At 38.8% G+C, this 72089-nt stretch overlaps 2 protein-coding genes across 2 annotated transcripts in view; one reads left to right on the plus strand and one right to left on the minus strand.

Annotated features, from left to right (window-relative positions):
• The window catches only part of LOC113081145 (uncharacterized), a 6592-nt gene extending 508 nt beyond the window's left edge, over positions 1-6084 (plus strand). Inside the window, exons 3-7 of the mRNA XM_026253190.1 lie at positions 89-214; positions 413-523; positions 631-1061; positions 4553-4718; positions 5882-6084. Coding sequence (XP_026108975.1) covers positions 89-214; positions 413-523; positions 631-1061; positions 4553-4718; positions 5882-6084 — 1037 coding nt within the window. The remainder of the gene's footprint in view (positions 1-88; positions 215-412; positions 524-630; positions 1062-4552; positions 4719-5881) is intronic.
• A 32331-nt stretch (positions 6085-38415) lies between these two features.
• On the minus strand, positions 38416-44027 carry LOC113081147 (tumor necrosis factor receptor superfamily member 14-like). Its single transcript, XM_026253193.1, has 5 exons — positions 43535-44027; positions 41556-41681; positions 41280-41432; positions 40952-41033; positions 38416-40825 (listed from the first exon to the last, which is right to left on the minus strand). The coding sequence occupies exons 1-5, from the start codon at positions 43632-43634 to the stop codon at positions 40534-40536; spliced, it is 753 nt and encodes a 250-aa protein (XP_026108978.1). The 5' UTR covers positions 43635-44027; the 3' UTR covers positions 38416-40533.
• Between the last annotated feature and the right edge of the window lie 28062 nt (positions 44028-72089).

Consider the following 72089-nt stretch of genomic DNA (forward strand, 5'->3'; position numbering starts at 1 on the left):
CTACTTGTACATATTTAAAAAATTATATATTTCCATCAAAATAATGAGCAGTTGAACTGGACTTTTCTGTATTATTCATGTGTTTTAGGTTCAACTAAAGTGAATGGTAGATATTGTGCTGGTAACTGTACAAGTGGGTCGATGAACAACGGGTTTGCACAGGTTTCTTATTCCTGCTGTGACACTGACCTTTGTAACGTCACATATGCTCCAGGTATTATACTTTATACTGACCACAGAATCAATATGTTAGATTAAAACTAATTTTACTTCCATATGACATTTAGTAAGGAATAAAATGCAGAGTGCAACTTGATTTTCTACCAGTTGATGGAGCAGCTAAAGGTGTTGTTTCATTAGATATCATATTTAGAACGAAAAATAAAAGAACAGTCTTGTTTCCCTCCTGTAGATCTCAACACTAACACTACCAATGGAAAGAAATGTTACTATTGTGATGCTCAGAACTGCTCAAACACAGTTAACTGTTCAGGGAGTGAAGACTATTGCATTTCAATGACAGGTGAGAATCAAGATTCAAGTTGTTATTTAGTTTCTCCATTATTTATTTTAAATGTCCGATACCGATTGCTATCTTAGACTAACATCTGTTTTCTTTCTTTTCATCAGTGAATTACAACAAACCATGGCTTCTAAAAGGCTGTGTCTCTAAATCTATTTGTGATTATGCCAACATATCTTTTAGTAGTGTTTATGGCATCTCATGTTGTGAGGGGGACTTGTGTAATTACGTTTATAATGTCACCCAGAACATCACCCAGAACGTCACACAGAATGTCATCCAGAATGATATACAGAACATCATTCAAAACATCATCCAGAACTCAATCCAGAACGTCCCCCAGAGCGTCACTCAGAGCGTCCCCCAGAATGTCACTCAAAACGCCACTCAGACTGTCCCCCAGAGCGTCACTCAGAGCGTCCCCCAGAATGTCACTCAAAACGTCACTCAGAGCATCACTCAGGGCGACACTCAGAGCGTCCCCCAGAATGTCACTCAAAACGTCACTCAGGGCGTCACTCAGAGCGTCACTCAGAAAGTCCCCCAGAGTAGTAACAGTGCTACGAGTATCACCCAGGGCTTCATGTTATTATTGATTGTTAACTTAATTAAGTAAAAAATCAATAATAAAACAAGAAGCAAATTTTGAGCAGTAGGATAAATAGAGACTTTTACTATTACTAACAGATAACTATTGTCTGTTGTTGATTGGTAGACGCATCTTTTCTTATGACGTGTGTGCATGAAAAAAAAAACATTTTGGAAAGTGAAAAAACAGTTTTGAATGCATTGTTTGCTGTTGCTAGATTTGTATGTTAGTGTGTGTGTGTGTTTGGTTTTGTGTCTAGCATTATGGGACAATTGTATGGAGCTAATTTTGTGCCAACATTCATCAAACAAATCCAGCATTTTGCAAATAAACACAATTTGTTTTTTAAAGGCACAATATGTAATTTTTCTGCTTTAAAAATAGCAGAAATCAGTATATCTCTGTTATATATATTTTTTAGTTGTGTACTTACATCATCCCGACAGTTTCCACGAACTTTCAAATCCGGAGAAAATTATAGTTTAATTAGAAAACACGGCACGTTTCTTTATTTCCGTTTTGTCGCCCGTCTATGGCGTCATATAAACTTTGACCCCTCTAGTTTATCTAACTTCCTGCGGAACCGCCAAATACAAAGGTGAACAGAAACAAAGACGAAACGAAGAAGAAAAAGTAGTAGCCTTGATTGAGACTATTATATTTTATATTTATATTCGTATTTAAACCTCAATCAATAACTTAGTTATGGATCATGATTATGCTTTGCCTGCACGTTCTGTGAAGCGTAAACGCACGGGTGAAATAAATGACCCGAGATGGTTTTGGGACAAGAGAAGCTACAAGACACGGGTAAATATTGGAGTTGCATTTCCGAGAGCTTTGTGACAAGCTGAAACTACAGAGAGATGCCGAACTCGCTTGCATTCTGATAAACAGGTATGCATCCATTCAGCTAACTTTATCTATCCGTATATTTTGTGAAACGATATGATGTCTTGTGGAAAACGCAGATGGACTAGCTCTCATGTAAATCTACATTTGTTCTATATCTAGCTGAATAAAGTAGCTTCAAATGCAGTTCTCTAACTTGTTCGATATCATATTTTAACGTAATTATAATTATTAACGAAAGGCGGTCGTGTTTTTTAACATATATTACTACTAGCTAGATGGAATATTTATTTGATAGGGGTCTCATAATTCATATAGACGGTTTCATAGGGCGAATGCGCCTGGACCAAAGTTAACTTCCGGTCTGTGTTGTGTATATCGTTCTGGCTGCAGAGCCTTCTACAAATGCAGTTAAAGGCAAGGTGGTGAGTAGACTGAAGTTGGGCTTAGGTGGTTGTGGTGTGGGATGTGTTTCCCATACATTTATTTGTTTTTGGAGACTCACCACAATTTTAAAACTGATTTTTTTTTTTAAAGGCTTAATTGAGTAACGTTAAGTACTGCACGTTTAATAATAATAATTCCTTACATTTATATGTTTAAATATCAAAGCGAGGCACAGGTGTTTTTATATCGGTGTATTTCTGAAGGAAGACTTGCATGTTATATGCCTGATAGCAGCGTGTGAGCGCAGCTCTGCTTTGTTTACAGCTGTTACTGGGGAAACCTCTATTTCTGGCGCTTTATGTCTATGCTTTAAAACATCTACTGTTGGCAAATAATGAATTGCATTTTCATTAAGTCCGCCTGATCCACGCAGCAAACATTTTGTTTGTTATCAAAAAATATCTACTCTAGAGGGACTTGGCTGTTGTTATTGATTCTATTTGGAAGTCTACCTGAAGTTAAGTTAGGTCCACAAAAGCGCTCACGCGCAGTAACGTTTGTTTATGTTGTTGCCGTTGAAACCGTCTATATCTCTCCGTTCGAAAAGACTTGATTGTCAAAATACTAAGTTAGAATGAGTGAGGAATGACAGGGAGCGACAGAGCACGTGTTCCAATGAACAACAACTCCCATGAGCCTTACGCTCTTTCCCGATGTCATCAAAGTATGTCTTATATTATTATTTTGATTGAGTGACCCCTGGTGGCCAAAAATTCTATACTACACATTTAAAGAAAAACTCGCCCTTTCAAATAAATGCAAAGTGATTTGCAAATACAAAACTATATTTGAGAGAAAATGCTGGATTTGTTTGATGAATATTGGCAAAAAAAAAATCACTCCATACAATTGGCCAAAGATTAAGCAAACATGTCTAACCATATATATGAGTGATTTATGTATAATTGTATTTATTTTCCCCCCACAAACGGTTAGACATGTTTGCTTAATCTTTGGCCAATCGTCCCATAACTCTAGAAACAAAATCACACAATCTGTAACTCACAACTGCTAATATTTACATTGAAGACATTAACAATCATTTAGTGTGACAATTGTCATGAGTTGACTTAAATTATTTTTTTTTCTTAGGCAGTGATACCCACACAACCGACAGACTTCTCATATATACACCAAACATGTAGTATGTAATATTGACAGCTAGTGGTGACTGCAATCCAAGTTCAAAATAGATCTTCCAAGTTTAGAAATTGGGAAAAATATATTGTAATTTCCCTGCTGTATTGTAAAGCAAAATATTATACCGATGAAATATTCATTTTCAGGAATGATAGTAATAAAATAAATTATTATATTCAAATTTGTTTGGATTCCTAAAACACCAATGTGAATATAATATAGTCTGAGACAGTATATAATTTTGAAGTGATAGGGTGTCCACTACCCCTTGGGGTAGCTCACTAAGAATCTCCGCGTCCCGTCCAGGGACCAGACATGAAGTTTCCAGATGTCTGGACGGCGCTTCCATATGGTGCTCCATCTCTGAGTCAGTAGATCTTTCCTCAGAGGAATCTGCTAGGGAGGGGCTGTCGCGAGGAGCATTAGTTCCAGGAACCAGGTCCGAGTGGACCAATACGGTGCCACATGCAGAACCTGCTCCTCATCCTCTCTTACCTTGCACTGCGTTTGTGCGAGAAGGCTCACTGGGGGAAACGCATACTTGCGCAGACCCCATGGCCAGCTTTGTGTAAGTGTGTCCATGCCGAGTGTTTCCTTGGTCAGAGAGTAGAACAGCTGGCAGTAAGAGGTTTCTGGAATGGAAAACGTTTCTGAAACGTCTCCAAATCAGCTGTAACATCTGGGGATGGAGTAATCATTCTCTGCAGTCTGTTTGACCGAATACAACTCCATACCAAGAAAAGAGATCCTCTGCATATGGGAGAGTTTGCTCTTTTCCCATCTGACCCAAAGACCCAACTGGCTGAGGTGCCGGAGCACCAGGTCCCTGTGCTCACACAACTGATCCCTAGACTGTGATAGTATAAGCCAGCTGTCAAGAAACACCCCCCCCCCTTGTGTTATTTAATTACTCTTATTATTATTACCATAATTGTTCTGCTTACTTTTTTTCTATCCTGTGTATAAATATCAAAACTAAAGCCAAGGCTGATGGTCTGCAGAGGCCAGCGAGTTGGGCCCCAGGTACAGTGCAAGCGGGACCAGAGGAACCACCACCGTACCTGGAGTGGGGCAGCAAGGTGGAACGCAGGGACACAACTAGGATGGCTTGTGAGCAGACTGAAGAAGGGTCTGAGTGTGCGGTGCACTGCTTACCTGGTTCCACAGGTTGGCAGAGGGTACATGATTATTGCCTTTGTTAACGCTCTTGAACCGTCCGCTGCTGTCTACCGGCAATGGAAAAGGATAAGATGGAAAAGTGTAGTCCGTTTGAAACTCTTCATCCCCTCCCAGGACACAGGGACAGAGAAAACCACTCTTTCATTGAGATTTTCCAGATTCTCCACCCGGCCCTCCTCCTACAGGGGAGGGAGAGGTGCCTTCACCATCCTCCAAAGAGCAGCTTCCTCCCTCTCTCAAGTGTAGACATTGCATGAACCAGAGAACTCGTGGTGACCTTTATTGCTCGAAGCGTGAGGTCAGTAGAGGTTTAGAGCTCTTTCTGAACTTCCAGATCATGACCAACCTCGTGCAGGTCCTTCAGTGCCTTGGCCTAACGAACCTGCAGTAACACCGTTGTGTATATGGCAGAGGCAGCTTCTCTACAGCCATCCCTGGACAGGCCAGACGAGTACCTACAGACCCAGGAAGGGAGGCATGTTTTGCCCGGTCGGGTGGAGGCAGTGTTAGGATACCCCCATGTACCCCCTAGCTGCACCACTGTTGAGGGTAGTGAGAGAGGAGGAACCAACAGATTGGTGTCTGTCAGTAAAAGGTGCCGTCCATGACCTGGTGAGCTTCTCATGCACCTCCAGGAAGAAAGGCACTAAGACAAGGTGCTAAGAACCAGCATGAGCCCCAAGAAACTAGTAGTCCAACCTCGAGGGCTCAGGACAACTGGTGGAGATTTCCACTCGATCCCTACCCTCTCAGCAGCCCGAAAAAGCATAGCCAACATCTCCGGATTTGATTCAGGCCTTGCCACCACCCCGGAGGGCAGCTGTGCTGGTATGCTCTTTGGAGAGGGCCCAAAACATTGCTTTGGCGACTCAACTGGTTGCAAAGTGCTAGAGGAGTGATGGTCCCCCGAGGGTTGGTTCTTTGAAGGGTTTGACACCACTGTAACCCTCAAACCACCCGTGCTACTGCTGGCAGAGATGGTCATCTTCATGTAATGGGAACATGACTCATCTGCAAACACCACTTCAGCGTGTTTAATGCCAAGACATGCAAGGCAGAGATCGTGACCATCACCCAGTGCTAGGTAACGACCATCTTTAAAAAGACCATCTGTTGTCTCTACAAAGAAGCACCTGTGTATGCTCTTTTAGAGAAAAATAGGCTCTTTCAGGGAAAAGCTCTTATAGGTCCTAAGACGCACAGTGGAAATTACCATTTGCAGGACAATGGGGTAGTGAAGCGTAAAGTGCGCGACCCACTTGACACAGGAATGACCACCACTGAAGCGCTATCCACCAGCATAAGAAGCTCCCTAGAGTGCACTGAAATGATCACAGATGAAGCAGTTTGGTAGGAGAAAAATGATGTTGTCACTCTGAGGCGAAAACATGGTATGCGTTGCACCTGCTGCTTTTTCATGCTCACACTGTAATCAGCAGCAGCTGGATGCAATAATCTCATGCCAATGTGCATTGGCTCGTTTAGTTTACACTCAAAGTAGACTGGTCTCTAAAAAAATTCCATGTTTGAGCAGTAGTTCCTAGATTATACATCACTTTTAATCATGTTCCCCACAATTCTAATCACATTGCAAAAACGTTTAAAAAAAATTAAAAAATTCACTACAAAAAAATTACTAAGCAAAATGACTTAAGATATAATTTGTTGTTTTCTGGAAAAGAATATCATCAAAACTTTGTTAGTTTTTGCTTAAAAGAGGAAGAAATATCTGCCAATGGGGAAAGAAAAAATAATTTTATTTTGCCTTTGAGTTAAGAATAAAGTTAGTACACTTTCAAAAATACATGGAACTTTTACTTCAAGTATATTTTTCTAATATATATATAGAGAGAGAGAGAGAGAGTTGCCAGATCCAGATATTATAAGCATTTTTAACTTGTATCCCTGGTACTTAAACTGGCTGTAAAAAAAAGTCCATGGACAAGTTATTGCTGACAAGATATGACATTCAGTCAGAAATGCTATCAACGCTGTCAGAACGTGTAGCATGGAACACTAGTGCAGAGATCTGTAGAACGAGTAGGGTACAGAATGAAATTAAATACACAAACACTAGCCAATCTATGCTAAGTCATTCAGTATAGTATAAAGTCATTTAGTATCATGCTATAAACATTCATAAGAGCACTAGACAAAGTTATCAACTATATAATTATTAAAGATGTGGTTGATAACACAGGCAGGGTCTAAACAGTAGAAAGCGGTATAGAGGGCAAGGCAAGAGAATAATCTGAATCGGGCATGGTCAATCGATGGTTAACAATATCCAGAGGTCTTGACAAATAGCGTAATCCAAAAACATGAGCAATAGTCCAGGCTGGGGCAAACAGTATCCAAAACAGGGCAAAGCATATGGGATATTCAAAACACACAGGCGAGAATCAAAAACGGGCAAAACTATGACTTTAGTCTAGTCTAGTCCAGTCCAGTCTAGTCTAGTCTAGTCTAGTCTAGTCTAGTCTAGTCTAGGAAAAATAAAGCATGCGACGTAAAGTAGCTATCAGCAATCACAGCAATAAAAGCTAAACAATACTCGGGAACTGAATGGATCTTAAATAGACAGGATAATGAGGTAAAGAGGAGGGAGGAGCTAATCAATTACTATGGAAACTAACAAGATGGGCAAAGGAACAAGGGAACAAAGAAACAATGGGGAACAAGAAAACTTCAAAGTAAGAGTCCACAAAAAAAACCAAGATGGGAACATAGACTGAAATCATGACCCCTCCGTGGTCAGTTTATGGGTCCATGACGGAGCAGCCTCAGCATTCAGCCCGGCTTCTACAGCCAGAGTCCTATAAAAACCTTTGGGAGATTATTGTCCTTTTAGCCCCTCCTGGGCCAGGTGGGGGAAGAGCTGCTCTGTCTGTTTTCACACAAGGTTTGTTCTCCATTTCTGTCACCGATGGAAGTTTGGTTCCTTTGGCTTCCCTTACGAAAAATAAGTTTACCAAGTGTGCTATTAATATGCTTTTATTTGCTTTTAGTTTACTTTTTATATACTTCTCAGAAATGGGCCTTAAAGCTGCGGTAGGGAACTTTTGACGCTCTAGCGGTTAATAAACAGAACTGCTTGCGTCTTGCGGAAGAACATCGTAGCCGGAACTACTTCTCTCTGTTTATGTCTATGAAGAATCACAAAGGTACTGGGTAACTCCGCCGCGGTACCCCCGAAGCAATCTAAAATAGTCCGAATATAAACACTTATTATAGGTGCACCCTAGTGATTCAGGACAAGCCAAAAACACGGTTTGGAAAATGGATTCATGGTGTACTCGCTTATTATATAAATTTTTCTACATTTTGAACACAAACAAAGTTACGGACCGCAGCTCTGATTGGTTGTTTCTTACCGGGAGCGATGGAGTTTCTGCAAATGGCAATAGGACACTGGGAGGAGCCAGAGGAGCTTGATTTTTACACAGATTATCTGTCTCATATTCTACTGTCAGGACATAATGACAGGTTTAACAAATATGTAAAAAATATATATATATACAAAAGTTACCTACTGCAGCTTTAATGTACTTCTCAGAAATATACTTAAAATGACATTTAAGTATAATTGACTTATACTTACAAAAAGTATAAATACATTTGAGCTATACTCCTAGAATCCATTCTTATTATATGGTAGAGGGCGCTAGTAAACATCTTCTGTACAGAATTTCCAAAAAAACACAAGTGAAGAAGAAAAAGAAACAAAAGATACTAACACATGTAACACGATCATCTGAAGAAACTGTAACATTATGGAATAAAATGTTGACTGATGAAGAGGTAATAATTACAGTCAAGCTTTGGGCTGTTGATTGACTCCATCTATGTTTTGATTATTATTCTGAATCCAATTCATAGTCTTTTTACAGTTTTTCGTTCAAAATGTTATTTCTTTATTTTTTTAAGAAACTTACCCATGTTAAAGTCTTTTAGAAAAGAATGCATGAAGCTATAATAAAATGTTTTGTTTACAAGCATATACCCTGTTCTTTCTTTGGATGTTGTGTATATTCATATAACAAAATATATTAAAAAAATAAAACCTAAATAGGCACATATTAGTATACTTAAAGTATGATGTAAAGTTCACTTAAAGAAAACTTATGAGTATACTGGCAGTATAAAACTACTGAACTAGTAGTTTCCTGAGACCATACTTTAAAGTGTACAAAGTATTTAATTAGTAAACCATCAGTATACATATACATAAGTTCATTTTAATATAATTGCAGTACAAACTACCAGCACAGAGATAAACTGGTTGTGTACTCGAAGTGTGCTGCTGTTATACTTAAAGTATACATAATAGCACAACTATTTTCCCTATAACAATTCATTTGTATCAGTTCTTTTGCCTTTGGGTTGTTTTAATTCTCACAGATTTCTGCTCGTTCTAAATCAGATAAAGATAAAGTAGCACAGTAAAGATTACATTTTTTATATGAATGCATTAGTGAGAGAGACTGATTGTGTGTGTGAATAAATTCTACATGACAGTGTCTCTCTAGTAATAGTGACGCTGTGGGATTTAGGTATTAAGAAATATATACTTGAACTTTTGAGTTTCTAAGCTATTTTATTGAGAAATCACAGAACAGCGTTGACAGAACATTTCTACGCTGAGTGATTCTGTGCACGCACGATCTGCACGTGACGTACAAGCTACTGTCTGTAGCCTATGGCTGCATCCAAAAACTTAAGACAGCTGAAATACTGCCTCGCTGCCGTATGAGGCAATGACTTTACAGGCTGTATTTTTGCATGAAGTGCAAAAGTGAAAGTGAAATTCTTGACATTTGCCTAGTATGGTAGCCCATACTCGGAATTGGTGCTCTGCATTTAACCCATCCAAGTACACACTCACAGCAGTGAGAAGTGAACACATACCTGGAGCAGTGAATACACACACACACACACACTGTAAACACACACCTGGAGCGGGCAGCTATAGATCCAGCGCCCAGGGAGAAACTGGGGGTTCAGTGCCTTGCTCAAGGGCACTTCAGTCATGTCTATTGAGGGGGAAAGAGAGCTCTGTTCATTCACTCCCTCCACCTACAACTCCTGCCAGCACCAAGACTCAAACCTGCAACCTTCTAGTAACTAGTCCAAGTTTCTAACCATTAAGCCACAGCTAGGGACATAATTCTAAGAAAGTGTTTAATTATCTACAACAAAATAGAACAAGTTTTTGTGATAACTAAATGAATATTTAATTACTTTAATACTGGTTTTTCGCTAGAAATAACATCAAATGTCCAAAAAAGTTAGTCAGAAATATACATTTACACACAAACTGACCACCAAATGCAACTTTCTGATACCATCTTCTTTTTAGCTCAACCATCATGCAATGGAATGCACAGGTTTGTGGGATATTAAAGGCAGCAAGGGATACATTTATGCTGCCCTCACAATTCGATCAGAAGAAGGTACCTCCGGAGACAGGAAGTAAAACAGAACTTGTATTTGAACATGGCTTGATGCCTTCCTGCCTTGGAATGCGTCCTCCGAAAGCATCGTTTTAGAGTTTTTGGATGTAGCCCATGTGTGTGCGTTACAGTGAAGCAGTGCATTAGATTAAAACAGTGTTTAATTTACCTGTACAATAAGTTGTTTAGAATGTAACCGGGAAATCTCACACTAATACAAATTCTGAAACATGGACAACCCTAATTTTGTATGGACCTGGCATAAAAAGGTTTTTAGGTTGGGGACATGCAAAATAAATAAAAGTTCTCTCCTTAACTGCACCTTCCTTTTTATTTTTCTCTTCAGTCTCTTTATTTTGCCCTGATACCTATCTCTCTCATGACTTTAATACTCAAGATTTAACAAAACTATACTTTCTAAATTGCGTATATATCAAAATTAGTACATCACTACAATATATTTATATAAATATACTAATACTGAACACGAGACATGTTTTTTCCCTTTAAAGTTGAATCTAATCTAGTAACATGCAGTGACTAAGTCTGGCTAAGGTCACTGGATTCAACATTTGCCAACTGATGATAATCTCTTAAAATTATTACGCATAGGTTAAGACAAATAACTTTTTTAAGGTTTCATTTCAACTCACTGTTCCATAAAACCACTCCCCAGTTTCAGGTAAAGGACTCTGGCTGTCATAACAGTTTTTCTCGATTGCTTAAACACATTTCCTGAAACTATGCCTCATTCTCAGAACACTAAACACAAATCCATAACGTCTCAACCAATTACACACACAAGCCCTCAAAAAAACAAACACACACTACAACATAGTCTTACACACTGGTGAAACAAATTCAAAACTACATTTCCAAAACTGGTAAGTTATGCTGCCTTTTCATGTGGCATATTTGCATTTATTCATGTACTACACAATAAAAAACACACACACACACACACACACACACAAATTATTCCGTCTCAGCATCGCGTCTTTGGTCTGGGTCAGGCCAGAGAATCTAGCCCACATTACAACTATACTGGCCTTAGGCAAGCAGTGGGGGTATAATCCTTATGCATCCCTGGCATGCATCTACTGTTATGTCTAGGCTTCCATGGCTCGGAGTTCATCTTCAGTTCTCTCTTCACAGCAGTTCAGTCAGTACTGTTTGAGTAAATGAATTACTCCGGGATATTGGTATGGATATTGGATATTAAACTGGTTCAAGAAGAACCGGTTAAATAAAATTATTTGTTTGCGAACCCGATATCACTACACTTGAACGCGCTCACAACAGAGCCGGAAGAGAAGACAATGCTTAATAAAGTCGTAGTTTTTGTTATTTTTGGAACAAAATGTATTTTCAATGCTTTAACAAATTCTAACTGCCCCTCTGATGTCCCATGGACTACTTTGATTATGTTTTTCTTACCTTTCTGGACATGGACAGTAGACCGTACACACAGCTTCAATTTAGGGACTGAGAGCTCTCGAACTAAATCTAAAATATCTTAAACTGTGTTCTGAAGATAAACAGAGATCTCACGGGTTTGGAACGACATGAGGGTGAGTTATTGACGATTTTTGGGTGAACTAACCCTTTAATGCAAGACTACAAGCATTATTATAAAGTTGATCTTTCAGTAGCTGTTAACAGCTTCCAGTCATCTAAGGTTTTCTAATAGATGAGGTCTGGGCTTCACTCCGGCCTCAGCATAATGAACTTCTGAAATAAAATAAGAGTATTGTGCATTCAGTGGACGCTGCTGTCTAGTCGTAACAATACAATTTATTTAAGTGAAAAGCTCATGTAAACTGGTCTTGACTTTGTTTTTCCAAGAACCTTTTCACCTTGCCCACTGTGGATCATATCTGAAGCATTCATAACTGGAATCAAAGGTTTATACTGTAAACATGTCCTTATCTAAAACAAACTAATGTGAACCCTCAGGTTGTGTGTTAAAGGATGTACTGTATGGTTCATGTATTCACACTTATGTCATTACAAACTAGTTTGTCTTCTTTCTTGTAGTAGAGTGTTACCTGTTCAAATGGAAACCATTATAGTAGTAGTAGTAGCCCTTTATTTTCACTGGACACAGGTACCGTGAAATTAGCCATCAACCTGTCCATACATACAATATGACAAGGGGGTAGACAGGACAGGAAGACAATAAATTGAGGAAGAAATTCAGCATAAAATGAGAGAAAAAACAAACAAACCCCAGACTATGCTCCTGTGGGGAGTACAGTGTGGGAACAAGAAAAATTAAGAAGTACATAATCAGGGCCCCGTTTCACTAAGGAGGTTCAACCAACTCTGAGTTTAAACTTGAACTCTGAGTTTACTTATCCTGAGATGGGAAACTCTTGAAACTCTAAATTGACTGACTCTGAGTTAAGCGCGTGCAGCACAACTATAAAAAGCCATTATCAGTGGAGCGCAGATATAACGATTCACCATGGCAACAGCTCCCGCCAAAAAGCCGTCCGTATACTTCAGACTCGATACAAATATAATTATTCTCATTGTTATAATATCACAGGTGAAAACTGGCAGAACGTTAGATTAATGAACTAATAGCTAATCATTTTAAGGTATCTCATGGGCAAATATATATATCAAATAATAATATTAATATTAATATTTTAAGTGCATTTTTCTTATTTTACAAATGATCTGCCAATAGAGAAATACGTCAGTGGCTATTTACACTAAGTGTAGTTAACATACTTTCTTAGTGATCGATCCTATTTACAGTAGACTAAGTGCAAGTAGCTCTAGATGCTATTTACAGAAACAATGTAAATAGAAAATCGTGATATATTCTATTTACCATGTAGAAGTAGCAGTTCTTTGGAAATAGGCTAAGTATAAATAATAATTAGATGCTAGATATACTTTATACTGGCAGATACATGTGCACCTCAGTATTGTTATACATTAACAGGATGCAATAATAACAGACTGGAAATTATTATATTTATTACAATTATAAATAGTTGTATCATTATTGAACACTCGTTAGGCGTTTTACTTCCACTTTTAGAATTTAATATTTTTTTTTTTTCTTTTTATTGAAAATAAATTGTAATGTGGCATGTGATGGGAAAAGTGAGAAGAACGAGCTCTGCAAAAGCTGGACTGTAACCCAATCGATCGTGTTACAAGCTAGTTATCAGTGCCCAAAACATTACTGCCTACACCACTAACGCCGTTATTCACATGTGTCGTATTTAACCTTATGTGTCGATGGAGGGCGGAGCTACAGTAGATTTGCACTTAGTAATAGACACTCAGAATAATCTTATTTTCCATTTGCATTAAGATAATTTTTATTACCACACTGACATATAATTTTACTTAAGTAAAATGCACTTAATTTAGACCCCCCCCCCATTATTAATTAGTCTCTGTTGATCACTAAGTGGGAGGAGTTATGTGTGTCTCTCGTTTCATGTGGGCGTCTCCGTTAATTGTTCAACTGCCATTCATTATCTGCTCCCTATTTATTATCCTGTCTTTCATCTTGTGTTTGTCAGATCGTTGTTTGAATATTTTATTTTTAATATTGTACCCGACCCGCCTTTTTTTAAAAGTAGTAAATGCATCGCCCCTTTATATTAATTTAATTATATAGGCTATAGCCTAAACCCACACTGAGAACCAGGGCAGCAGCGCCTATGTTTGCCTGTCGTTACGTCATATGACGCGTTCTCTGGGGAAAAGCTTTTTTTTTTGGAGCAGCGCGCCCGCTCTCCAATTTGAGATTGTTTACGATGTTGAGGAGGCGTTCGTGCACCAGTCAACAGTTTGATTGACGTATGACTCAGCCTATCGACTAACACTTTTATTGCTCTCCTCTGAAGTATTGGACATAAGTTAACAGTACACCTATGGACGTATACGTGTATTTATTACTCAGGGTCGAATGAAAAAGCGAGACAGTTGCTCTGTTTGAATTCAATTCAATTCAAGTTTATTTGTATAGCACTTTTTACAATACATATCGTTACAAAGCAACTTTACAGAAAATTATGTTTCTACAATATTTAGTAGTAGCTTATGGTGGTGACTGTCAGTTTGTCCACGTTTATTAAGGCGGGACAAAGGGTAAAATTGCTGAACTGTACAATGTAAAGCGGGACAGTTGGTCACTCTATTCGCGCCAGTTATTCAGCCAATAACGAGTAGGCCTATGTGTTTCAAAATTGTGTCTAGTACTATATAAATTGCAAAGGTTTAATTGGCATCTTTATTTCAAACGACCCAACCGACCGCGACCCGAATATCATTACAAAATATTTTTGAATGATTCATAACCGCGGGTAACCACAAGCACCCGCTCCTTTTGGATCAACCCACACATCACTGCTTCCTCGCCCTTCCTACCATTACAGTTAAAGGCTATTTTTGTTCCTACAACTTGTCCTCTGTAAACTGGATATAAGAATAAAGTTTTAAAAAGAAGAGAATATTGGAGAATATTTATATGAAGGAAATTTCCACCTGAACCAAACTTTGCACTAAGATTTGTACAAAGATTCTCAACTATGATTTAAAAATAAATTATTTTACCTTACACAATATATTTGTAAAAATAACCAATTTTATTCTTTTTTTCTTATTACAATCAATTTATGTATTTATTGTCATATTAATGTGTTCTTTGGGGAACATGTACTAACAAAATAAGTAGAATAATGAGAGCTTTTCTTTTCCTATTACTCATTATGTTTACCTAAAATGCCTGATACGCATGAATTAGGTCCTGGTGTCCTCTACATACAGTGGAGCTGTATATGAAACTCACAACAGAAAGTCATATTCTGCTTTGAAACCTACTAAAGTTGTACTGAGACGAGGAAAAATATTTAGAAGAATAGTCAGATTTAAATGATAATTACAAAATATTATCATATTTCTATCACACTTATGAATTTTGTCATTCAGTCAATGTCTGTCATGTTTAAAGGCCGGGGAGAGAGACTTGTCATGATCGAACCTCCAGATATTTGGTATCTCTGAAATGTATGGACTGGACATGTATGGACTTAAATATAATGTGCTCTACAGATGATAAAAAAGTCTATGCCTGGGTCCCATTGTATTAGTTTGTTTCACTGGGGTGCAAAAATGTATGCTCTATGTCCAAGAATCAGACCCTTTCTTCGACTTCCTTTCTTCACATTGCAGTAGACTAATAGTAACATGATCAATTGTTTTATGTCTTGTCATTATTGCTATTTGGGTTATTTAGAATTATTCATTCTATGTTTTCTTCTGTTAAACTTTCATTTTCTCATAAAGCCCCTCCCCTTCTGATAAGATATAAAATGAGCACTCAAACTGAAACATTTCATTCACCTCCTGATCAAAGATGGATATTCAAATCTCAGCTTTTCTTCTGTTCGTTCTTTTCACTGCAGGTACAAAGATAGATCATGCTTTTACTGATATTGAGTTTAAATACAGATCATTGATGTCTCTCTCTGTTTTATTACTGAAGGACACTCTCTCAGCTGCTATCAGTGCAGGAATGATACGAGTTCTTGTGCGGATCCTGGGAATATAACATGTCCCAGTGGATATTCCAAGTGCATGAATGTAACAACAGTATCACAATTTGGTAAGTCTAATTTGATTTATTGATTTACTGTTATATTTGACTGATACAGATGCTGGTATTATTTAATGCTTTTGAAACAGTGCTGCTAATTGCAACTGCTAATTGTTTTTTTCTGTCAGAATTTACAATTTCAGTTACAGAATACTCTATATAGATTTCTGATATTTAATTATTTGGTTATAAATTGTTATATATTTTTTGCTTTGTACTTTTTTCTGTATTATTCATGTGTTTTAGGTTCAACTAAAGTGAATGGTAGATATTGTGCTGGTAACTGTACAAGTGGGTCGATGAACTACGGGTTTGCACAGGTTTCTTATTCCTGCTGTGACACTGACCTTTGTAACGTCCAAGATTCTCTAGGTATTGTACTTTATTCTGACCATAGAATCTGTAAGGTCAAAACACATTTTAACTCCATATGATATTTAGTAAGGAATAAAAAGGAGAGTGCAGCTGGATTTTCTACCAATTGATGGAGCAGCTAAAGGTGTTGTTTCATTAGATGTCATATTTAGAACGAAAAATAAAAGAACAGTCTTGTTTCCCTCCTGTAGATCTCAGCACTAACACTACCAATGGAAAGAAATGTTACTATTGTGATGGTCAGAACTGCTCAAACACAGTGAACTGTTCAGGGAGTGAAGACCACTGCATTTCAATGACAGGTGAGAATCAAGATTCAAGTTGTTATTTAGTTTCTCCATTATTCATTTTAAATGTCTGATACTGATTGCTATCTTAGACTAACATCTGTTTTCTTTCTTTTCATCAGTGAATAACAACAAACCATGGCTTCTAAAAGGCTGTGTCTCTAAATCTATTTGTGATTATGCCAACATATCTTTTAGTAGTGTTTATGGCATCTCATGTTGTGAGGGGGACTTGTGTAATTACGTTTATAATGTCACCCAGAACATCACCCCAGAACTATATCCAGAACATCCTCCAGAATGGTATTCAGAACATCATCCAAAACATCATCCAGAACGTCATCCAGAACTTCACCCAGAACATCATCCAGAGCGTCACTCAGAATGTCCCACAGAGCGTCACTCAAAATGTCTCCCAGAGTGTAACTCAAAACGCCACCCAGAGCGTCACCCAGAGCGTCACTCAAAAAGCTCCCCAGAGCGTCACTCAAAATGCCACCCAGAGCGTCACTCAAAAAGCTCCCCAGAGCGTCACACAGAGCGTCACTCAAAAAGCTCCCCAGAGCGTCACACAGAGCGTCACTCAAAATGTCTCCCAGAGCGTCACTCAAAACGCCACCCAGAGCATCACTTTAAAGCTCCCTCAGAGCGTCACACAGAGCATCACTCAAAATGTCACTCAAAACGTCACTCAAAACTTCACTCAGAGCGTCCCCCAGAGCGTCACTCAGAGCGTCCCCCAGAATGTCTCTCAAAACGTCACTCAAAACTTCACTCAGAGCGTCCCCCAGAGCGTCACTCAGAGCGTCCCCCAGAATGTCTCTCAAAACGTCACTCAAAACTTCACTCAGGGCGTCACTCAGAGCGTCACTCAGAAAGTCCCCCAGAGTAGTAACAGTGCTAAGAGTATCACCACGGGCTTCATGTTATTATTAATTGTTAACTTAATTAAGTAAACAATCAATAATAAAATAAGAATAAATCAGCTAGTTTTGAGCAGTAGTAGTAGACTACTATTACTATTACTAATAGATCAATATTGTCTGTTCTTGACTGGTAGATGCAACTTTTAAAATGACGTGTGCATTAAAATCATTTAGGAAAAGCATAATACAGTTTTGAATGCATTGTTTGCTTTTGCTAGATGTGTGTGTTAGTGTGTGTGTGGTTTTATGCCTAGTGTTTTTATTTTCACAAATGGTTAGACATTGTTTGCTTAATCTTTGGTCAATTGTCCCATGATTCTAGACACAAAACCACACACTCTGGAACTCACAATTGCTAATATTTACGATGAAGGCATTAATAAATATTCAGTGACAATTGTCCTGAGATGACTTACATGATTAGCATGTTTGTCTTCTTAGCCAGTGATACCCACACAACAGACAGACTTCTCATATATAGACCAAACATGTAGTATGTAATATTGACAGCTAGTGGTTTAAATGGGCACTGCAATCCAAGTTCAAAATAGATCTTTCAAGTGTAGAAATAAGGAAAAATATATTGTAATTTTTCCCTATTGTATTGTAAAGCAAAATAATATACCTGTGAAATATTAATTTGTATGTGTTTTACGGTGCAGTTGTTTTGCAATATAAGGCTATTACTGTCATAGGAATAATAATAATAAATAAAATACAATCATTATTATATTCTAATTTGTTTGGATTCCTAAAACCCCAAGTGTGAAAGTAATGTAGTCTGAGACAATATATAATTTTGAACTTCAATGTGCATTAGATTTGAAAGAATTTAACTTTAAAATGTACAAATTTCTTCCGGAGGCATTGATTTCCAATTTAATTAATAATTTGATTTGATAAACAGTGTCCGATGAATTGTATATGGTGTTCCTTGGTAAGTGACATTGTTCTAAAATGAAATTGTTCTAAATATGCTTTCAAAAGTTACTTCACTTGAGTTAAAGTTGTGACAACTAGCCCCAGTATAAGAATAAACTACCTACTGACACTTGACCATGTCTGCTTGTGTTAAACATTTCTTATAATTTAGATACTCTGTGACCAAAAGACCAAATGTGAGTATTTTAACATCACAGACTTTTAGGTCATACTAGTAAAAAGTCTTACTCTTTCCTTCTTTATTTATCTCTCATAATGCAGATGAACTGGTAGAGTGATACTGACAGGTGAGATATAAACCTTTCATGGACAGAGACTGATGTGTAACTGGAGTGACAGACGATGCAGCTGAAATGTGGTGGACTGTTTGTCTGCAACTTAAATGAAGCAATTATAATAAAGCACGCAAACTAACCCCAGAACAAAATACGCCCAAGAGGATGCAAGCAGGCTCACCACTTGATCCCTGAACAGAATAGTGGGAACCTTGGGCACGTAGCCGGGCCAGGGCCTTAGGATTACCTGGGAGTCAGCCGGCCCAGACTCTAGGCATGCGTCATCGACCAAAAATGCATGCTGGTCCCCTACCCGCTTGATGGAGGTCAGTGCAAGCAGAAGCAGAGGTTTAATTGAAAAAGACTTTAGCTCAACTTACTGCAAAGGCTCAAATGGGCCGTGCTGTAGTGTTTTAAGCACCAGAGACAGGTCCCAAAAGGGTATGGAGGAGGGCCGAGGAGGATTTAACCTTCTCACCCCCCTAAGAAACCTAATGACAAGGTCATCCTTCCCCACCCGAATGATCTTCCTCAGCATCATGGTTAGCAGCAATCACAGCAGCATAGATTTTAAGGGTGGAGGGAGACAACCTTCGCTCCAACCCTTAGTGCAAAAAAGAAAAGCACGAACTTGATCAGGGTCGATGAACACCGCTTGATGAACAGGTTCCACTTCAAGGCGTAAGCATGTCTCGTTGATGGTGCTCTCACCGAAGTGATGGTATCCATAACCTCTTGGGGCAGATCACCTAGAATTTCTGCGTCTCGTCCAGGGACCAGACATGAAATTTCCAGAGGTCTGGATGCGGGTTCCATAGGGCGTCCCATCTCTGGGTCAGTAGATCTTTCCTCAGAGGAATCTGCCAGGGAGGGGCTGTCGTGAGAAGCATTAGTTCCAGTAACCAGGTCTGAGTGGGCCAATATGGCGCTACAGGCAGGACCTGCTCCTCATCCTTTCTGACCTTGCACAGTGTCTGTGCGAGAAGGCTTACTGAGGGAAATGCATACTTGCGCAAGCCCTGTGGCCAGCTTTGTGTCATTGTGTCCATGCTGAGTATTCCATAACAGCTGGCAGTGAGAGGTGTCTGGAGAGGTAAACAGGTGAGCGGCTCCGAATTGTCTCCAAAGCAGCTGGACCGTCTGGGTATGGAGTCACCATTCTCCCATTCTGTCTGTTCAGCCAAATACAACTCTATACTGAGAAAAGAGATCCTCTGCATTAGGGAGACTTTCTTTTCCCAGTTGGCCCGAAGACCCAACTGGCTGAGGTGCCAGAGCACAAGGTCCCTGTGCTCGCACAATTGATTCCTAGACTGTGCTAGTATAAGACAGTCATAGAGATAGTTGACGATGCAAACACCATGCTCTCTCATGGGTACAAGAGCCCACTCCACGACTTTCATTAAGACACAGGACCTTCTACAGATGTGCAAGTCCCTCGAACACGAACCGCAGATATGATCTGTAGTCCGGTAGGGTCGACATATGAAAGTAAACATCCCACAGGTCGATCGCTGGAAACCAATCTTGAAGGGCCCAGTTCAAGTCACATAGGTCCAAGATTGTTCATAACCTACCACCTTTCTTGAGTACAATGAAGTAGGACACCCTTTATTCGTAATGGCTGGAAGGACCAGCTCTATCGCATCCTTTTCCAGTAATACTGTGATCTGTGCATGCAAGACAAGAGCATTGGCCGCCTTCACTTTTGTGCACTTGGGGAGATGCCAGGAAAATTAATTTGCATAGCCGAGGCTGATGGTAAGCGGAGGCCAGTGAGATGGGCCCCAGATACCGTGCAAGCAGGACCAGAGGAACCACCACCATACCTTGAATGGTGGAACAAGGTGGAACACAGGGACCCAACTTGGACCTATTGTGAGCGGACCAAAGAGGGGTCTGAGTATGCAGTGCAATGCTTACATAGTTCCACAGGCTGCATGCGTAGGGCCTTTGTTAATGCTCTCGAAATGCCCACTGCTGGCAACTGGCAATGGAGGAGGATGATTGGGGTCCAGTGTTAGTCTGTCTGTGACTCTCTTTGCCCTCTCAGTACCCAGAGACAGAGAAAACTGCTCTCTCATCAAAATTTTAAAATTCTCCACCCGGCCCTCCTCCTTCAGGGGAGGGAGAGGTGCCTTCATCATCCTCCAAACAGCAGCTTCCTCACTCTCTGGTTCACTTTTCCTGGGGCCTCTTGCTCTTCTGATCACCGCCAGGTTTGACGGGGGCCAAACCACCCATGCTCCTGCTGGAAGTAGCCCTCGCCTGGCAGATTGTGGCAGAGACAATGGTGCTCCGTCCCCCTGGAGAAAACAGAGACTTGGCCTCAACTCCGAGATGATCATGTTCCTGCAATGGGAACTTGACTCATCCCTGAATGCCACCTCAGCGTGTTTAATGCCAATTTCAGGGAAATGCTCTTTTAGGTGCTGAGACACATAGGGGAAATGGCCATTTGCAGCAGGACAGGAGGTAGTGCAGCCTGAAGTGTGCAACCCACTTGACGCAGGAATGACCACCGCTGAAGCACAGTCCACCAATACAAGAAGCTCCATAGAGAGCACACATGAAGCAGTTTGGTAGGAGCAGAATGATGTTGTCGCTATGCGTTGCACCTTCTGCTTTTTTTAACAGAGGAAAAATATCTGCCAATGGGGAAAGAAAATAATTTTATTTAGCTTTAATTTAAGATTAAACTAAGTACACTTTAAAAATTACATGGAACTTTTACTTCAAATATATATTTTTATTGATAGTATTCTTTATTTATATATTTGCAGTGTACTATTTATAAAGGAAATATACTTGAAATACAATTATCATTTCTATGGAACACACCCATGATTAATTTTTAAAGAACTTATAATACAAATACACTTTAATCTATTAATCATATAATAAGTCTCTACATGGGGTTAAAGCATTATAAGTATACATGATGTTGTTCCACTTCACCAAATAAAAGTACAGTAAATACACTTTAAATTGTGCTTTACTTCAATTTAACGACAACTACGTAAAACCTCCTCAATGCATGTGTCAGCAATAGTTCCTAGACTGTACATTAGGATACTTTAATATCTATTCAGTTCAGCACAACTGTAATAAGTTTCTAAGCTGTCAGTAAATGCTGATTGATACTGCAAACTGGTATTTCTTACCATATCAATGTATTGTTGATATTATAAACACACTGGTCTATTATAGCACAAATAGTTTGACTGTTTACTACACTTTATTCTTCTAGTCAAAGCGCATGAATCTGAATTCTTGCACTTTGTAAAACTAGTTTACTTCCTTGTTGCGTCATCGGCTGATTTTTCCATCACAACGTTCAGAAATGCAACACCCATCCACTCCTCACTGCCTGCTCCTCTGCTTGTGTCTTAAAAATAAACACCTTCATCTGTTAAGGCGGTCGCACACCGGACGAGACGCGCCGCGTCGCGTCGCGCCACATGTAGGACAACTCGAGGTATCGCACACTGGACGCGCACATTCTATATGGTGAGCTCAATTTCGCAGTAAGATGAGAGAGTTTTAACTTCATCTATTATTTTAATTTTAAATATATGATTTTAATTGATAAAAGCTGAGTTTTTAACGTTAATTAATGAAAAGAATCTGTGTTATTATAATAAGTCTGTTATTGTTTTGTTGTATCTGTTGTCTAGGCAACTGTGCTGCTGAAAACGTAACCAAACACTTTGTAATGTTTTATTTGAATGAAACAAGTGAGCTGTACTTTAATTTCAGTTTCAGTTTATAACATCTGGGTTTTTTAATATAAAACTATGCGGATGGCGCTCTGTGGTGCGGCAGAAATTTGAACAGCGTTCTGAGTCGTAGCTGGGCGCCGCGGACAGACGCCGAATGGCGCCGCCGGTGTGTGTACTCACATAGAGAATAATGTGTTCGAATTTTAAAGACGTGGCGCGACGCGACGCGGCGCTGCGCTTCTCGTCCGGTGTGCGACCCCCTTTACTCCTCTGTCTCTTGAGTGATCCGTAACAGATGACCGAACCAGCACCGAGAGACACAAGCATGAGCATCACGGATCCCTTCCAAGACCTGGTTGATGCACTCCGTTGGACACTCATGTCAGCACCCGCATCCCCCCCACCAGCGAGCACTTTCCGCGGTTCCCGTCATCCCTCCTTCACCTGCTGTGCACGCCTTTCCCATGGCCAGGCCGGCGCCCTACACTGGTACAGTGGAGGAATGCAGCGGTTTCCTGCTTCAGTGTTCACTGGTCCTGGAGATGCAACCGCTCTCATATCCAATGGACCGCTCTAAGGTAGCATTCATAATTTCTCAATTACATGGCAAGGCAGATTCTCTCTGGACTCAAAATAACCCAGTGATTCAGTCATATTCTAGCTTCATCGAACATTTCCGCGATGTTTTCGGCGGACCTGCCTGGGATTCCTCGATAGGTGAGAAGATATACAATTTAAAACAAGGGAAAATGTCTATCAATGAATATGCCTTACAGCTCAGAACTCTGGTGGCCTCCAGTGAATGGAACGAACAAGCCTTGCTAACTACCTACCGCCAAGGACTGGAACCCAGAGTGTGGTTGCATCTCTCTGCATACGAGGATACCATCGGCCTCGAGCGATTCATCCAGCTGTCGCTACCTGTTTACTCTACCTCCATTGAAAGCCCTGTCGAGAACCAATCCATCTCCATTTCCCAGTGCTACGCCCCCTTCAGTGATGTCTTCTGCCCTAAGGGGGCCTCCAAGCTGCCTCCACACCGGCCGTGGGAATGTACTGGTCCCGACTGTAAACGCCACCAGAACTCCTGGAACCAATTCCTGGGGTGGGCTGAGTACGCACAGAACTCCCTCCGTCAACCCACCACCGGACTCACACCCTTCCAGTGCGTACTCGGCTACCAGCCACCTCTATTCCCCTGATCAGGAGAACCCTTGGATGTTCCCGCAGTCGACTACTGGTTCAGGGAGAGTGAGAGGGTCTGGGCCGCGGCTCATCATCAGTTAGAATGGGTACTCCGCAGACGCAGGACGGCAGCCGACCTTCGCTGGTCCGAGGCCCCCCAGTACCAACCCGTTCAGAAGGTCTGGCTGTCTACCCGGGACATCCGCCTGCGTCTACCCTGCCACAGGCTTAGTCCCAGATTCATTGGCCCATTCACCATTCACCCCATATTCCATGTATCACTCCTGAAACCTCACCATCCCTCTGTTTCTCCCTCCACAGAACCTGGCGAGACGGAAGCCCCCCTCCTCTCCATCCTGGACTCCCGGCAGCGTGGTGGGCAGCTGGAATACTTAGTGGACTGGGAAGGATACGGTCCAGAGGATCGTTCCTGGGTCCCACGCAACGACATCTTGGATCCCACCTTACTGGATACCTTCCACTCCATTCGCCCCAACCGACCAGCTCCCAGGGGAGGAGGACGGCTACCACGTCGTCGGGGTCCCCGGCCCTCAGGAGTGGGCCCTGGGGAGGGGGGTACTGTTTCAAACATGCCAGGTTCCACCTCCACACAATCCCACCGCACACCCTCACCGGAATGCTAGTCATCACCACCTGCTCCTCATCATCCACTCAACAGCGCTGCACCATATAAGCCACACACACGCACCCAGTCATCGTCCGGTCACGTTCGCGACAAGATCATTCCTGTGTGCTAACTATTAGGACTAACTCCTCTTCTACCTTCTCTCTAAGGATTGCCTCCGAAGATACCGATTCCCCTACAGTGCGTGTGTGTGGTTCACCTACCCTTCTCGAAGTCACTACCTTCCCGGCACGGATCCCAACACTCATCCACTCCTCACTGCCTGCTCCTCTGCTTGTGTCTTAAAAATAAACACCTTCATCTGTCTCTTGAGTGATCCGTAACATCACACTTTTTTGTGTTTATTTAATTATTCAAGTTTTATTTAAATGTCCGCCGGTTCCCACCTCCTTCTTCACGATGATGAGTTTTATCATGCTACAATATATACTACAGCATATACTATATGAAACAAATAAATGATGAATGTGGAAAATATGATCATTCTATTAATCTGACACTTTTATCTACCATTAGAATAAACCTTAAGAATCCTATAATTTCTGACTAGTTTTCTGAATGAATGAATTACATTTGGTTTAAATAAATACATACAAACTAAAAGCTAAAACAATATATAATATATATAATATATGTTTATATTTTACACTATTTTCTAAAATTTTCAACCCACTAGAACCTTGGATCCACAATTCTAACCTCACTGCATATTTTTGTCTTCTTTTCTAGTATAAACATCTGTGTTAATTAAATAAAAATGCATTCACTTGAGAAGCAAAATGGCTTGTTTTCTGGAAAAAAAAAAGGTTTTGCTTAAAAGAGGACAAAATATCTGCCAATAATAATTTTATATTGCCTTTGATTTAAGATTAAAATAAGCACACTTTAAAAATTACATAGAACTTTTACTTCAAGTATATTTTTCTATTGAAAGCATTCTTTGTTAATATATTTGCAATGTACTATTGATAAAGGAAATATTTTTGAAATACAATTATAATTTCTACACCCATGATTCATTTATAATGTACTAATAACACAAATACACTTTAATCTATAATTCATATAATTAGTCTCTACATAGGGTTAAAGTGTACTAAGCATACTTGATGTTGCTCCACTTCACCACATACAAGTACAGAAAATACACTTTCAATTGTGCTTTACTTCAATTTAATGACAGCTATAAAATATACTTAGTATTAAATGTGTTGTTCCAAAATAGCAAATTTTAAGTTAACTAATCTTAACACATTTTAAGTACAGTATATCAATCATTAGCCTGGCTGCAAGTACACTTAAGTATGCAACAATTTTTAAATACTTCTCATGTATATTAAAAGACTTCTCAAAGATCAGTGCAAAGCATTGTTAAACATGAGATGCAAACCCGATACAGGCCTCTTAACTCTATAATAATTTGTTAATGTCTTCAGCATTCCTCAACAAATATGTTTAGGTGTTTTAGTCATGAATTGACCAGGATATATTAAATTTCAGTTTATAGCGCCACCCTCAGGCTGAAAAACTCAATGCCACTGAACTGCAGAAGATTCATCTCTTTATTTTTATTCAAATGATTTTGAATGAAAAGCATTTATAACTGAAATATTTACATATCATGTCTAAGATTACATTACAATTTCATATCATACTCTGTACATATGAGGCTTTTACATAATAAAGCCAAAATATTTTAATAAAAACCTTGCTTTGCGACTTTTTTTTAAAAGACATTAACTGAATTCAGTTGCGTGTTAAAATAATTCGCTTCACTACCGCCAGATGGCGCAAAGGGACGAATTTTGAACTGACTGTAATAATAAAATGACGGTTTGTAAACTAAGATGAAAGGACACGCAGGGGCGTCGGACTGGGGGGGTAAAGGGTACCCAGGGCCCGAGCCAGGGGGGGGGGCCTTAGAAGTCAGTTTTCTATACATACATATACATGGACTATCATTTGTAAAGCATTTATTTACACATAAAAAAGTTCCTGTGCAAAACTAAACTTGTAGTTAGGCACTGGTTTGGTATATAAAAAAAGTAATTTTCATGCTGTGCAGGGCCCCACCACCCCTCTCAAATCAACGTAAATGGTACGACCCGCAGTTCAGGTGCTTCTGCTGCGGACCTGCGGTGAATCAGTTAATGAGACAGAAGCTGGAGTTAGGAAGGAGCTAGGAAGACAGGGGAAGAGTCATGTCTATCCTTAAGAAAGGAAAATCAGGGGCTCAAAAAGGAAAAGAAAAGAAGATTAAAGAGAGAAAGGCAAATGAGGGCAAGCAGTTGCTCACTCGGTTTTTTTTAAAGAAAGGTGAGCTCCAAATGCTTCATCGAGCACTGTCAATGTTTTAACATAAATATCTACTCTTGGAGGAGTTCTCCCCAGAGTCAGAAGTTTACATGAAAACACTGTATATTTCCCTCCATTGTCAAAATTTAACACCTGCGAAAACACAGATCGTTAGCGCCTATTTTACCGAATTGTTATGCAAATGAGCTCACGCACGTTCTTACATTAAGTATAGGATTGTTCTCAGTTTAATGCACATCTTAATGATTGAAAATGACTTATTTTAAAACGTAATTCAAAGACTGAATGTCTAGTTTGGTGGTTAGTGTACCCTGTGATTCCATAGTCTGCATTTATTTTAAACAGACAAATAATCAGCAATTAACTTGTACTTAGCGTACACTTGAAAAAAGGTATTGTGACAATAAATTATATTTTAGCAACCATTTGAAGCCATATATTTCAGTTTCAGACCCTGCAGCAGGCCCCTCATCATGGCCAGATGAAAGCAGTGACAGTGAGGTTTATGTGACAGTGAGACTCACTTAGTAATTAGTAAGTGTTAAGAGGAAATAAGCAAAATGGGTACATTGTTATTGTACACCAGGGGTGGTTCTAGGGTGAGTGGAGATCCGGGGCTTAGCCCAGAAAAATCCATGTATGTATATTGTGACTTTTTATTTTAATAAATCAGAAAGATTTACCTTGTTTAAAATATACAAAAACAATAAAAACAAAAACAAATTTAAAAAATTTATTAGTATTGAGGAAAATACATTTGCTTTTTGCAAACAAAAATTAAGAATTGCAAAACAAATGAAACAGCGCAAAAGCAATGATTTTGCAATACATATTTTTTCCATGGTCATATCAATTACTTTATTTGCAACGCTGCTTTTATTTTGCGTGTCAGTCTAGTTTGAGCTTGCCATACCATTTTTCACTTTTCTGCACGTCTCTCTTTGTGGCACTGTTTTGACGTGGGGTCAATTCGGGAGTTCGTAGCGGGATCGAGAATCATTTGAATCAGTTCGGGAGTTCGTAGCGGGATCGCGAATCATTTGAGTCAGTTCGGGAGTTCGTAGCGGGTTCGCGAATCATTTGAGTCAGTTCGGGAGTTCGTAGCGGGTTCGCGAATCATTTGAGTCAGTTCGGGAGTTCGTAGCGGGATCGAGAATCATTTGAGTCAATTTGGGGATCGCAAATCATTTGAATTAGTTCGGGAGTTCGTAGCGGGATCGCGAATCATTTGAGTCAATTTGGGGATAGCGAATCATTTGAGTCAATTTGGGGATAGCGAAATATTTGAGTCAGTTCGGGAGTTCGTAGCGGGATCGCGAATCATTTGAGTCATTTCGGGAGTTCGGAGCGGGATCGCGAATCATTTGAGTCAATTTTGGGATCGCGAATCATTTGAATTAGTTCGGGAGTTCGTAGCGGGATCGCGAATCATTTGAGTCAGTTTGGGGATAGCGAATCATTTGAGTCAGTTCGGGAGTTCGTAGCGGGATGGCGAATCATTTGAGTCAATTTGGGGATCGCGAATCATTTGAATAAGTTCGGGAGTTCGTAGCGGGATCGCGAATCATTTGAGTCAATTTGGGGATAGCGAATCATTTGAGTCAGTTCGGGAGTTCGTAGCGGGATCGCGAATCATTTGAGTCATTTCGGGAGTTCGGAGCGGGATCGCGAATCATTTGAGTCAATTTTGGGATCGCGAATCATTTGAATTAGTTCGGGAGTTCGTAGCGGATCGCGAATCATTTAAATCATCTGAATCCAGTTTGGGAGTAGGAGCGGGATCGCGAACCATTTGAGTCAGTTTGGGGTTGGTGAATCATAGCTGTATATGGATAAGCATTTTTAACTAATTTAGTAGCTAGTTAACTACGATTTCCACGCTTGTTTAGGTGTGAAATGTGAACTCGTATTTTTTGTTTTAATGATGTGCCTTTTAACAGTATCAATTATATTCGAAAACAAATCTTGCCTAAAAAGTGCACGCATCTAGGCTAATGTAAAGGTACATGATGAAGTCATACCTTTTTAGCCTTTTTAGCATAAAAGGTTCTTTGGAGTTGAGTAAAGAACCCTGTGGTTCTATATAGAACCCCAATGATCCCTTTCTTTTAACAGTTTGTTGTCATAACGTACACATTTAAACTTTAAAGGGATAGTTCACCCAAAAAAGAAAATTGTCATCATTTACTCTCCCTCAAGTTGTTCCAAACCTCTATGATTTCCTTTCTTCTCTTAAACACAAAAGAAGATATTTTAAAGAAGGTTGGTAATTAAACAGTTGATGGTCCCCATTGACTTCTATAGTATTTTTTTTTCCTACTATGGAAGTCAATGGGGTCCATCAGTCTTTTGGTTACCGACTTTCTTCAAAATATCCCATCCATTGGTATCACTATGGTATTTGGTATGGGGGCCCAGCAAGATTGTTTGTACCCAGGGCCCAAAATTTGGTGCTACGCCCCTGGGACACGTAAAACATCGATAGCATTAAATTTTAGCATTTTAACATCCTTAAAAACAATTATAATATTTAAAGTAAGAGTTAATTTAAAAACGTTGGATAGTCTTAGGCTACAGTAAAAATGTAAAAGAAAGACCTTTACATAAAGTCTTACTGTATGCTATTGTCATTAAACAGTCATTACTAGGTATATATATATATATATATATACACACATAAACAAACCAGAATAAAAATATAAAATGTTCTAATCTGTGTGTGTGTTCCTATATATATATAAATCGGGGTGAATGGGCAATTTAATGGGTGTTATCAGCGGTCATCCATCATCATCCATCCACATGGTTAATCCATAGACCGTAAAAGAAATGGACACAGCGACCCCATTGGAACTCATTTGAGACAAGTGAAGCCCATTTTTAGCGTTTTTTAGCACTTCCGTTTCTGACGCGCAGACTCAAACGAAGCTTGACGACGTCAGCAACCTGTCTGACAGATGTAAATCTTCTAGTAGCTGTGCGTGTAAACTGCCATCGTTAATCTTGCAGAGACGGCGAGCTTGAGCGGGGAGTTCTTTGACGTGAGTGAGCAGGAGTAAGTATTCTGATTAATTATTTTGTATAGTATTTTAAAATGTAACGCCAGTACGCCATATTAAGTTAATTGCCAGAGTGCCATATTAAGTTAATGCGACAGAGAGCCGAGTGGTTATGACGCAATTGTTAGCCTATTTTTTACAAAAACTGTTTATACGGGGCCATAATGTAACATAGAAGGTAATGGAGCCCTTTATACATTGGCGTGTATCTTTAGAAATAAATAATGAACAAAACGTCTTTAAACGCCTCAGATGTAAAGTTATTCGCTGTCAAAGTGACGCCAAAATGAATGGGAGTCAATGGGAATGCTAATGCAAGTGAAGTTCTGCTACAAGATGGCGGCACGCAGCCGACTTCAACTTCCGGTCGAGTTCCTTGCCGCCTGTGTTAATCACCTACAAATATACAAGAGAAGACTCCAGATCCAATCCCAGAATTCCTGCTCACCGGTAATCGGAAGTCTACTGGACGAATGCGGCGACGTTGTGATATTTCCTGCTTAATATTTTCAGGTAAGACTATTAAAATGATAAAATTGAGCATTAAAACTGTTATTAATTAGCCGTAATGGAAAACAATACATACACTCGTATTGCGTGACATGATTGTTGATATCCGTATTGCGACATGTCTGCAAAAGTTATCGCTAGACCATATTCCGTTATTAGCCTGTCGTTACGTCAAATCAGCATTATAACAATAGCATTATAACAATAGAAAAAAACCCTTTTAGAAATTAAACTGAAAATCAATCATGCCATATTATTGTTGTGTGCACACAAAGGTTAGGTTTTATCAAATTCTTATTTGAAAAAAAGTATTAATTAAACCTGTAAGTTGCAGCCTTTATAATAAAATATTATTGTATAAATTACTTGGGCTTCTGTTAAAGTGCTGACCATGTTAAAATATTTTCCCCTCCTTTGCTTAAAACAGAATTGAGCGATTGTGGCGGGATGTGTTCACTGCGGTTACCTCTCACTTCTAGCATGTTCTGCACCAGCTGGAAGAGGATGGGCATCTTGATCTGTCCAGCAGTCTTCACATCTTCTTATCTTAACCTTTCTTACAGAATCTACAGATTCCACAAATTGACTGGGAAAGCAGCGGTTGTATCCCCAGTGACACAAATTCTGGCATCCAGGTTCCTGAAATTGAATGTCCACTGAGTTCTGAGGAACTTAATGAAACAGGGGTGTTTTGATCATTGTCTGTGTGTGCAAATCGAAAGACTCAGCTTTTCACATCCGGGTCGTGAGTGTAAATTTCAATTTACAAATACAAATATTAATATGACAAGTTCTCAAATTCTGATTTACCTCCATAGGAACAGAGGATTCCAATAGCATCCAGCTGCAGCCCCGCTGACTCACCTCTGGCTATAGCCGACCTCGAGGATTCCGCTTGGTCTTAAAGCCTTCCGCAAACATCCACGATCACAAATAACAATGATTTTCATAAAATAATTATTAATTTATTAATTATTAATTAATTGATTATTAATATGTTATTATCATATCACATTAACGGGATGGTTGTTGAACGTGTCTCCAGCTTCAAGTTCCTGGGAACCACCATCTCGGAGGAACTGTCCTGGGCCACAAACACCTCCAGCCTCGTCAAAAAGGCTCACCAGCGCCTTTTCTTCCTCAGGACACTGAAGAAGAACCAGCTGTCTTCATCCATCCTGGTGAACTTCTACCGGTGTGCGATCGAGAGCATCCTGACCAGTTGCATCACAGTCTGGTATGGGAACTGCTCAGTGGCTGACCGCAAGGCACTGGAGAGGGTGGTGAAAACTGCCCAGCGCATCACAGGGACACCACTTCCTGCTTTTGAGGACATCCAGAGGAAACGCTGTCTACGTCGAGCTCGCAGCATTCTCAAGGACTCCTCTCACCCTGACCACGAACTGTTTAACCTCCTCCCCTCCGGAAGGCGTTTCAGGAGCCTCCGGACAAGGACCACAAGATTCAGGAACAGCTTTTTCCCTAAAGCTGTCTCCTTGCTGAACTCTGCCCTCTGACACCCCTCAACACCCCCCACACCACACATAGACTCCTCCCCCTCTTCAACACTCAGATTTATTTATTTACTCCCAACAAGCAAAAAGTAACTTGTTATTACTTGCACTACTGCCTGTTCATCCAGGAACAATGTATAATCCATTTGCACATTGAAATATTTTTTTTCTATGCACTTTACTGTCCATTGCAATACTGTAAATTATGTTCATAGTTCTGCCAATAGTGTACATACACTTTTACATACCCCATCTGTATAGTATGTTCATAGTACACCTATCTGTATATCGTGCTTATAGTATTTAATATCTGTAAATTATGTCCATAATACTTACCTGTATAGTTATTGTACATATTATAGACCTTTATTCTGTACTTACTGCTTATTGCACTTCTGGTTAGATGCTAACTGCATTTCGTTGCCTTGTACCTACATGTGCAGTGACAATAAAGTTGAATCTAATCTAATCTAAAAAAAATTATGGTCTTGTGAGAAAAAAAAAAAAAAAAATATATATATATATATATATATATATATATATATATATATATATATATATATATATATATATGGATAAAAAGCTAAATGTTTTCATTTCATTTTCATTTCGGTTCATTCTTGGTTTAAAAAAAATCTTCAGGTTCCATATGCAGAGTGAAATGGGAACGGTCCAGCATTTAGCAATAATTATTATTAACTCTGTTTTTATTCTTGATTGTTTTCAAACTACTAACACTTTGCATTTTTGAATTATGCCTTATGTGTGTCCAAAAATGTAGTATTTTCAGTTTCAGCTGTTTGATCGCGCTGGTGTCTCATGCACATATTCACTGGAAACAGCAGTCGTTCACCAGACATTCAGCGTTAGCAGTGATCCACTTACTCCACATATTAATAATTTAGATTTCTTTTCCATCGATACTGAAACACGCGTGTACAACAAAGCCTATACCTCACAAATAATACTTAAGCTTCAAACGGGCAACATCACGAATATGGAAACGGATTCCTCAAAAAACCATTAACTGTGAGGTAATTTGAAAAATTTACTTTTATGAATGTAAAATTTATCAAAAGCAACAAATAATTTATTATAAATATATATTTATATCTTTAAATAACAAACAAAAATTTTACAAATTCCCATGAGAGGATCAGTCTTGCAGGTATTCTTTGTTGCATCCAGATCAATGCAATGTTCCAGAATATTGTTCCTGAAAAAAACTAATGTTGAATGGTTTTTATCTCCAATTTACATAATTGGCATATCAATCAAGTCACCTTTATTTATATAGTGCTTTAAACAAAATACATTGCGTCAAAGCACTGAACAACATTCATTAGTAAAACAGTGTCTCAATAATGCAAAATGACAGTTAAAGGCAGTTCATCATTGAATTCAGTGATGTCATCTCTGTTCAGTTTAAATAGTGTCTGTGCATTTATTTGCAATCAAGTCAATGATATCGCTGTAGATGAAGTGACCCCAACTAAGCAAGCCAGAGGCGACAGCGGCAAGGAACCGAAACTCCATCGGTGACAGAATGGAGAAAAAAACCTTGGGAGAAACCAGGCTCAGTTGGGGGTCAGTTCTCCTCTGACCAGACGAAACCAGTAGTTCAATTCCAGGCTGCAGCAAAGTCAGATTGTGCAGAAGAATCATCTGTTTACTGTGGTTTGATCCATATATTTGAGTCCCCAATATTAAATATTATTCTTAAATATTATTTCACAGTGTAAATGTGATTCAGCTGGCTCTAGAGAATTGGAGAACCAAACCCCGACTGATTCACGGTTTCTACCAAGGTTTCTGCTCCATTTCTGTAACCGGAGAGTTTTGGTTCCTTTGTCTAGTTGGGGAGGCTAAACTGATTGCACTGACACTTATAGAAGAAAGCTGAACTGGATAATATGAATATGGACAGTTCCGGTCCTTGATTCTGATTGGTGGAGCTGCGTTCGAAGCTGTTGTAAATTACAGACATACACCTTTCTGAGGAGCTACATTGTTTGGTGGAAGAATACTGTTTTTATTAATATCATTACACTTTATTTTTTTTATTCTTGGAAACCTTACTTCGTATATGGAATAACCATTTTATAACCGTTTTGGTCTTCAGACATCAGAAGACTACAGAGAACTGTTCAGACTGCCGAAAGGATTATTGGTGCTCCCCCGATGCTCCGCACCGGCTGTTGGGAACGTGCTTTGGAATGGAAGAGATTCAGGAGGAATCATAGTTTGGTTCAAAGACCACCTGTGGCAGTACGTACATATGTAACACATATTTGGATAATTAGATGAGGTTTTGTATTTAGATGAGGACCTGTACCTGTGTTCCACATATATCCCTCCATATGAGTAGCCTTATTATAATTAAGACATGTTCTCAGCCCTTCAATCAGAGAACAATTACTTCCAGTCTATAGGGTCAGTTCTATTAATGGGGGATCTGAATGCAAGAACGGGAAAAGAAGTGGACTTTATCAGCTCAGATGGAGACAAATATATAAACAGTGCACTTTATCATCAACAAAAACCTTTTGCCAAAACACGAAAGAATTACAACACCACAATTAATAGACATGGAAGTCACCAAATTTATATGGAGTGAAGACGTCGTGTCGAGTATGAAGCTGCGCCTCACAGCACCCAAGCTGAGAACATGATAGACTAATTTCTCCTGATTATGTTTAGTGAAGAGAAGTATAAATTTAGAAACTGAACAGTTAACTCAAATCTTTTCTTCAGTGGTCAGAAAAGCCCTCAGAAAAATAAAAAAATACAGATTTAAAAACAAAATAACTAATGCTTTGTTTTGCGATCATTGAGAATTGCGATCATAAACAAATAAAAAAGCACAGAGACCCGACAAACCAACAAATACAAGCCACATATCAACAAACCCTTAAATTATACAAGTCACTGCTAACACAAATGAAAACTGACCACATAAAAATAAAGCATTGAGGAAGATTGAGGAATCAATCAAAATTTGGGGGATTTATGCAACAATTAACAACAACAACCCTCGCCCAAAAACATCTGACCTCCGACTAAACTTGGAAAACACTAGAAAAGACTGACTAAATCAGACAAGCTCATAGAATTAACTCAATTAAAAGAGACAATATAAAACAATAAATCAAGTGGTTTAGAAAGAATTTATAATGCAATGCTGAAACACAGCAGCCCCAATGTAAGAAGGATTTAGGCTGAGTGGATTCCATAAGCGGGTCTTTATTATAGGATCTGAGCATAAAATCCAAACAATATTCACAACTCGTGGTCAGGTCACAGGCTTGGGTCAAAACACAGGCAAAACAATCCACTGGCAGACAAATCCAAAACAGTAATCCAAAAACGTGAGTCAAAAGAGCAAAAGCAAAGATCATAACAAGTATCAACAATGGAACAAATTAAATAACGCTTAGTAAGGCAGAGAACTGGCAATACTTCGCAAAATGGCAGTGCAAACAAATGACTTCTATACAGGGTGACAGGAAATGACAAGACAGGAAATGATGTGGCAGGAACAGGAAATGGCAGAGTTCAATATTCAGGTGAAGGCTCCCTATGGTGGACTGGAGCCTGATCAAACGTTACAGATTCCCTCCCCCTAGGAACACCTCTAGGTGTTCTTCTAGGACGACCCCTTGGTCTGGGTGCCGGACGATCTGGGTGAGTTTGGTGAAAGTCTCTTATAAGTGATGAATCCAAGATGTCCTTAGTTGATATCCACGATCTCTCCTCCGGGCCGTAACCCTCGCAGTCAAGGAGATATTGCATCTGACCCCTCCTCCTGTGAGAATCTAGGATCTCCCGGACTAGGTAGGCAGGAGCTCCCTCGATCTCAAGCGGTGGAGGCGGTTCTTTATCAGTAGTTTCGGGGCTCAATGGGCCGTGGGCCGGTTTCAGGAGGGACACATGAAAGGACGGAGAGATGCGGTAATTAGCAGGCAACTCTAAACGGTACGTAACAGGATTAACTTGACGTATAATCTTAAAAGGACCAACGTACCTTGGACTTAATTTCTTGCACGGGAGTTTCAGGCGTAGGTCACGAGTGGAAAGCCACACCATTTGAACATGGCTGATACTCAGGATATGGATGTCTGTGTCGATCAGCTTGGATCTTTTGAGATCGAATAGCCCGCTGGAGACGGACATGAGCATTGTCCCAGACCTGTTCACTTCTTCTAATCCAATCGTCCACAGCAGGCACTTCAGATGGCTCCCCAGACCAGGGAAACAGAGGAGGCTGATATCCAAGAACACATTGGAAAGGGATAAGCCCAGTTGAAGAGTGAGTGGGGGAATTTTGGGCATACTCTGCCCATGGGAGGAATATGCTCCATTTCTCCTGTTCATGGCTACAATGTGATCTCAAGTATCTCCCAATCTCCTGATTAAGACGCTCTACTTGACCATTAGCTTGAGGATGATAGCCAGATGTGAGACTGACGTTGATGTTTAAATGTTTGCAAAAAGCTCTCCAAACACGGGATGTGAACTGTGGCCCACGATCAGTCACAATATCATCTGGTAGTCCGTAAATCCTAAATACTTGATTGAACAAGACTTGGGCAGTTTCCATGGCAGTGGGTATTCCTTTCAATGGAATGAGACGACAAGACTTAGAGAAGCGGTCAATGGTGACCATAATGGTGGTGAATCCTTGAGAGTTAGGCAGATCAGTGACAAAGTCAATAGACAGGTGTGACCAGGGCCGTTGGGGAATTGGTAGCGGTTCTAGAAGTCCTGCAGGCAATTGTCGAGGTGTTCGTGACTGAGCACAGATCTGACAAGCACGTACATCGTTACTGACATCTGCAGATAATGTGTGCCACCAAAAATAATTTCTGACCAAAGCCGTGGTGCGATTAATTCCAGGGTGTCCAGAAGCAGGGGATGTGTGAACCCATTGAATGGTTCTGTTACGCAGACTGGTTGGAACATAGATTTTCCCAGCTGGGAACTCTGGAGGGGATGGCTCTTCGTGTTGGGCATGTTGAATCTCTTCCATAATGTCCCACTGGATGGGTGCAATGATGATGGATGGTGGTAAGATGGTTTCTGGTCTCATCTGTGAATTGGCAGAGTCATAGATACGTGACAATGCATCTGCCTTACTATTTTTGCTCCCTGGACGGTATGTGACTGCGAAATTGAACCGAGTGAAAAAGAGTGCCCATCTTGCCTGACGAGGATTCAAACGCTTGGCATTCTTGATATACTCTAGGTTTTTGTGGTCTGTAATGACCTGAAAGGGATGAAGGGTGCCTTCTAGCCAGTGTCTCCATTCTTCAAGAGCGGCCTTGATGGATAATAATTCCTTGTTACCAATATCGTAATTTCTTTCGGCTGGAGTTAACTTTCTTGAGAAGAATGCACAAGGGTGTAACTTGCCGGGTGTTCCATGACGCTGAGAGAGGACAGCACTGATTCCACAGTCGGAGGCATCAACCTCGACGATGAAGGGAAGTTTAGGATCTGGATGCTTAAGAATGGGAGCTGTGGTGGAACTGGACTTGAGCTTATTGATTGCTGAAATAGCTGCCTCTGTCCATACTAACTTCTTGGATTTTCCTTTAAGTAGTGAGGTGACAGGTGCAGCTATGGTACTGAAATCACGGATGAATCTACGGTAGAAGTTTGCAAATCCTAGAAATCGTTGTAACTCCTTAACAGTGCTGGGTGTGGGCCAGTCCGTGACAGCTTTTACTTTGATGTCATCCATCTCAACTCCTGAATGGCTAATATTGTATCCCAGGAACTTAATTGATGTAACATGAAACATTGTAACATTGACAAAAAGACCATTCTGGAGTAGGCGTGACAACACAGTTCTTACATGAGAGATATGATCCTCCATGGAGCAAGAGTAGATCAAGATATCGTCTATGTAGACAATCACATACTGATTCAAGAGATCCTTGAAAACTTCATTAACGAAGGACTGTGCAAACAAATGACTTATATACAGGGTGACAGGAAATGACAAGACAGGAAATGATGTGGCAGGAACAGGAAATGGCAGAGTTCAATATTCAGGTGAAGGCTCCCTCTGGTGGACTGGAGCCTGATCAAACGTTACACCCAAGCTGGAAGTTGCTATCCTAAAATCATTCTGTCTCTTATTAAAATCTGGACACTTTCCTGAGACCTGATAGAGAATGCAATAACCGCACATTTTTAAACAAGGTGAGAAGTATGGCCCAAATAATTATAGAGGCATCACAGAGAGCAGTAACCTCGGAAAACTATTCTGCTCCATCATCAGTGACAGATTAATTCAGTTCATCCAACACAAGATTTCAACATTTGTCAAATTGGATTTATTATGAGAACTCCAAATCACAATTACACACTCCACACGTTTTACAAACAAATGTTCATCAAATAAAACAAGAACACATTTGGCACACATTAATTCAAATCAGAATGGAAGGAAAGACATACAATGTAAACAAATACTGTGTCAAAATCAACGACAGACAGCCTGATTATTTTAGAATAAAGGAGTGCATCAAGGCTGTAGCCTCAGCCCGACTCTGTTTAATATTTATATTAATGAACTGGCATCAGCACTTGAGAAGTCCACTGTCCTGGTCTGACCCTCGAGGGCAAAGAAATCAAATGTCTCTTGTACACTGATGACCTTCTGCTCTTGTCACCTCATGAAGCCTCTCAACTATAGAAAATTACAGTAGGGAGAGCAGGGGCGAAATTACCTTTTTTTTTCAGAAAAACATCATTTTAAAAGATAGAGTTGTAGACAGAGATATATTTCTGCTGTGGCAAGTAACTCAGAAGTGTGGTCTATCAATACCAGGTGGTATTTTGTAGAAATGTAGAAAGACTTCAGTATAATTTCAGTTTGAACATAAGCTGCACATTGTTACTTTTGACCCCATCGGTTGGGACGAAAGTAACAAAACATCATAAGCTAGATTTTTTTCTGTTACTCTTGGCTTCAAGTCACTTTTATTCTGGAACGAATAAAGGCACCTTCAGCTTTTTTCTTATACAAATCATCTAGTTTAATTGATAACTCAGCCATTTCTAGTTTTTCATCCTCTAAAAGAGAGTCTGGATATCTCTGAGACAAATTTGTTATCCTTGTTATTATTCTAATTTCTTCAGCTCGTTTACTTTTGGCCATAAAGGAACCATAGTGCAGTACATTGGAGTGCAGGTTCACATTTATATAGATGGCTTTATAATCTGTTAAAGGAGTATGTAAAATATCAACTTTGACCCTATCTTTATTAAAACTTTCAGAAATTAACCAATAGTCTATTCTGGATAGATTACAAACTGACTTATTACTCCATGAAGGCTATGTCATTAGGGTGTTTAACTCTCCAGATAACTTTTAAATTAAATTTATCCATGAAATTTGTTAGATTAATATTTATTGAATTTGATCATTTATTTATTGAATTTTTAACAACATTTTCTGACCGCCCACTCCAGCCCGCAGCAAAGGTAAAACCACCCGCTCTCTTTTTTTAATAATTATGTATATATTTTCATGTTAAATGTTTATTTACATATATGTATATGTTAATATAAATATATATTCTTTTTTTTCATTCATTTTTTTTGAGCAACTGGGATGGTACTGCCCTGGGAGTTGGTCCCCCACAACACGAAATGCGTACTCTGCATATAGGGAGAGGCGGTACTGAAGTGGAGAAACCAAGAACTGAGGCAGAGCAGGGCATCACGGTGGATCTGGCGAGACAGGGAACCAGGGCAGAGCAAACAGCATTGGAGCCCTACAGTGTGGAGCAGACGAAACAGGAGCCCATCAGGGTGGGGCAGACGGAGCAGAGGACTACCCCAGCAAAGTAGACGGGTCTGAGGATTCTACACAGCGAAGCAGAAGGCCTCCACGGCAGAGTAGATGAAGCAAAAGGCCTCCACGGCAGAGTAGATGAAGCCGAAGGCCTCCACGGCAGAGTAGATGAAGCAGAAGGCCTCCACGGCAGAGTAGATGAAGCAGAAGGCCTCCACGGCAGAGTAGACAGAGCAGAAGTTCTCCATGGTGGAGCAGACAGAGATCTTGATCTGCTAGAAGATGCAGAGACAGGCAACACAGACAGAGAATTCATTGTCCCAAGGACCGAGGCAAGGAACTCAAGGGAGTTCATCAATTTCCTTTGTAACCACTGAACGGATAGACAGCTCATAAGCAGGCTCACTTTGGACTGGCAAACAGATCAAAACCAGGTGCACTGACTAAAACTAAACTTGTAGAAATTTCACAGACAGACTCAATTGAAACAGGACAAACAGTTCAAAAGGAAACTCTTTGACAGGAACTGGATTAACAGAATGTTCAAGGATTGAATCTCTGGAGTAGCAATCAGCAAACTTGAATGCAATTGCATTACTGCAATGTCACAGCCCTCCTCTGCTACACCCACAGTAAACAATACTCTGCAGTTTGGGCAGGAACTGAATGGATCTTAAAAAGACAGGATAAGGAGGTAAAGAAGGGAGGAGCTAATCAATTACTATGGAAACTAACAAGATGGGCAAAGGAACAAAGGAGCACAGAAACAATGGGGAACAAGAAAACTTCAAAATAAGAGTCCACAAAAAACCAAGACAGGAACATAGACTGAAATCATGACCCCTCCGAGGGTATCCTTTCCAGGAGAGATTGTGGAGCAGAGAGTTGACAGGCCCCTGGGCTGGTTGGGGTATGAGCAGCTCTCTCTGGTTCTCACAAGGTTTTTTCTATATTTGTCATAAATGGAAGTTTGGTTCCTTTGGTTTTCGTAGTTCAGGACACTTGACTGATTGTAGAACTTTTCGGACGAGAGCTGAACTGGTGGATGACATCACTGAAAAGAAGTCATGGGGAAGTCGTGGCCTAATGGTTAGAGAGTCGGACTCCCAATCAAAAGGTTGTTCTGAGTATGGGTCATAATACTTGGCTGAATGTCACTTTCACTGAATCGAACTGACTTCAGCTGGAAAATGACTCTGTTGTTGTTCTCTTGCATTGCTGGAACTATTTTCCTGTTGACACTGTAAATTTGCCAAATCTTGGGTTGGAACTTGATTTAATCCTCTTTTTTCCTTAATGTTTTTCTGTACAATAATTACAATTATAACAATACAACACACTCCGCACACACTCAGAATCACTGTCAGTAAAGATGAAGATACTCTATCACTGCACTCAGCATCAGTCGTATCTGTTCCTTCTCTGATAGTTGTCTTGTCTAGAGATTCACAGCTGTGAGAGAGAGATACAGAACTTAACATTAGCTACAAATATATCTCTTGAGAAAAAAATTATAGAAGCAATTAAAAAAACAAAAATTTTAATTTAAGGTGTCAGTATTTTAATATTAATACTTACTCTGTATGCAATATGCAGAATGTAACATTTGAATATGAACCAGCAGGACAGTGATCACACACTGTATCTCTGAACTCTGTTCCTATACAAATACAATTAAACACACAGCATCAGTACATGAGCAATAAACACAGTCTCACAGACGATCACATCATCATTCAGTGTCTATCAGCCTGATCATAATTTAGTAGATTTGTTCAGGTGGTTTTAAAAGACAAGCAACATGCATATTTCCATAATTGATTTATTGAATATGAATACAATCAGAGTTATTGCTCTCAGTTTGTATGGATGTATATTAAAGCTGCTGGACTGATAAAAGACTGACCGGTTTGGTTGATGTATTGTCCAGGTGAGCAGGATGAATGTTTCTTGGCTCTTTTACAGTTATAGAGCGAGTCTATACAGTAATAACCAGGAAGAGGTCCACACACTGTGTCTGATGTTACTGTACATGCCTGCTTTTCTCTCAGCCCATTACCTTCAACAAGAAAGAAAACTAATGAGTCAATTGTAGAAAACCTGGCAATGACAAGTCAGCTGGAGAAAATAAATACAATATATATGAACCCATGAGGACCCACTATGAAAAAGTTTTACTCACTCGTATCACACACAGAACAGGGCAGACACTCTGTTAATCCATTAGGAATATGAGTGTAAGTCCCTGTGCGACATGAATCACATGTTGTGCTGGTGAACTCATCACAGTGTTTATAAACTCGCTTTCCTAGACAATAATAATAAAAAAAGGCAACACATTTGTTATTCATTATTTATACATGCCCTAAGCAACTATATATGTTGTATTTATTGTATGTCTGTTTATTTCTATAAACCCTGTAGGCTTATAAATTTAAATAATTGTTTCTCTTATGTTTCTTATGTTCTGTATCTTGATTTTATGTTAAGTACATTTCTAACGCCACAACAAATCCCGTGTGCTCGTGCACACTTGACCAATAAATATTTTTTTTCCTGATTTAGGAAATAGCCCAGAATAAATACTGAAAAAAATAAAATAAATAAATAAAACCAGTAATCAGACTGTAATAACGCTGGGTACATAGATTTTCTAATTAATCTGAATAACATCTTTCTAAACAATCCCAATATTGACTTTTTATTCAATATTGTTCATCTGCTGAACAACTTGACAAGAGTTTTGATTTAAAAATGTTTTTAAATCAGAATCAAAGTGAAATAAATTAGTAAAATTTTCCCAGGCGCCGCAGCATAAATGGCTGCCCACTGCTCTGGGTGTGTGTTCACAGTGTGTGTGTGTATGTGTGTGTGTGCACTTTGGATGGGTTAAATGCAGAGCACGAATTCTAAGCATGGGTCACCATACTTGGCTGAATGTCACGTCACTAAATCTGAATCAATACTCAACCCTAGACTGGAGTCATGTTGTGTTTAATGCAATGATGATAGATCAGTGATTACAAACTAGGGCCGGGCAATAAATCGATTTTATCGAGTTTACATCGATTTGTTTGAATGAAAATTGGTTTTCTTTTTAACATCTGCCGACGCTCCACTCAGGACTCTCATAGTTGAGAATGGGCTCAATCCTCGCCCAGCACGTTTGCACTAGAGACACGCTGCCAAGGGAGAGAGATGTTTTGCCCTACGAAATTAACAAGACCATGGCAGCATAAGCACACTTGCCAAAAAAGCAACCTGCAGCAGTGTTACTCATTGTGCAGCTCACCAAGCTTTACTTTTGTGGCTCACATGGCAGTAAATAAATGATGATACAATCATGCAGTTAATACAGATATTTCATTAAAAAATAAGCAGGGCTATAACATAACCCATTAATGAACTCACGGCAGGTCTACACCGGACACAAGTGGTGTGATCCGACAAAAGACAAAACTCAGTGATGGGCCACGGCAAGAGAACTCTTGTGTCCAGTGTAGACACTTAGTGTTTGCTCTATTTACAAATAATTGATTTTTGTAATTTAATCTGAATAGCTCTTAACGCTGATTGTGCACTTGGAAGGTTAGATGCATGATGGGCTAGTATAAAAAAAAGAAATAATTATAAAAATTAGCATTAAGGTAATACTATTTTTTTTAGCATATTGTCTGTTATAAATTTGACTTGTAAATAATAAAGAATGACATTAAAACATGTCTTGAACAATTTCTTTGTCATCTGAATATTGATTTTAAGGGGGTGGGGGGATGATTACAATCGTAAATCGGATTTATTGAGAAATAAATCTTAGGGCATATTGCCTAGCCCTACTACAAACCATCATCCGTCTCAGAAACCACTAACCTAGACCCTGAAATCTATTTGGGGATTATGTAACTACAATAATAGCTGTCAAATAAGTGACTTATAATGAAGAATCGAATGTCCAATGACATTCAGAAATAAAACGATGTACTATATTTTGGTGGAGGTGTACTTTTAACACATCAGTCCAAACACAAAAGATTATATTAAGAGCATATTACAGTTGTTCATCAGTAATAATGAATGATAATGAAAAAGACTCTTTAAGTGTCTGAGTTCATCTGCATCTATTCTGGGTTTGAGGGAAGAGAAATCTCATACTGGACTTACCTGAATCACACATTGGGCAACACTCTCCATTAATTTCATATTCTGCATTATTACATGCTGCCATACAAAGCACAATGTTCATGAAGAGGACAAGAAGCATTTTGATAGATTATAGAATATAGACATATCTGGGAACTAAAAAATCATCTGCAGGGGTGAGAAAGAGATATGTGTTAGATGGCTTTCAGTAAAATAGACAGAAATAAATTGTGCCAGACACTTTTAAATCCATTTTACTAGAATGTATGGGTACATTGACAGATTATTTTATACATTAAAGCAGCAGCAGGAGACTCAACCCCTTAAAACAAGAGGAATGACTATTTACAAAATGCCTTTAATTCATATTATATAACATATTTAGGAAAGAAGCATTCATTTTTTAATTAACATTTGAAGAAACTGAATAACTCCATTCACTAGATTTGATCAAAAGACTAAACTACTCTAAATATAGTTCATATATAATCAAGTTAATTATAAGAGGAACACAAAGGGATGTTTATATAAATACCAGATGAATCACACAGCAATCTGACATGTGTTTGCAGGTAAAACTCCCAGATCTAGAACCAAACAGAAACGAGGGAGAGTGAATACTGTAAAGATTTAAATCACAAATATCTATAAAAACAGAAAATGTTCAACATTTACACTTCATGACCACAGCTATATCACCGTCTAGCCCAAGACCGGTTGCCCACTGAAGCTAAGCAGGGCTAAGACTGGTCAGTATCTGGATGGGAGATCTCTTGGGAAAACTAGGTTGGTGCTAGAAGAGGTGCTAGTGAGGCCAGCAGGAGGCGCTCACCCTGTGGTCTGTGTGGGTCCTAGCGCCCCAGTGTAGTGATGGGGACACTATACTGTCAACCAACCCCTTCCTTCAGATGAGATGTTAAACCGAGAACCTGACTCTCTGTGGTCAGTAAAATTCCCATGGCACTTCTTGTAAAGAGTAGGGGTTGCCCCTTTGTCAATCATGACCTCATAAAAATCCCTAACCACCTGATTGGCTCTGTCTCTCTCTCCTCTCCATCTGTAACTTGCCTATAGCTGCCGTCACATCATCCAAGTGGATGCTGCACACTGGTGGTGGTTTAGGAGAGACCCCCCCCCCCCCCCACATGATTGTAAAGCGCTTTGGGTGTACAATTATACACAAAGAACTATATAAATGCATCATTCATTCATCATGCATCATGTTTACCTATGCTTTAGCCAATCAGGAAAACATGAAGTAAAGACATTTCTTACTGATTTCTGTTAGAGTATAACTGCTGATGTACAAACTCGATTCCAAAAAAAATTGGGACACTGTACAAATTATGAATAAAAACTGTATTCAATGATGTGGAAGTTTCAAATGTCAATATTTTATTCAGAATGCAACATAGATAACATATCAAATGTTTAAACTGAGAAAATTTATCTTTTTAAGGCAAAATTTCATGGCATCAACACATTTCAAAAAAGTTGGGACAAGGCCATGTTTACCCCTGTGTGGCATCTCCTCTTCTTTTCTAACAGTATGGAAACGTCTGGGGACTGAGGAGACAAGCTGCTCAAGTTTAGGAACAGTAATGTTGTCCCATTCTTGTCTAATACAGGCTTCTAGCTGCTCAACTGTCTTAGGTCTTCTTTGTCACATCTTCCTCTTTATTGATTCGTCTGACCACAGAACAGTTTCCACTTTGTCACAGTCAATTTTAAATGAGCCTTGGCCCAGAGAAAACACCTGCGCTTCTGGATCATGTTTAGATATGGCTTCTTCTTTGACCTATAGAGTTTTAGCTGGTAAAGGAGAAAGGCACGGTGTATTGTGTTCACCGACAATGTTTTCTGAAAGTATTCCTGAGCCCATGTTGTGATTTCCATTACAGTATCATTCCTGTATGTGATGCAGTGCCGTCTAAGAGCTGAAGATCACTGCATCCAGTATGGTTTTGACCCTTGACCCTTACACACAGAGATTGTTCCAGATTCTCTGAATCTTTGTATGATATTATGCACTGTAGATGATGATAAACTCTTTGCAGTTTTGCTCCACTATTTTTTCCTACAGCATTGGGGGAATTGGTGATCCTCTGCCCATCTTGACTTCTGATAGACACTGTCACTCTGAGAGGATCTTTTTATACCCAATGTTATAACCCATGTTCACAATTGACCTAATAAGTGTCAAATTGGTCCTCGAGCTGTTCTTTATATGTACATTTAACTTTTCCGGCCTCTTATTGCTACCTGTCCCAACTTTTTTGGAATGAGTAGCTCTCATGAAATCCAAAATGAATCAATATTTGGAATGGCATTTCAAAATGTCTCACTTTCAACATTTGAAATGTTATCTATACTCTATTGTGAATAAAATAAAAGTTTAAGATTTGTAAATTATTCCATTCCTTTTTTACTCACAATTTGAACAGTGTCCCAAGTTTTTTGGAATCGGGTTTGAATTTGATGTGTGGGGAGAGCAGCCTACAAACTCCTTGCTGAGTATTGAATATAGTTTAACACAAGTATTTTCTACCTTCCACATCACCCTGGAATATAAACAAGACTTTTATGTAAATGGTTTCGGTTATAATTACTTTATCATTTTACAACAGGGAAACAAAAAAAACGAGGAAGTTTACACATGACTACATGTGACAACGACAACATCAGATGTAATGGTCAGGGAATTAACAGACAGCTAATCATATGAACGATAAGCTGTCATTCTGTTCTTTTGGTATTCATCTTTTGTGAGTCACTTTGAATAAAAGCCCCAGCTAAATGAATAAATGTTAATGTAAATGAAAGAGCAGGGGAATTAATTAATTCTAATCATGGCCACTCTAGTCAATGCTTGTGTTTATCCCCGCTTCGCTGCTCTCCACACTGCATCTGTAAAGATAAACCTCCTTTGATTAAATATAATGGCTACTGTAGCCAAAATCCATCCAAATCCCATCAAAATGCATTGGCATGCCTTATCATGAAAGGAAAAAATTACGTTTAAATTGCACAACATCAGTTAATGTAAATGCTATCATATTGCAATGCTTTATCAACATTTACAAAATATTGCCAAAGTTTAACACAATGGAAATGTGCCTATTGAAGCAGCAGGAGATGACACGAACATTACAGAAACTACAGAAAATGAGCCGATGCTATCATAACTAGAAATGTGCTGGTATTCAGTACTGTGATATATCACGATAATGAACATGCACAATATTGTTATCATGGGCACTTCAATTATTTATTACAAATTATACAGAATTCTGAATGCCTTTTAGGAATAATTTTCCCATCAGCTGGTCAAAAGATGTGGACTCTGATGTAAACAAGCACAGATGAGAAGCGCATGGTGGAGTGCATGAGAGATGCTCTGAAGGAAAGCCAAGTGCACTTTCACTGTCTGACAGCAGATGGCACTGAACAGAAGAAATGCAGTAGTTACCCTTGAAACTAGAGTTGCTGCAGTGAGGAAAATTTCCCACCGGTTAATCAATGTGTGACAACACCGGTAATACCTCTCCTAACAATCCCCATATCTGCTGATTGGCTTCATCACTCTGTCTCCCCTCCACCAGTAAGCTGGTGTGTGGAGAGCATTCTCACACAATATGGCTGGATGGATGCTGCACACTGGTGGAGGATGAGGAGATACCCCTGACAATGTAAAGTGCTTTAAGTGCTTAGAAAAGCACTATATAAATGTAAGGGATTATTATTATTATTATTATTATAGAGTTGTTTTATACACATAACTCCCTCACTTTAACAAAACACATATTTCATTTCCCCAAAAGAACTGGAACAACAATGTCCTCTTCTAATTTTTTTTCTGTGGTTTCTGAACTTTGTTCCTCTAATAACCAAACAAAACTAGAAACTAAAACTTTTTCTCTTGCAAGTACAATTGTGTAAAAATGTACATCTTACAAAGGTTCTTGTAAATGGTAAATGGACTGCATTTATATAGCGCTTTCAACAGACCACATGGCCATCCAAAGCGCTTTAGAACTTGCCTCACATTCACCCATTCACACACTCATTCACACACCGACTGCGGTGTCTGCCATACAAGGCACCATCCAGCTCGTCGGGAGCAGCTGGGGTTAGGTGTCTTGCTCAAGGACAAGGATTAAGCAAAGTGTCTTCTTATAGGATAAAAACACGTGGTCTCATTAATAATTTAATAGACACTGATGCCTCATCAATGTACTATCATCCTTTTGCCATGTCACAAATTGTGAACTCAACACAATGTACATTTCAAACAGAGCTGCATGAGCTCTTATAGCAGGGTTCAGAGAGCAACGCAAGGAAAAGAATGGATGAAGAATACAGAATGAAGTTGTATTGTGTCTTGATGGGTGTAAACAACCAAATGCATTCAAAATGATTTATACACTGTTGTTTATAGGCTAGGTGAATGTAAAGAGTTAAGAAACAAAACTTGTGTTTAACCGTTAAGGTTAGAGACCGCAATCTAAATAAACCATACAATGAAGCCCAACCAGTGCTATTTTAAAGTTAAATAGATCATTTTGTTTCTGTGGTATTTCTGTACCTGAATATTACGGTTATATCTACCTAAAAACGTTGAGTTGAGTGGGTCAACCCTGCAGAGAGCCTGGCTTGTAGAAACTCCAGAACTGTACCAACTGGGCAGTTAGCTGGGTCAAGCTGATGGTCAAGGCACGGAGGCAACGCCGCATGACCTTCATAGTTCGAAGTTGATTGCCCCTCGGGGAGAATCCTTTGGTCTTGAGCCACCACTGTAGGGGTCTCATGTACAGCACGCCAAAAGGTATCACGTTGGACGCAGCTGCCATCAGACCCAACAATCTCTGAAATTGTTTGACAGTGAGTGACTGGCCTTTTTTGACTCTCTTGACTGAGATGAGGATCGACTTGATAGGAGCAGGGGATAGACGTGCCTGCATCGCGTTCGAATCCCATACTACTGACGGAGAAAGTAGACTCTTCTTGGCATTCAGTCTCAAACCCAGCTCCCCCATATGTGCGAGAACGACATCTCGATCTGCTCTGACTGAGCTGAAATCAACCAATCATCGATATAATTGAGAATGTGGATGCCCTCCATGCACAGAGGAACCAGAACTGCATTTCTTTCCACATTTCGTAAATGTGCGGGGTGAGAATGCAAGGCAGAAGGGAAGTACTCGATATTGGTAAGCTTCACCCCGAAAGCGAACCTCAGAAACTTCCTGTGTTGTGGAAGGATGGATATGTGGAAGTATGCATCTCTGAGATCTATTGTGCAAACCAGTCCTCAAATATAATTTGAGCTACATCATGCATGATCGTGCATTTTGAACTTCAGTTTCATAACTGATCGATTTAAGACCCACAGATCTATGATCGGACGCAACCCCCCATCCTTCTTAGGAACTATGAAATACCGGCTGTAGAACCCGTACTCCCTGTCTTGAGGAGGGACCACCTCAATGGCGTCCTCCCCTAATAATGTTTTCACTTCTTGTTCCATAACCAGAGCCTGCTCGGGGCCGACTTACATCGGAGTAACCCCACTGAATCTCGGCAGTGAAGAGCCAAACTGAATACGGTAGCTTTTTTTTTTTACTTTGCGCAGGACCCATTGAGATACATTTGGCAGTAGTTTCCTCGCTGCTAAATAATCTACTAAGGGAATCAGTCTCTCAAGACTGAACTCTGGTGTAAGAGGCCCCCGAAGGGGCGGCGAGCATCTCAGCTCCGCTACACACGCGGGCGGAAAATACTGAGGACATCGCTCGCTGGAGGCCGCTGCACCCTGGAACTCTGGCAGGGTTAGCAGACCGGCCCTCAGAGGGCACTGAGTTGTTTGCATTCCATTTCACGGTCACTATGATTGTTCATTGTCCATTTGGTCTCCAAATTCTCCAATTTCCTTTCCAAAGCCGTGAGCTTCTTCATGATGCTATTCATATTGCGGTTAAAAAAGTCTCAATCTCACCACTCTGCCCACTGCTTCGATCATGACTGGCAGCCTTATGAGTCTTTGGACAGCTGTTCCCGTCTAATCCAATCAGCAGAAGACCTGTTATCATGGTTCCAAATAGGTAGATGTCTTCAATGTCTTCCACGGAAAGAGCCACCACACACCCGCCAATTCGCCCATGCGTCCATCGTGTAGCTAGCTGCGAATGTTCCGGCAGGGCAGTCAGGTTCCCCCAAACCCAAGCTTCTCATCGAGAAGATGGTGTCAATTGCGTTGAGAGACCAATTAATCAAATCCATATTCCAGTTTAGGAGAGCAGTGCAGAGAAAGTCTCACAAAGTAGATGAGACAAGAGACACAGGCGAAGCAGGGAAGTCAGGGAGGAGAGAAAAGAAATGCGACTGCCTCCGTTGAGAGCTGAAGAAGATTATGATATTCAGAGTCGCTCATGCTAGACGCGTTCCCAGTAGCGCTTCGACGCAGCTCGAGTTACTGAAAAGAGGAACTATTGACTCTCTCTTTTCTAGCATTTTAAATACAGTTGCTCCTTTACGCTTAAGAAAGGTTAAGGAAACCAGTATGACACCATGGTATAATGAGCATACTCGCACCCTAAAGAGAGCAGCCCGAAATATGGAGCGCAGTTGGAGGAAAACAAAACTAGAGGTATTTCGTATTGCTTGGCGGGAAAGTAACCTGTCCTACAGAAAAGCATTAAAAACTGCTAGATCCAATTACTTTTCTTCTCTTTTAGAAGAAAACAAACATAACTCCAGGTATTTATTCAATACAGTGGTTAAATTAATGAAAAATAAAGCCTCAACAAGTGTTGACATTTCCCAACACCACAGCAGTAATGACTTTATGAACTACTTTACTTCTAAAATCGATACTATTAGAGATAAAATTGCAACCATTCAGCCGTCAGCTACAGTTTCGCATCAGACAGTGCACTATAGACCCCCTGAGGAACAGCTCCACTCATTCTCTCCTATAGGAGAGGAAGAATTGTATAAACTTGTTAAATCATCTAAACCAACAACATGTATGTTAGACCCTATACCATCTAAGCTCCTAAAAGAGGTGCTTCCAGAAGTCATAGGTCCTCTTCTGACTATCATTAATTCCTCATTGTCATTAGGATATGTCCCCAAAACCTTCAAACTGGCTGTTATTAAGCCTCTCATCAAAAAAACACAACTTGACCCCAAAGAACTAGTTAATTATAGACTGAGTAATTTCTTACTGCTAAATTCGGAAAAAACAGCGGTGTTAATTATAGGGCATAAAAACTCTGCATGTAATAACCTAGAACACTGTCTAAGACTTGATGGCTGCTCTGTTAATTCTTCGTCATCAGTTAGGAACCTAGGTGTGCTATTTGATCACAATCTTTCCTTAGAAAGCCACGTTTCTAGCATTTGTAAAACTGCATTTTTCCATCTCAAAAATATATCTAAATTGCGTCCTATGCTCTCAATGTCAAATGCAGAAATGTTAATCCATGCATTTATGACTTCAAGGTTAGACTATTGCTTTATTGGGTGGTTGTTCTGCACGCTTAGTAAACAAACTACAGCTAGTCCAAAATGCAGCAGCAAGAGTTCTTACTAGAACCAGGAAGTATGACCATATTAGCCCGGTCCTGTCCACACTGCACTGGCTCCCTATCAAACATTGTATAGATTTTAAAATATTGCTTATTACTTATAAAGCCCTGACTGGGTTAGCACCTCAGTATTTAAATTAGGGCTGTCAAAATGGCTGAAAAACTAAATTAAATTTTTTTAACATATTATTAAAATTCGAATTATATTTGAATTTAAAATCGTAATTTCAGTTAGGGTGAAGGGAAGCTTTTGTCTTCTTCTCTGATGCCAAAGAGGGCACATCAAGCTAAATATTACTAATGCACGTTTAATAAAAGCATTAGAATGGAATACAACGTTTTTGCATATGAATGTGGATTTTTATTTTTAATTCGACTAATATTCAAAATGTAAAAAAAAAAAATTTAACAGCCCTAATTTGAATGAGCTCTTGATACATTAAAATCCTCCATGCCTGCTGCATTCTCAAAACTCAGGCAATTTGATAATACCTAGAATATCAAAATCAACTGCGGGCTGCAGATCCTTTTTGATCCTATTTGATGGTTGATGGTGGATCAGCACCTAGAAAGGACCTCTACATCCCTGAAAGACAGCGGAGACCAGGACAACTAGAGCCCAGATACAGATCCCCTGTAAAGACCTTGTCTCAGAGGAGCACCAGGACAAGACCACAGGAAACAGATGATTCTTCTGCACAATCTGACTTTGCTGCAGTCTGGAATTGAACTACTGGTTTCGTCTGGTCAGAGGAGAACTGACCCCAACTGAGCCTGGTTTCTCCCAAGGTTTTTTTCTCCATTCTGTCACCGATGGAGTTTCGGTTCCTTGCCGCTGTCGCCTCTGGCTTGCTTAGTTGGGGTCACTTCATCTACAGCGATATCATTGACTTGATTGCAAATAAATGCACAGACACTATTTAACTGAACAGATGACATCACTGAATTCAATGATGAACTGCCTTTAACTATCATTCTGCATTATTGAGACACTGTTTTACTAATGAATGTTGTTCAGTTGCTTTGACGCAATGTATTTTGTTTAAAGCACTATATAAATAAAGGTGACTTGACTTGACTTAACATCTTACCTTATCTCACTACTTCTGGGAACTACACGCTAAATTCAGTTATGTTAATGACTTTTAGTGTTTATGGTGTAAATCACATGCTCTGATCAGGGAGCAGGAGTCATTTTTCTTCACTATATATTCACATACTGATTATGCATTGGAGAATGTTTCTGAAGTAAACTAAATGTTTACATACTGTTAAAGTAAAAGTCATACATATAACAAGTCAAACATATAAACAACTTAAGGTACATTATACAATGTCCTCATTATGAAATTAAAGTAAAACAAATGTAGGATAAATGTGACCCTCTGTGACTAAAGTCTCAAAATTAAAGTTAAGCATTAAAGTTTGATTTCAACCATTATTATTATCATATTACCATAGGATTTCAATCTTTGAAATGATCTTACTCAGCCGGTAATAAAGATATCAATGTCATATTTTTAAAGAATGTTTTTTACCTTATGATGGGTGATTTTATTTAGAAAAGAGTAAATCACCCAAAATTGACTTTAGCTGGGTTTTCACAGACAGGGTCACATTATACATAAGTTTTTATATATAAGCCTAGATTTTTACTATTACTCCACTACATTTCCTAATTAAAATGTATATTTGCTCTGACACATTTCCCCGAAGCATATTCATTACTTACTACAAAACAGTCATAAGAATACAGATTTTTTTTGTTTGAGGAATCAGTGGTCTGCAGGGGTCTGTAAGACATATAACAACACCTTCGTTCATGCAAACAATTGGGGTTTTAACCACAGATGATACATTTTTGCTCAAGTCTTGGTTCTGTGATCAGGGGTGTATTAAGGTGTGAGCCTTCCCCCCAATGGTTGCTTTACTTGAGATATGTATTTAGAGCCATACATGGTTTACATGCAGATAGTAAGGTGAACTGCATACATACACACACACACACACACACACACACACGCACAAGTCATAGGCTATTAGAATTTTCATAGTCAGTTATATAATATTTAAGTCAGTTATTTCTATATTTTGTTGTAGCGTGTCAGTAGGAAATGTCAGTTAACCAAACTTTAATTTTGCCAAGCAGTGAAGGCCAGTTGTTATTAACCACCTCTACTGGACTGCAGTTTCCGCTCCTAACGGAGGTGCAGATGTGATTGAGGCCAAGTGGAAAAGCTGGGTAGGCAGTGAATGTAAATAAATGTATTTATTTAAATCTATTTATATAACGTGCTTGGCGGGTGACTCAGGGATTCCATGTGGGCACCACGTTGGTGATCACTGCTCTGGGGGTTCGCCCCCGTAGGAAAATTTTGTTCATTTTCAATTTAAACACATGAATGCATGTGCATTTTAAGAGCAGAATCAAGTGCTCTTGTAGTAATTTATTTATTTGTTGCACTGATGTGATTTTTTTTATTAGTTTTTATTTTAATATAGTTTTCAAATTTCTTATAATTTCAGTTTAGTTTCAGTTAGTTTCATAAATGGTTTTGTTAATTTAAGTTTAGTTTTTATTGTGTGAACAAATTTCTATTTCGTTTCTTATATAGTTTCAGTTTCAGTTTTAGTAAATAAAGTTTAACAGAGTTAATGGAACACTTCCAGTGTAGACTGAAGCAAGACATTTGCACAGTTTACAGTTAAAGAGCCACACAGATGGGAAATCAAAAATGACCTGTATTACAGTGTATGATGTAGCTGTCCATCAGTGTAAACAATGTGCAAATAATTAAACCAAAAAGTACACGATTTATAAAGTTATTGGTTTCTAAAGTAAGGAGTCGACTCTGAATCGCTGAAACGAGTCGTTATAGATTTCAAATCTTTTGCCCATCTCTATGTACGTCACTAGGAGCACTTTGCATAATAATCTCCGCCTACCGTCTTGAGAGAAACTGACCTCTGACCTGCCCCCCCCCACACACAGACGCTCTGGTTGGTGTGAGAGCATCATGTCGAGGAGACAGTGTGTTTTTAATTGTAAAGGCAAGTTTGTTTTATTTTCACAGCCAAAGAATGAAGATCAGAAGAACCAATGGCTAAAATTCATTTTCACCACAATACCAGAGCAGTACAACAAATCCCTTTTGTTGTGTTCACAACATTTCACTGATGACTGCTTTTCTAATCTCGGTGAGTACAGCGGGATTTTCAAAGCGTTTGGCCATAAAAGATGGTTCATTACTAACTTTATTTAGACCAACGAGCATCTCCGAATCACAACGTGAAGTATGATTATGAAGTTATGTGTTTGTTTTCTCCCAAGCGTCTTATCAGTATGTGTGCTGTCTGCAGCCTGTCTGCGCTGATCTTCATTTACAAACACGTCATTAAAATGAAGTGTAACTCCGTGAATACTCAACGAAGAGACATGAGAAAGCTTGACATGTCTACTTTAAAACTAAACAAGTGCTGCTAACAGATATTCTGTGATAAAGTAATCCATAAGAAAACAACGTGATGTCCGTTTTTCACGTCTCCGTTCATTATATTTAATGTGACCACGCCCCCGTGCTAAACGCGCTATTCAGATTCAAACTGAAGCCCGCGGCTTGAATACGGAACAACCAATCAAAACTGACTATGTTAGTTGACCAATCAGAACACAGTATGCTACCGAAAGGTGGGATTTAAGGAAACTGAATCTTTTGAACAGCTTCGCGTGAACCGTTTGGGGATCTCTTTGGGGACCGTTTGGGGATAACGTTTGTGTAAACCTCTTAATGAAAGAAATGAAATAATAAAATAAACCTTTATAATTGAACAAAAACTAAAGAGAAAAGCACTTCTCCTTTGCAGAGATAATCCATCCACCTCACAGGTGTGGCTGATTAGACAGCATTATTATTATTGCACAGGTGTGCAGATCTTTTGAGTTCAGCTCATGAAAAATGGGGACAAAAACAAAAGAGTTGCGTTTATAATTTTGTTCAGTGTATTTTGGTTTATAAACTATCCTTTCATCAGTCACGTTTCCACTCAGCTAAGGTACCCCCCATTATTATTCACAGTTTAGTAGTAAAACTTTAGCTGTGGGCATGATTCGCTTGCGTAAGTGTTTTTGTATTTTATGTCATTATTATAAGAAGTGATTGGAGCACTATATTGCTTTAAAAACTGCGAGGGCAGAGCATATACACAAACTCACAGAAAATAACCAAAACAATCCAAGGTTTTTATTTAACACAGTGGCTAAGTTAACAAATTACCAGACGCCACCTGATTCAAATATTCCACCAACGTTAAATAGTAATGACTTTATGAATTTCTTCACTGATAAAATAGATAACATTAGAAATACAATAGTGAATGTAGATTCTACAGCATCTAATACTTTAGTTTCATCCATCGCACCCAAAGATAAACTGCAGTGCTTTATAAATATAGGACAGGAAGAGCTAAATAAACTTATCACTGTATCTAAACCAACAACATGTTTATTAGATCCTCCAACACAATATTAAATACCATATGACCTGCTCTTTAAATATAATGTCTACTGCAGCTAAACTCTGTCGAAATCCTATCAAAATCCGTTGGCATGACTTATCGCGAGTGAAAAAAAAGTTTTAGTTGCATAACATTGGTTAATGCAAATGCTATCATATCGCAATCATTTTTCAAAGGTATTTACGAAATATATCCGAAGTTTTGCGCAAATCTGTAATGGAAATGTGCCTATTGCAGCTGCATCAGATGACACTAACATTACAAAAACTACAGAAAATGAACCCGATGCTATCGTAAAAGTGTGCTGGTATTCAGTACTGCTATATATCAGGATAATGAACATGTACGATATTGTTATCATGGGCACTTCAATATACACATTGTGGGATTACAAATTTAGAAAATGTTAAATCTAGGTTCCAATATAATAGTAGACTTTTGGGGTAATAAAGTTGACATCCAAGAAGCTCAAATCAGGAAAATCAAGTGTCTGAGACATTAACCTTTTGTCTTTGTGTTCTTCCTTGAAGCTCAAGGCACAGCTGTGTCTTTTGTCTCTATGATAATGTGAAGGTATCCGTGATACTGTCAGGCACCTCTGTGTTTAAATGACACTGTTATGCTGATAAGATCAAGGCTGGGAAGATGCCAGTGTCTGGTACTTTCCTGATTGCATTTGCATGCTTTGTTAAAATGTTCTCCACCTCTACTGTATGGATCCCTCCCACTTGAATGTATATAATCTACAATGTCTTAAAGACAAATTAGACTATTGATGACTGCAGCGCCACGCAGAGCGTTCTCAATAAAAGAATCCTGCTGAAGATTACCCAAGAGTCTCCTGGTCTTCGTTTCTGAGTTCCCAACACATAATTATTTATTACAAATTAAACTAAACTGTGAATGCATTTTAAGAATACATTTCCCATCAACTGGTCACAATGTACAATAGCGCTGTATATTGCATCAAAGTGGTAGACTCTACCTGGATGTAATCAAGCACGGATGAGAAGCACATGGCACAACTTGTGAAGGAGACTAACATATACTGCTAAAAAAATAAAGGGAACATTTATATATTAAAGTATTTAATTATTTAGATTATTTCATTTATTCAGATATAGGATGTGTTGCTTATAATAAATGTTGATAAAACATAAGCAGATGCTGGGAGGGGAAAATCACAGTATACTCAGTACAAAAAACTAGACTACACATCTGCACTTAACAAGAATACAAAATAATAAACAGTATCTATTTTTCCAACTAATAACTCCCCCACTTTCCACAGATCTAACTTCCCCCACAGAACCGGATCAACAACTTCCTCTTCTACTTTTTATTTTAATCCAGCATTTCTGCTTAAAGAACTAAAATGACCTTTCAGATTTATTTAATTATAAAAATCTTTATAATCCAAGGGCGTATAGAATTTAGTAAGAGGCTAGGGACATGTCCCTACCAAATCCAGTGATTACTAAATTGTCTCTATCAATTAAGTCTTTAAACATTTAACAATTAACATTTAAATCAATGTTTAAATCATTTTCAAAGTTTATAAATTCCTTGTTTTACTTTTGTGATTATTTTTTTCATGATTATTTTACTTTCTTTTACTTAAAAGCACATTACCATTGTGTATGAAATTTGCTATATAAATAAACTTGTCTAGCAATAATTTTGATCAAATTAAATATATTTTTAATTATAACTGTTGTTGTAATTTTGTCCACATCTGAAATAAGACAAACCATTGATATTACCCGAGAAGTAAAAAGAAATTCTTGGAGATACACCAAATGTTTGTCAACTGACATTATTCAGCCGAAAAAAAGAAAGAAAAAAAAGCTCACAAAATTTTTGGTGACACGATCAAATCGCACTCAGTGTAGAGTGAGAGGTTCGCACTCAGGAAACATGGGCAGTTTGTGCAAACATTCAACACTGTCTGAGAACCGACAGCGAGAGTCTGTTTAGCACTTCATCTTGTGTTTGATGAGAAGAGAAAAGTATGGGTGTTAGGTGTTTGTGGTTTCTGCACCAATTTGCCCTCTGCTTCATAAACACATAAGAACGCGCTACAACAAGACCTTTGGGTAACTAGTTCGGCTCTCTAACCATTAGGTCACATCCGCCCAAACCTTTACCAGGTCACAAACTGTGACATCAACACAATGTACTGTAGAATAGATTTTAAACCCGGAAGATAAAAATGGCACAATTTTTTTTTTAAATTAACCAGTTTTATCCAACAGTTAAAATTCCTGGAAGCTAAAATTGTCTCTAATATACAACACAAACACCTCTGCTAAAATCTCAAAACATGTAGTCTGGGGTTTCTTGACCCTTTAACTCCTTAACTGTCACCCCCCATTTTTTAAATAGGCATTAAAGTGCACTATCCAGACTAAAATTGCTGTAATTTATGAACACTTTGGAATATAAACATAAGGTTGGTCTCTTTTTAAAGAAGAAAATTAGCAGATTGCAAAGTGCAAATTAGCAAAGTGGAATTTTTTCAAAAAATTGAAGTATCAAAAAGTTATCAAAGTTTAAATATACTGTAAATAATATGCGCTATATTAATTTTATTTTATTTATTATAAATATTTTACATAACAGTTTTTACTCTAAAATTGGTATAAAATTAAAGCCTTGTGTCTAAATAAGTTATGTTATAAATTTGAAGTTGATATGTAAAAAATTGAGGTTCCTGTGAGATTTTATTTAGGGCGTCATACCACACACAGCCACTTGGAGTCATCAAAACTATTTTGAAATTTGCTTAATGAATTTTTCTCTAGATTTCTCTGTGAATTTTACTTATATCTCAAAATATGACCAAATATGAAATCCTGAGACCCAGACTGTTCCAATGATATGATATATCTCGGCTCGGTGTTCTCTCTTCACATCAGTTCAGTCAGTGTACTGTTTGAGTAAATTAATTACTCCGGGATATTGGTTTATTTGAACTCAGAGGGAGTGTCAGCCATGGACATGGACTACTTTGATGATGTTTTTCTTACCTTTCTGGACATGGACAGTATACAGTACACACAGGAGGGACTGAAAGCTCTCGAACTAAATCTAAAATATCTTAAACTGTGTTCTGAAGATAAATGGAGATCTCACGGGTTTGGAACGACATGAGGGTGAGTTATTAATGACAATTTAGATTTCTATGAACTAACCCTTGAAGCTCGGCTGTGTCCAGTTCCATCAGAATTCTCTTCTACTTGAGCTAGTATACAGGTGCTGGTCATATAATTAGAATATCATCAAAAAGTTGATTTATTTCACTAATTCTATTCAAAATGTGAAACGTGTATATTATATTCATTCATTACACACAGACTGATATATTTCAAATGTTTATTTCTTTTAATTCTGATGATTATAACTGACAACTAAGGAAAATCCCAAATTCAGTATCTCAGAAAATTAGAATATTCTGAAAATGTTGATAATATTGAAACAAAACCCATTCAAAAATGTGGGGGAGATTCATAAAGAGTGGACTGCAGCTGGAGTCAGTGCTTCAAGAACCACTACACACAGACGTATGTAAGACATGGGTTTCAGCTTCGCATTCCTTGTGTCAAGACACTCTTGAACAACAGACAGCGTCAGAAGCGTCTCGCTTCAGAAAGGACTGGACTGCTGCTGAGTGCTCCACAGTTATGTTCTCTGATGAGAGTCAATGTTGCATTTCCTTTGGAAGAGAGGAGAGAAACACAATCCACGTCGCTTGAGGTCCAGTGTAAAGTTTCCACAGTCAGTGATGGTTTGGGGTGCCATGTCATCTGCTGGTGTTGATCCACTGTGTTTCTGAGGTCAAAGGTCAACACAGCCGTATACCAGGAAGTTTTAGAGCACTTCATGCTTCCTGCTGATGACCAACTTTATGGAGATGCAGATTTCATTTTCCAACAGGACTTGGCACCAGCACACACAGTGCAGATCCAAAAGTTTAATCTCATAATTGTTACCATGAATTTGCATTAGTTCATACCCAGCTGGTCACATTCGTTAGCCAACAAAGTTGCAAATTTAAAGTCTGTGACTATAGAGAGCAAATTGCATGCCACTCATGCAGCCAACAGAAACACAAATTAGAAATGCTACTATGATTAGGTAATAATTAGGGCTGTGCGATTAATCGAAATAGTCATAAAATCACGATTACAGCGCGAGCGATTTCTAAATCGCTTTACAGGCCCTGACCTACCACAGTGTGCTATCCGAAACAATCAGAATACAGCAAGCCTAAAGGGAGCACAAGAAAAGAACAGACTTGGCATATGCCTACATAACTCCAGGTTCACACGCTCCGTCTGTGAGGAGTATTTTTTCAGAGCCCATATTAACAGATCATGAGCGTTCGCACTGCATGCGGTAAAAGACACAAAAGATGTGAACAGAAAGAAATAGAAATGTGCGAAAATAATTAATATCTAGCACAAGAGCATAGAGAGAGTTGTGAGTGCACAAAATGAAGTTTGAGCAGAGGAAACATGCGTGTATCGGAGCATGCGTGTCTGGTTAGTGACAGAGCAAAGGAAATCTGCATGCGAGTGGAGAAATTCATGCTCACGCATTATTTTAATGTGCTCTTGCGTTACAATAATGCACTCTCGCTCCTGCATCGCATACACATACTGTATACGCACTAGAGGTCGACCGATATATCGCTCGGCCGATATATCGGGCCGATATTTGTAATTGTTTAATATATCGGCATCGGCCGATATCAGTGTTCTGTAGCGCCGATTTAAAGTCAGGCACGTCGGCAGGCAGCCCCGTGTTATTGGTGCAGTGGAAAGTGCTGCTGCAGCCACTGCATGTGAAGCATCCCAAGACAAAACTTTTGGAAGATTCAACAACAGACCTGCGAGATAAAGGTAGTCAGATAATTTCACTCTGTAAATGGGGTGGAGAAGTTGTCAGCTCTTACAAACACTGCAGCGTGATTGAGGGCTCCGTTACTCCGCCCCGCTCACAGACAGCACCGCGCTCGGAGAGACAGACGTCCTGGAGCTGCCCAGAATGGTGAATAACATGTGTTCGGAAGCATGGTTTGATGCAGACAATAACCAGTTTTCCATCCAACTCATTTGTATTTAGGGATGTCAATATTCGATAATTTCCATGATCGATCGTCGTTTAAATTAACGATCAATTAATGCTGCAAAATGCGTCTGCAGCGGTATTATTATTATGTGCAAAAGCCACTTGGAAAAAAAGCCTACTCATCCGAATTAAAGGGGTTTTAGTCTGAATAAATTGCTAGTAGCAGGACTGTAAAATAAATAAATGTGATTATGATCATTTGATAAAATGAAGAGAACGCACCATACGTTGGAGATCATTTATCTTTGTTGACTGTTTCTCGTCGAGGAGACCGCAGAATGCGCTTCTTTAAATGGTTTCGTGGTGCTCGTTGTTGTATTTTAAAACGCAATTAACTGCAATGTTTTCAAATGACACTATAGTAGTGGTGCAACGGATCATCATTGATCCGTGATCCGTTCAGATCAATATATTTATGACCCGCGGATTGATTTATGAAAAAAAAAAAAAGTTGCGCAGGTTTAATCCACACTCAGTTGTCATGGCAAGCGGAGGAACAGAGGAGCTTGAACGCCCCACGCATTTTCGCTTCTCTGTCAGATATAATGATGAAAGAAAGAGGTTAGAGTAAAAAGATTGTGCCAGATCTTTGTGAACAGGAGAAGAAAAAAAGTTGGGTGGACGTCCAGGGGGACGGAGAGCTCTGTGATGAAAACTGCTCACTTCATCACAGCACACTGGAAGATGAGAAGTCCGGCTATTATGTTAGAATCAATCCCGTGCCATGTGCACTTTAAGTTGATTTCATATATTTTAATTTAATAATTTAATGTTAATAAAAAAAAAAGACAATGCTGTAAAAATGTATATTACATAATGCACCGTTCCTGTAAGCTAGCTAATACATTCTTGTTAACAAATTGGACTTGCAATAAATTTAAATTATTTCTTATTAAATTTACATGCATGTTTCTAGGCTATAGCTAAAGAAACACATTTGACTATCAATATTTTAATGTTGACTTTATTTAGATGGCAAAGGCTTTGAAGAAAGCACCAGTGTGGGAGTATTTTACCAGGTAATCACTAGGGAAATCACCAGGGAAAACACAGTGTAATACCTGTGACAAAATAATCAATATCTACAAGTAAAAACACTACAAACACATGGAAAGCACATCCATCCAGAAGTCAGTGAAGAAGCAAAGAAAAAAAGGGACAAGAAAGATCCTTCTCAGCCATCAGTGTCTCAACTTTATGAAGCAAGACAGGGTGGATGGACACCAATCCAAGATTTCTCAAAATTGTTGCATCTATCATTGAAATTACTGCCATTGACAACCAACCAATTTCTGTCGTTTCAGGTGTTGTATTTAAGAGACTTATTTCCCTTATGGAACCCAGGTACAGAAGTAAAAAAGAGAAGTTTTACAGAACAAAGATTCTAGATGAAACCTACTCCAGGGTTTTGACAAAAATCAGAAGTGAACTAATGAAGGACAAGGCCCTATTTATAGCATTCACAAGTGACTGTTGGACTAACTGGGCATTTCATGCTCAATGTCAAGCCTATGATTGGATCACACTCAGCCAGATATGGCGCTTTTCCACTGCATGGTTTGGTATGGTTCACTTTTGGGAGGTTTTCCACTGGGTTCAGTACCTGGTCTTTTTTTTAGTACCACCTCGGTTCAGGTTCCAAGAATCATTGAGGATAATCGTCACTACCTGTGTCACTGAACTTGTGACAAACACAACAGAACCGCTAGATTTAAATCAGCACATCCACTGAAGGATTGAACACAATGTTTTTGAATGAAAGTCTCAAAATTCTAATGAAACAAATAGAATTGACTCAGAAGAGATGTGAATGAATACATGCACGTCACCTGATCCACAAATGCACATTTTAATCTCTACATGCACAAATTATGATAATTTAGTTGTCTCTATTTAATCAAATGCTGCTCTTTAATGTAGTTCTTAACTCTGCAGACACCGGTTAAAAAGAGTTTGTTTCAGTTTAGTGATGCACATTTGCTAATTTTTCAAATCGTGTACATGTTCATGAATTGCACTGGGCCTTGTTTGTTGGTAGTTGTGTGTGTGTGTGACGTGAAATGCGGTTAACTGCGAAAATAAAGTCTTATAATCTACATGAACTGAACAAGATCGACTCGAACTAGACATCAATTAATGCATCCCTGTCACCTGATCCAGAACATTTTTATTTCCAAACTAATACTTTTGGAGTATATTTAAAGATGGGTAATTTTACTGAAGTAAATTTGGGGGGAAACATCTGTATTTTTACTTCGTTCCTGTGGGCAATGCTCCTCTCATTATTTTATCTGAATGATTCGTTCAGTTCCCTGCTGCATGAATTATGAGTATGTTATGGGTCACCATACTTGGCTGTGTGTCACTTTCACTTTTTAAATTCAGATCTGTACATGTAAAATTACACCATCTCAAAACTGCACTAACAGGATAAACTTCCGAATGACAAGAATAATAATAGCAAAATCATTCATTCTATATGTTGAAGTCTTGTGACTGTGTTCAGTGAGTGATTTAACATTTTACCTCATCTTCTGCTGCTGGGGATTTCCAAGATATAATCAGTTTCAGTTAACGCCTCCGTGTTTTAGACACATCAGCACTAGTATGTAAAGGAAGTAGGAGTCATTCTTACACATCCTTATTATACATTGGAAGTTTCTGAAATAAAAAAATCAGAGGTAGCGTTAAATAAACGAAATGTCTACAAACTGGTACAGTAAAAGTTGCGTTTTAAATTAAACAATATCAACAACTTTCTTAAAACGCGGTTAGCAGACTAATACTGAATATATACAGAATATAAAGAAAATAAACAACTTAAGCTACATTCTACAACATCCTCATTATTAAATAATTAAGTATGATAAATGATACAGAATCATAAATATATTTAAGTGAAATATTGCCAATATTAGCAAGATACGCAGCAAAGCTAGCAACACATGAGCTTCACGAGATGAGCTAATAATCATAAAGTTAAACACGAAAACACCAAGCGAAAAAGTGAAACGCCAACGACATTACAGGCAATAGTTTCAGCAGTATTCATTACCATCCAGTAATACAAGCATAAAATCAAGAATTAAACTTACTGCTCATCATGGAAGCTCCGACGCTTGTATCAGTAAAAGACCGCCATCGATCTATTATGCCCGCCACGTTATTTCGCGGGTCGCGCATAAACTGCGTATTACGGTATAACGTTACCCGTCAGAGAACTGATCTGAATGCAGTGCTCATGCAGCGAACCCAAGTGCATGGACTCCGAAGTGCGGATGTGAAGTGGGATTGCGTCACAGCGTCACGACGAAGGCTTACGAATTTCGAAAGCGACTTCAAATGCGCCCTTCTTCTTCAATTCCCATATCCCAGAATCACTTGCGTGCATATGACGACGGTTGCAGGTGAGAGTTCTGTGGATGACTTGACATTGATATGTAAGTAAGCTATTGTATTTCCATTCACTCAAATACCTAGCGAACACAACCCACAAACAATAAGACAGCAGCTATATAAGACAATGGTCTTTCTCTTTGTGTTTTTGAAGTGCTGTCATACAAGATATTTCTACAAATGTTTTAACCAAACTTTAGCACTGCAGTATTTTGTATGCATGGCCTGCTGTGTCATATTTTATATTGGTAAGATTACAAAGCTTTATATTTTTTATAAGTGTTTCCATTTTCTCTTGTTTTATTACTATTCTGGAGCGAGTTGGTGGAGTTGCTGGGAAAAACTTAAAAATACATAGTTCATAGTAATTTTTTTTTTTTTTTTTTTTTTTTGCTGAAATTCATTGTGCTGTTGTTGTTAACAGACATGGTTTATTTGCTAAGTGTCCTGGGACAGGTGAAGGAGTGCGTAGAGCTGCTCAGGGAGGACATCAAACTCCAGAGAGAGAGAGAGAAGAGTGCAAGTTTTTTCTTCTTAACAGAATGCTTAACAGATACATTCTTCATAGCCAAAAGATAACAGTAGGGAAAAAATTGGTATATTACAGTTTTTCAATATCTTTTTTTTTTTTTTTATATCATATTGTCAATGGAAAAAACAAATTTCTCTAGTTTATTTTTTTGATTCAAGTTAAAAATGAAATGCATAAGTTGTATACATTTTTCTTATTTAGTGTGTTCATAAATAAACCTGAGTACTTTCTGTACATTTTGTATTTTTGTTTTTCATATTCAAGTGTAAATAAAAGAGAAGTAATCATGTACATTGTTTTTTTTTTTCAATACAGCTTAAACAAAACATTCTTTTATGTGTTTATTTTTTTGTCCTGTAAATATTTTTTCACACATTAAAACAAATTGTTCTATACATCCTTTTTACAACCATTTACTGCATAGCTTAGGTTTAACATCAGAAAAACACCATCGGTTTGAGCCCAGCACTGCCTCCATGTGTTCTGGGGTCTTCAGGAGGAGAGTCTCTGGTGAATGGCCAGCAGCTCCTCAGATACTCGGAGGATAATGTGGTGGACAGTGGAAAGAGGCACATGTCAAACCCTTTTTATGATGTACCACTGGCAGACAGAAGAGAAACACCAGGGTCTGGTTTGTGGCACTTCTCATAAGATCCAGCAGCACAGTCAGGGCCTCGCTGCTCAGAACAAAAACATTAAACACCTGTCCAGCACTGACACGTTCAGCTTCATCCCACAGTTGGCCTACAGGGGCTGGTCTGATTTAGGGAAGGAAGAGAGAATTGTTTAGAGCTATGACAATGTAATTAGTACAAGAAATATTGGGATACTTTAGTAAACTATAATAACTACTAATACCATATTGAAATCTGAGCTGTCATTTATTGTCCTCTCGTCAGTGCTCCTCTTGCACGGTTGCTATGCGACAGAGCGCTAAGGGCCCTTCGGAGGGCCCTTCGTGCACTTCGGAGACCTGGTCTTCAAAGTGCGTAGCTACACTCAACTTTGGGACACAGCGAGTGGGCGGGGCGCCGTGAGCGCTGCAGCAGGAACGTTATTGCGTTGTTGTTGAAACTAGAGGTGTGCGATACCGCTAGATTTGGTATCGATCCGATACCAAGTAAATACAGGGCCAGTATCGCCGATACCGATACCAATATCGATACTTTTTAATAATTAAGGTGGATGTGTCTTCAACCTAAATCTAAATTAATTTTCATGACTTTTAATTTGTTTTTGTGATTTGCATTTTGGGTTATTAATCAGTACTACAAAAGCTTTTGTTCAGAAACAACTTTTGGTTACTTCTGATTTATTTAAATAAACAAAGTTACAAAATGATTACTTCACAAATATAAAAAATGTAAAAACAAATTCTCTTTTCAAGTAGCATGTTAATAAAAAAAATGTTCTCCTCTTTAGTGCACTTCTTTTCAGTATTTTTTTCTTAAAGTCACAAAGTTTTACTTCACAATATAAAACAAATTCTCCTTATACAAAATTCCTGAAGCCGACATCTTCCACTATGGAAAGAGGCTGCAGGTCCTTCACAATCATTTCTGATAGGCGCCTTGTAATATCCACTGCTCTTGGAGAATCAGCTATTGAAAAATAATAAAAATAATTAAGTCTGGTACACATCTAGGTGAAGTTTAAATATAGAAACTAGTATCCCTTTCACAGCTAACACAAAAAGGGTAGATCGGCCTGAAAATACAGCCATACAACGCTCCTCTTTCTCCGCCTCTGACTGACTGCTGTTAGAAATGCGCGGCTGAGCGGTGCGCGCGCCTGACTGCTGGTGGTAGCGCTAGTGGTGAGTCACGTGACGGTACAACACAGGAGAGGGGGCGGAGAGCAGTGTCGAGCACGAGCAGCACTCTTAAGAGCTTGCTCTGCTCTGTGACAGCAGCAGCATTTTGACAAACACGGCCAGGTCGCAAAACGAGAGAAACTGAAACTTAAGTATCGATATTTTCCCGTTGGTATCGATCAATACCGATACCAACGTTGGTATCGATATTATCGATATAAGTATCGATCTGCCCACCTCTAGTTGAAACTCGAAAAGATGGATAAAACAAAAAAGCTCTCGGGGGTTAAAAATAGAAAAAGAAATAGGGAAAAGGAGATGGCATTTCAAGGGATGCGACAGCAGCTAAATAAGTGATTGGTGAAAGGCAACAGGTAGAATTTAAAATGTGACGTCTATGCTTGGAGAATATGTAAAACTGGAATCTGAGCTGTCATTTATTCCGTCATCACCCGGGTGCTGAGAGAGCGCGCACAGATGAGACCTGAACAGCACACGTTAATATCTGTGTTTAAACTAAACGTATTTAAGCTTTGTCAGTTTAAACATTTAAGAGGCAGAGGACGCGACCTCTCGCGCTCAGTGAGAAGATTTGTGCACGCGGTCATCCCTCTACTCAGATGTGGAAATCTATGATATCTGAAGTTGTAACTCTAGAAAGATTGAGGTTTTGTCGCAATGGGAATTCTCCCATTATGGGAGAATATTTTTAAGTGTCTAATGGTTAAACGGTCATAAACAAAACCTGGATAAAATTTAGGTACAATTATATGATGAAATGCTGTGTGTAAATTGTCACATGTTCATGAATATGTTAATTATTTCCTGTGCTGTGTTTTTGTTTTAATATGTTTTTGTTTGTAATAATTAAAGTGTTTAATAAATAGAATTAAAAAAAATGTAAAATAAAAAAAAAGCTTTTGTAACTTTAATAAAGGACAATCTTTAATTTGTAGTCAAATATGCTATTCTGTTTTACATTTGATTACTTTATTAAATTTCTGTACCTAAAATCTAATACTAGACCTCTTTACTCTATTGTAGCTATTTATTTTTGCTGTTGCTCGTAGTTAGATTTGTGTGTGTGTGAACATATATACCATATAATTATGGTAGGCTTACAGTCGCTGTCTGATATACTTTAAAATAAACATTTATTATTTAAAAGCCCATATATGATGATGTCCGACGCAATTATTTATTTAGAAGTGGGGGGGGGGGGCGCCAAAATGTTTTGCTGCACACCCCTCGAACACTGGATCGTTGCGCCTCTGTATAGAGACCTGCCCTGTGTTCAAAGTTCAAACCTGCATGTTGTAATAATAGAAACTTCGTTGCAAAATGCATCACTGCTGCACTAGCAAAGCACATAGCAAATTCAAACCACAACAGAAAAACAACACCTTTAGCTAAGTGGAGACGATAGGTGTGATCCTGTTTCCGCTTCAGTTTTATTACCGGTCTCATTTTGAAGTCCATATTTTGCTGTTATTCCAGGATTCTTCTTTGTTCATCAATGCTTCCCCACTTTAGCTTGCTTTTGGGTTTTTCTGTTTTCTTCCACTTGTAGCCCTTGAATGATGAAATCACCAGTCAACATTTATTTTACTTTAAAAGCCCGTATGCTTTATTAACAGGGAATCCTACTACATATATATATATATATATATATATATATATATATATATATATATATATATATATATATATATATATATATATATATATATATGGCTCTAATTAGGAGATTAGAACAGTTATTGGAAGCATAATTATTGAATGCTGGCCATTTCTGAAGATTTGTTTAATCAAAGACTATATAATATCAGTTGCAAAAAATAAATTGAAAGCATTATAAATAAAGTGTTGATTAATATGGAAGCATATGGGTAGCAATACTGAATTTGGAATGTAATTTGTAAAATGGCAATGCATTTCTATATTTACATTTTTCAATACATTTGTGCAACGTTTTGTCACAGTGTCTGGGTTGTTGTTCCCTGGGGTTCCACTAGATGTCCTCCTTTCTCACTGTGTCTGTCACCAGATCACTTCCTGTTCCCTTATATGGTCACCTTCCTCCTTGTTAAGTTAATTGATTGTCCCCCACCATTCTCTTGTTCCCTCATTATCCTTCTGTGTATAAATACCCAGTCTGTCTTAGTCTGTGTTACGGAGTCCTTGTTTAATGTTATGTTATTTCATGCCCGTCATCCTTGTCTTGCCTTGCGTTAGTGTCTTGTTTATGTCTGCTTTGATCTTCTGGTTTTGACCCTGCCTGGACTGTTTACCCTTTTGGATTATCCCTTAAATAAATCATACTTACCTGCAATTGGTTCTCTCGTCGTTTCCTGCAACGCGTAACGTGACACGTTTGGTGCAAAATGAAAATGAAATTACATAATTTTCACTTGCCATTTCATACACTAGTTTTAATATGTAAAATGAATACTACTTTTAACGCTTTATATATTGCAAAATTAAAATTAAAATGTATTACAGAAATGATTAGATATGTGTAACGTGCAAATGGAAAATCCATTCTGAGCCGGTCACGTGTCCACCCCCTCGCGCCACGTCAATCACTGCGTGAACAAGGCGGGGCTTACAGAAGGTCAAGAGAATCAAGACTCAAGAAGAGGATTCAAGTGAGAGAACATGGACAAGACAGTTGATCCGTGTGCGTTTTGATAATTTCGGATTATGGCTTCAATATTTCATTCACACTTGTGGGCGGAGCTGAAACGCTGCTTTCATCTGATTGGTCGAATCGCTCCATCTTCAGCTCGGTCTCTACATTCTTTCAGACAGAATAAGAGTCAACACTGTAATGTCTGAAACCACCGCTCACTGTTAATTAACATAATATTTGAGTCAGATGTAGCTGGACACATAATCGTGCTGCTGAGACCTGCAAGTGACCCCTTTAAATTATTTTTAGGTTGTAGGATTGTATGAATATTGTCCCACTGATAAATACAGTGCAAATAGTTCTGTCTCCTTGGATAAAAGTGAAGTGGAAATAAAATAAATAAATAGACTGAATAGTTCCATGATAATATGTCTGTTACATTTACTACTTGGAACTATTCAGTCTATTTTTTTATTTTATTTCCACTTCACTTTTATCCAAGGTGGTGAGAGGGAGGAACACCGGTCCAGACTCATGACAATGTATTGGAAAATGTAAATGTAAATACAGAAATGAATTGTCATTTTACATACTGCATTGTCATTTTGCATATTACATTCCATATTACATTGAATATTGCTACCCATATGCTTCCATATTAAATGTCAGTAACGGATCTGTCTGAAGTATCCTCTACACAAGATCAAACTAGTGAAGTACGGTTCATGAACGAATCATTCGATGTAACCGGATCTTTTTGAACCAGTTCTCCAAATCAAACTGAATAGTTTTAAACGGTTCTCGTCTCTAATAAACATTAATCCACAAATGACTTAAGCTGTTCACTTTTTTAATGTGGCTGACGCTCCCTCTGAGTTCAAACAAACCAATATCCCGGAGTAATTCATTTACTCAAACAGTGACTGACTGAACTGCTGTGAAGAGAGGAATAACAGCAGATAACAGACACACCACTGCTGGAGCAGTTCTCTTATATATATATATATATATATATATATTATATATTCTGTCTGTCAGTGGTGCGTCACACACAGAGTGTTCTCCAGAGGGTTTCACATGTTCAAGGTTCAAGGTTCAAGGTAAACTTTATTATCCACAAGTAGGAAATTCATGTGGTCACATGTGCCTCATTGTTAATGTTTAAAATATTATCTGGACAATCATTATCATCTTTGAAGCTCACAATGTGTTATATCCACCAGTAGAGTTCTTGCCAGATGTATAAATATAATTTTTTTTTTAAGTAAAAATAAAAAAAATTAAAATAAATTTTTACATACTACTCAGTTCTTTTCAGAAACTATCACATGGTCCTCCACTTTCACATTTTTACATTTGTGTGTAATACTCGAGATCTGTAAGCCATTACTCCATGAACAACCTTCATATCAACCTTCGTAACATCTGTCACAAGTCAAAGTGTTTCTGAGACATACTTCCGGTGGGGGGTTGTGTGTGTGTGTGTGTGTGTGTGTGTTTGTTCCACTTTCTCTTTCTGACAGGAGATGATGATCAGTCAAGTGTCTCTCTCTACTGGAGATCATCAGTATTACAGCTCTGAACATCACAGTTTACACTGAAATCAGGAAATACACTGAATACCAGAGTAATGCTTACATTATTATCCTATGTCTTAGATTCATTATCTGCACTAATAAAGATATGATTCATCAAACATTATACATACATTTATTAATCTGACATGCTCGTATTTTTTTAATGTATTTTTTACAGAAAATATAAAAACTGTGTATACACTAGTGGTGGGCATACAGTAGATATTTTTTTTTAAATCTAGATTAATCTCAATGTAATCTTGAAATTAATCTAGATTAAAATGGCTCATTTGAATTCTGCCGAAGGCATTCAGAATATGTGTGCTACCCAAATAAAATAATGACTAAAGGTAACTAAGTCTTAGAGAAGGGGTTTATCAAGCTAGGTGGTGCATTAGAAAAGGGGCTCATCTCCTGTTTCCAAAATACATCACTAACTGCTTGAGAAAGCTGTAAACTAATTCCACATTTCACAAGTTGTAATAACCTTACGCCTGTTTCACACATACTCCGTCTGCAGTGCGTTTGCGATTCATATTTTTTTACGCACCCATGTTAACGGATTCCAGTGTTCAAGCGGTTGCGGTCCGTCAGTGTGTTTCAGGAGCGGTGCGTCTGCAGCAGTGCAGCGATCGTTCACGTACTGAGTAGCAGACCGCAGTATTTACTGTACAACAGTGAACATTCATCCAAAGCACTGCGGTGTTCTGTGATGATCATATCACATGTGTACAGCAAGTACAGAAACCCTGAAGGTCAGTTCTCTCGTGATCATTCATGCACACGCTCAACACATGCTGTGTATTTGACCAAGAACACTAGGATTCATTTCCCCAAGCACACGATCACCTGTGCTCCTGTTCATATCATCCTTCTGTCTCTTCAGTTCAGGGACTTAATGTTTACACATAAATGTGTGCCAATTTTTTTTTTTTTTGTCTGATTTGACAAAATACATTCAAAAAAAGATGAACAAATGAACACAGAGAGCACAGTTAAATGAGACAAAATTAGACAATTCTGCAAAGATGATAAAAACTACAATATTAAGAACAAGGTGATGTTTTAAGTGTCCATCATTCAAAAACACCGGTCATCAGAAACACACACCTTGTATAAAATAAAACAATAACACACTACACATACCAGTCACAAAACCAAAACAATAACATCATCCCATGACTCTACATCACTTTTTTCCTTGTATAAGTGTGAAGGGCTCACATGTCGATTTGTCCTGTTTTGGCCTTCAGGAACAATCATTTTTTAATATACATGTAAAAGCTGCTCTGACTCTCATCATCTGCGTCAAGTTCTCTCGTGAGATACGGTTTAATCAACAGGGCTTCTCACAGCTCATCTCAATCTAAACCCCAGTAAAGGTTCATC

Source organism: Carassius auratus, unplaced genomic scaffold, assembly GCF_003368295.1.
Source record: "Carassius auratus strain Wakin unplaced genomic scaffold, ASM336829v1 scaf_tig00033244, whole genome shotgun sequence".
NCBI classification, from domain to species: domain Eukaryota; kingdom Metazoa; phylum Chordata; class Actinopteri; order Cypriniformes; family Cyprinidae; genus Carassius; species Carassius auratus.

Excerpts from the sequence above, each read along its gene's own strand:
- LOC113081147 (XM_026253193.1), bottom strand. The coding sequence starts at position 43,634 with ATGCTTCTTGTCCTCTTCATGAACATTGTGCTTTGTATGGCAGCATGT. Across the intron at positions 41,034-41,279 it reads ACAATACATCAACCAAACCG|GAACAGAGTTCAGAGATACA; the intron begins GTCAGTCTTTTA and ends GTATTTGTATAG. Across the intron at positions 40,826-40,951 it reads TTCTGCATATTGCATACAGA|CTGTGAATCTCTAGACAAGA; the intron begins GTAAGTATTAAT and ends TCTCTCTCACAG.